The 54,876-nt window shown below is 42.7% G+C and overlaps 2 protein-coding genes across 2 annotated transcripts; one reads left to right on the top strand and one right to left on the bottom strand.

Moving 5' to 3' along the window:
* Window positions 1–4,967: 4,967 nt before the first annotated feature.
* METTL4 (methyltransferase 4, N6-adenosine) lies at window positions 4,968–21,168 on the bottom strand. The gene is made up of 8 exons (XM_056854517.1): window positions 20,744–21,168; window positions 18,616–18,681; window positions 15,065–15,431; window positions 14,091–14,160; window positions 11,194–11,368; window positions 10,825–10,931; window positions 9,552–9,643; window positions 4,968–5,089 (listed from the first exon to the last, which is right to left on the bottom strand). Exons 1-8 carry the CDS (start codon window positions 21,161–21,163, stop codon window positions 4,968–4,970), a joined length of 1,419 nt encoding a protein of 472 aa, XP_056710495.1. The 5' UTR covers window positions 21,164–21,168.
* Window positions 21,169–31,003: 9,835 nt separating this feature from the next.
* NDC80 (NDC80 kinetochore complex component) lies at window positions 31,004–48,959 on the top strand. The gene is made up of 16 exons (XM_056854308.1): window positions 31,004–31,114; window positions 32,540–32,656; window positions 32,827–32,953; window positions 33,842–34,014; window positions 36,060–36,162; window positions 38,276–38,365; window positions 39,504–39,597; window positions 42,745–42,851; window positions 42,970–43,114; window positions 43,858–44,063; window positions 44,474–44,626; window positions 45,707–45,796; window positions 46,311–46,403; window positions 47,047–47,177; window positions 47,686–47,788; window positions 48,822–48,959. Exons 1-16 carry the CDS (start codon window positions 31,014–31,016, stop codon window positions 48,957–48,959), a joined length of 1,971 nt encoding a protein of 656 aa, XP_056710286.1. The 5' UTR covers window positions 31,004–31,013.
* Window positions 48,960–54,876: the final 5,917 nt, after the last annotated feature.

A 54,876-nucleotide genomic window follows, 5' to 3' on the forward strand; every position in this document is an offset into this window, starting at 1 on the left:
TTTATTTTAAGTTATTTAATATGTACATTAGTGGCCCTCAGTTCTGATCACATTGCCTACCTCTTGCAGTATTAGTTTCAGAACTTAAACATTAAGAAATGTATATAGTCATATATAAAAATTAGACTGTATGTCTGGAACAAGCTAATATCCAGCTTAGAGGAATTAAAAATGTACAGGTTGGTGGGAATTTGAAAAGCCTTCATGTTATATGTTAAAATATATCTTTCACTAAAACTAGATCCATGAAAAGCTTCAGTGATTGGCAACTTTACCTCATAAATTTCTTATTCTACCCACCCTCCCTGCTCTAGAGATCCCACTACCAGACTTTGTTTTTCTCCTCTCCTGACTACTTTAGTTTTACCTGCAAAACCAGGTACATCTCCACTGCCACTGCCATCTCTTCACAGAAACAAATTGCTAAAGTTTCCTTCCTTGTATAAAACACCACTGTTGGTAATTTGTTTTTACACCAAAAGCGGGAATCTCTTCAGCAGGAAGACTCGACAATTTAATAAAATTTAACATTTACACAAGACTTAGCAGGTTTAGAAGAGCCTTGAAATCAGTAATTTAAGAGAATGGAGAGACCCTCTTGCCTGTGTTGCTTCTGCTTCCTAACATAGCCATGGCAGAGTGATGAAGCTCCATTCCTGTTTTGTCTAGCCTTAATGGCTGGAAGCCTTTGGGGGGAGGGGAGAAAGAGGGACCAAGTTGCACTTGTACTCCTGCTACCCCTGGTTTGATATAAGGCGGTACTAAGCTGGCTGCACAGAAATTCACAGTCTCTTCTTGGAGAGAGTGAGAGCATGCCAGCCACCCGGATGCCACAAGGCGGTGCAATTTGGCGCTCTGAATAATGTCAGTCAGCAAGTGCTATGGGTTAAAAGCAAGGAAGATACAACAGATCGCTGGGTTGATTGAGAACAAATGTGCTTTCAGATAAATCTCAAGACTTTACACTCTTTTCAGGTTTCACATTAAGGATGAAGCTTCCCATGTGCACTATTCAATGCAATACAATGCTTAGCTGCTGTTTGACACATTCCTTCTCAGGATGTTTAAACAGTGGAAACAAGATAGGGTAATTCTGTCCCACATTAGGGACAAGGACAGAATGAGGAAATGGTAGGGTTAATAATTAACTGAGCATAAAGGTCTGCTCTTATGACAGACCAAGCTCAATTTATGCTCCCATGCAAGGACACCTTTTAGAAAAATCCAAAACATACAAACATTTTGGTAAAGTATTTTATTTCTTTCGTGTCTTTATAAACAGGATATGGAAAGATCTCACCACCGCAATCTTTTTCAGTGCGCTCCCAGTGAAGAACATATGGGGCTGAAGGGCATATGCAGAGCTTTCATCTCTGCCTTCTTGCTCTCTCCCGAGCTGAAAGCCCAGTAGCTCAGGTGAGAGTGAGATTGCCAAGGGGGCTGCATGATGGATGGGCAAAGGTCCTGAACCTTTCTGTCAACTACCAGTCCCCTGTATGTCTGTTTAGAGCAGCTAACAGCCAACACAGACCCATGGAATGCTGGAAGAACCTGATGAGAGAGGAGCGTGGAGAAGAAAATCTGTAGAACTGTCACGTTTGAGTCAGATAGGGTTTGAGCCTCCAGAAAGTGAGACTGAAAGGATCCTTTCTCAGGAGGCTGTTGTCTCAGAGCTTGGCCTTTGGAAAAAGCAGGCCAATTTAGTGAATGCTTTAGGAGACTGTACCTGTTCCAGAGCCTAGCTTCTGGGGGAAATTGTGTAAGTATCTGGCGTTTCTCAGAGAAGCTCACATTTACTGTATATACTCGGGTATAAGCCGACCCGAGTATAAGCCGACCCCCCAAATTTGAGGCCAGAAAAGGGAATTTCTTATTGACCCGCGTATAAGCCGAGGGTCAATAAGAAATTCCCTTTACCGGCAATGCTGCGCTCTAAAATGGCGGCCGCCATTTTAGAGCGCAGGGCCCCTGCCCCAGGTCGCCCGCCCGCCGGCCTCCCAGGCCCTCCCACCCCACCCCACCCCCAGTGCCATCCAAGGGGGGGAGGGGGAAGAGCCCCTGAACCCCCTACTTACCGGGAGACGCGGCAAATCGGCGGCGGGGCCTTCCTGGGCCGGCAGGAGGCCTTTCCAGGCCCCTGCCGGCCGGAGGAAGGCGCTTGGGCGGCGGCGGCGCAGCCGGCAGGGGCCTCCTGCTGGCCCAGGAAGGTCCCTGCCGGCAGAAGAAAGGCGCCCAGGCGCCTGGGCGGCGGCGGAGCATCCGGCAGAGACCTCCTGCCGGCCCCTCCAGGACCCTGCCGGCAGGAGAAAGGCTCCCTGCCGCCTGGGCGGCGGCAGAGCGGCCGGCAGGGACCTTCTGCCGGCCCAGGAAGGTCCCTGCCGGCAGAAGAAAGGCTCCCGGGCGCCTGGGCGGCGGCGGAGCAGCCGGCAGGAACCTCCTGCCGGCCTCTCCAGGCCCCTGCCGGCAGGAGAAAGGCTCCCGGGCGAGGCTGCGAGCGGTAAGTTCCTCCCTCCCTCCTCCCTCCTCCCCCCTCCCCTCTCCTACCGTATTGACCCGTGTATAAGCCGAGTTCGGCTTTTTCAGCCCTTTTTTTGGGCTGAAAAACTCGGCTTATACACGAGTATATACGGTATACTGTAGGATTCCTAAAATTGTGGAAAAGCTAAAGATTCACCTCAAGAATTCTAAAAGCTTGACTGAAAACTGCTCTGTAAACCCAGGAAATGTAAACTGAAACATAATTGAACAAGCCCAGCAAATGCTGGGTGCTGCACATGTAAATACTCTCAAGCCTCGTTTCTGAACATCCTTACTCCCCTGCCCCTATTCCAAAGGTTATTGTCCTCCACCTTAATAGGTTATGTGAATTTACCATCTCAAAAAATCATATAGTTTTTCCTCGCAAATGAAGATTGGAAAACTACCTTAGCAGTTGGTTCTTGTGGGTTATCCGGGCTGTGTAACCGTGGTCTTGGTATTTTTTTTCCTGACATTTCGCCAGCAGCTGTGGCAGGCATCTTCAGAGGAGTAACACTATGCCTGCCACAGCTGCTGGCGAAACATCAGGAAAGAAAATACCAAGACCATGGTTACACAGCCCGGATAACCCACAAGAACCAATGAACTCTGACAGTGAAAGCCTTCGACAATACCTTAGCAGTTGCTAAATATTTAGCTGTGGTGATTGCCTGTAAGAGGGTTGGATTGTGATAGGTTCAAGACCTTTGAGTAAAAAGAATAAAAACTCCCCTATCCTAGGACTCCCCTATCCTTGTTTCCTTCATGTCTCATGTGAAGTCCTAGGGAGGGCAAGGCATTTCTAGAATATAACTCAAGCAGTACCAAAGGGAAGAACTCTAACACCATCATAACTGTAGCAGGAAACAAAACCATCTAGGCTGTTGTAGATTCCTCCATGTGTACTTAAGAACTCATTTAGAAGCCACTTGGGTTCAGTCTGTCAGATGGAGGTCACCACACTGGTGAAACTTCACATCATGCTACCTCTATTCACATATAATTTAACATGCCAGTCTTCACATCCTACAGGAGAGCAAGCAGGCAATAAACCATTACCATCCCACTGTGGGTCACATCTCACTGTGACCACCTTGCCTTTTTCCTGGGTGGTTTACTGTGGTGACATACTCTCTTCTCTGTGGCCAGTTTGCTGTCCTCTCAGTAACCAACTGGGATGGGAGTGCGGGGGCTTTGGAGAAGGGGGGATTGCTGGAGAGGTTTGCAGCTTATCAGTCCTCCAGGCCCTCCAACAGCAGCCGTTACAAGGTGCAAACCACCTACCAACCACAAGCCATACTGGGCAATGGCCTTACCCTTTTCCTGGATCATGGGGTGGGTGCCAGATTGAAGAATGCTGCTCAGAAAAGTCACAGGTGACTGCCAAGCCACTGAGAATCACCGATTCAGAGCATTTAGCAAGTATTTATATGGCTTGGCCCACAGCTTTCATAGCTGGGAGATGTATACTTATAAATCATATCAAATTAATGATATATTTAAGATTTACATATAAACTTAATGCATCCATTTTATTCCAAAATATAAACATTTCCTATCCAAAGGAATAACATTTGTTATTAATAGCTTAGCCTTAATGTCTTCCACTACAATATATGTCTAGTGGCTGATGCTAAGGTATTAATCAGGCAATTGTACATATAAAAGGCTAAAGTATCAGATATTAATATGATGAGTAAATGATATTGCTCAGAGATCAAGGAATAGGTCATATCAGGTAAATTATTCTTTTCAAAATATTTGGGTTTTAATTTACTCGAGACAGATATAGAACTTAAAATACTTTATTATTTCTTAAGGAATATGTTTAAAAGACAAATGAAATTTCCAGAAAATAGTTTTTTCTCTTACAAATGCAAAAATTTAATGTGCTGAACAATGGAATTAAGGGAAAGAAACTTTGTTTTTCACTGTCCTATCCATGAAGAAATCAAAGTCCATGGATAAAGTACACTGGAGAGCCAGCATGGTGTAGTGGTTAAGAGCAGTGGACTCTAATCTGGAGAACCGGGTTTGATTCCCCACTCCTCTACATGAGTGGTGGATTCTAATCTGGTGAACTGGGTTGGTTTCCCCACTCCTACACATGAGGCCAGCTGAGTGACCTTGGGCTAGTCACAGTTCTCTTCGAACTCTGTCAGCCCCACCTACTTCACAGGGTATTTGTTGTGGGAAGAGGAAGGGAAGGAGATTGTAAGCCGGTATGATTCTCCTTAAAAGGTAGAGAAAGTCGGCATATAAAAACCAACTCTTCTTCAAAATCTATTCATAAAGAAATAGTTCAAGTCCTGCAAACTCCACTTATTTATAAAAACATTTATACCTTGCTTTTTCCATAGCTCAGGTGGCTTAAAATACATAATAAAAATATCCAAATAATAATAAAACCCTAATTCACCCTATTAAAAGCTCTGGCAAATAAAACAGCCTTACAGAAACTCCTGAAATTTTAAAAAGGTGTTTCCCCTCCCATCTCCTTGGGAAGCCCAATCCATAAAGCAAGAGCAACCAAAGAGAAAGCATGGGCTGTAGTCGATGACAGGTGTGCTACCTTTAGTGCGGGAAAACCCAGAGGTTGGCAAACTGAAGATCATAGCTGGTGCATAGGGACACATAGGGAAGGATGGTCTTTTAAATATGGGGGTCCCAGGTTGTGAAGGGCTTTGTAGGGTTACACCTAGCACCCTGAATTGAACCAATGCCTGTAGAATTTTCACAACAGCAGCATGTGACAGATTGGACCCCCAGTTTTTTGTGTGTGTTTTTTCCTTTAACAAACAGGCACTGCGGTCCAACAAATGGAATACAAGTTTTTAGAGTTGAGAGACCAGGACTCATACTCAACTCCCCAGGCAGAGCCTAAGTCAACCCAAAGTCGGGAACGGAGACAGCATCTCTTTAAAAAGTATTGTGAGGTGGGAGATGGGACAGGAAGCATTCTGCTCCAAACTTCCCACCCATAGTACTGTATGGCTGCTTCAGTTTAAGTCACCTGATGGTATGCCACAGCGGCTGAGTCAAAAGTAGCTTAGAGAGTAAGGGCCAAGCAAATGCCAGCATGCCTAAGCCATTTCCACAGCTCTGTGAAAAGACTAGGTCATCAATAAGCCTACTTCTCACCAAGACAAGCCACCTCACAAAGCCATGAGTAGGATAATGAAAATCAGCAGAGTTCTCCAACTATATCGGCTAGTCCTCTGGGTGCAGTCAGGCCTCAAAGTCAGTGTAGTCACAAAAGTGCAGAACAGCCTCTCATGGGATTGACTTACTTGCTGAATTTCTGTTTTGTTTCTCTGGAGTCTAGAAGTAGAACCAGAAGAGGGAGAAACCCCTGCTTTAATCTGAACAGCGTATCATTTCATTTTCTGTATTTGCATAAAACAGTTTAAAAATACATCCAAACGTAGACATAAATACTTCCAGCATTAAACAAAGAACATGTATTATTAGAAACTCCTGAAATAATGATTTCATGGTTAATGTACTGCAGGAAAGAAAATGTGTCTTTTTGATGGCCTACTTTAATTTGCAAACTCCACTTCTTTCAGAAAAATAAATGGTTCTAATCAGTCATTAAATGGCTACATCAGTACTCTGCAACTGTGACACACACAAAAAGTGCTAGACAGTACCAATAAATACTAGTATGCCAGCGTCTATGTTCCTTAAACAAAACATTGATATATGTGGGCTACCAGGATTTCCTATGTTTTGTTCCAATTTACAGCTCTTTTTCATATTGTCCAAAATGTGTGAGGCATTTGGGACCACTTCCCTCTACTGGCAAATCTAGAGAACTTGTTTTTTTGCTGTTACACATTTTTCAGCAAATGACAAAGCTTTAATATTAAAACACACCAAAACACTTCAGTCTGAAGTTCAGTTCCCTGAATTCATCTGTATTGCCAAAGCGACCCTTCAGATGGCTTTCTTCTACCCAAACTTCTGTCTCGGTGGCAAATCTCTACTTGTTCCAAAAGAAAAGATAAATCATGAGAGCTACAGTATGCCTGAATCAGACTTGTTTTTCTAGCCAAACAAAATGTATGACTGCAAACGTTTCCAGGTGGTTCCCTCCCCAAATACATGCTAATTCTTACTGGCTCTGTCAAGTTTTGCCTACTTTCTGGCTTTTATGCTCCTTGTTAGCGAAATTCAGTGTTTTCCTTTAAGCACAATAAAACTATTCCTTTCAATTTGTACTTCAAATAGCATGCCTCCTTTTAAACCTAAAGAGCCATGTATCCCAATGTTATGCTGTGTCAGAGTAGACACAACACAATAGTGATCAGAATTCCCTGTTTTTTGTTTTAAGGGAAGGGAACAGGCAACAGAAATAGATGAGGACCATGGCATGGTTGTGTATGTGAATCCTGGTTGCAGTCCTATTTCCACCACTATAAAACCAGCCCCGCCCCCGCCCCCCAGCTGCTATTCACCCTGAGTGGAAGAAATGAACAAAAACATGTTTTTCCCTGAAGGGCAGATGTCAGTCAAGTATCCCTATATTTCTCCTACACAGGGCAAATACCAGCTGAGGGAAAAGGTCACAAAAAAACAGCACAGGGAAAGTGTAAACTCTGTGCCTCAAAGCCATGGCTGTAATCTGTTTCATTCCCATGGCTAGTTTCAATGGCAAAGAGACAGTGTTGTGTAGTGGTTAAAGTGTCAGACTAGGATCTGGCAAACCCAGGTTCAAATCCCAACTCTGCCATGGAAGCTTGCTGGGTGACCTTGGGCCTACTTCAAAGGGGTGTTTGTGAGGATAAAATGGAGAACAGTAGGGTATAAATGGGGAAAAAGCAGGAGAGATCCCAATTGCAGATCTTCTGCCACTCATTAAATTGCATCATAAGTCCATAGGATCATTTGGCATTTGTATGGACAGGAGGCGCTCTTTAACACTGATTTTTTGTTGGATTTATTTTGCCAATTCCTTTTTTAAATTCTATACATATCTTTTATTTACTTAGGGGGAGTATGATATTTTGAACAGTGATGAGGATAGGATTAGACGCTGCAGAACATAAAGTTACTATTTTCCAGGAGCATCCACAACGATTGCTATCTTTTATACCTAGTTATGGTTTATTTAGTACTTAATAAGCATAATTGACATTTCCCCTGCAAAAAAACATTTCATATGGCCACAATGGACACTGACCTCTATATGCTATCCATTTACATACTACTTTTCATATTCTGCTTTACACCCAAAATAATTTTTCTGTTTTAAAATGTTGCCAATTTACTGTTTGCATTTGCTAAGTCTTAATGAGGTTAGAATCCACAAAAACAAACACAGCTGTTTCCTATCGTCTTTTCTTTCGATCCTCAAAAGGATTTTTCCTTTTATAGTCTGGCTGCCATTCTGCAAACAGGCCCTAACAAACTATTCAACAGTGGAATTAGCTGGGAACCTGACTTTCCTTCCTAATTTGGCTATGCTGTTGGGCAGCAACCGAGGACAGAAGGAGCTCTCCATGACTCCACCAACCAAGCATGCAGCTGTTCAATGGTCAGCAGCATCAAGATGGGATAACATCATAAACCTGTGCCAGGTACTACCGCTATTCAACAATACCTGCCCAATGCAACCTCAGCTTCTGTGCTAAGGTCAAACACTGTCCCTCTTCTTTGCAGAATCCACCACTAGTAGCTAGTAAATATAGCAAATTTCACAGCATTTGCAAGCAATAACAGGGTAGCATACATTTGCATAAGTGCACTCTACACAGGTGCATACTCAAAGAAGGTGACGTATGCTTTTATATAAGTCAAGTCACAGTTATGGTGACCCCTGGTGGGGTTTTTCAAGGTAAGAGACTAACAGAGGTGGTTTACCATTGCCTGCCTCCGCATCATGACCCTGGTAATTCTTAGAGGTCTCCCATCCAAATACATGCCAGGGCCAACCAAGCTTAGCTTTTGAGATCCAACGAGATCAGGCTAGCCTGGGCTATCCAGGTCAGGGCATGCACACGTGCACGCACACACATATAAATAATCTAATTGAAACTATAGAGTAAGTTCCAGTATAATGTAAGCACCTGATGTGTGTTTTGTTTGATGTGTATATTTTGTTTGATGTGTATGTTTTCTTTGATGTGTATGTTTGTATGTTTTGTTTACATGTCTGAAAAATAAAAAAATTATTAAGAAATATTTAGAAGTACAACTATAATGGACATTTTTACAAGTTACAATGATCAATCTACAAGCTCTATCCACAACACTTCCACTGATTGAGAGAGGTAGGAAGAGATTCTCCCTCCCTTGTTTCACTCCAAACATCCCGCCTACAAAGAGTCACTCCTCTCTCCCACCGACCTTGCAGTCAGCCTAAGAACCCTGAAAGTTCAGCTTCCTTCCTTCATTCAATCGAACTTGCCTGACAAAGATGATTCATTCAACTGCAGTCAGCCTAACAACCCCAAAAGCTCAACTTCCTTCATTCAAGTACTTGCCTGACATAGTTGAGATGATTAACTCAACTGCTGTTTTTTTCAGAACAGTCACAAGAGTTCCAAGTTAACCAACATTTAAGGCTGGAAGCAGCATCCTGAATCACACCAAAAGAATCTTATATCCAAATAAAATGTGCCTGAACTTCTGTAAACGCCAACAGTATGCATACCTACATCGTGATCTAGCTGGAACATTCCAAGTTAACTTCAGAGGAAACATGGTGAACTAATATAATCTGCCAATTATCTCTTCAGTGTCAAACTCACCTTGAAATTAGCTATGACTGTTGCACAGCATAAACAGAGAGCCACATTGCATTTCTGGCAGGTCCAACCTGAAATGCGGTGAGTGAAATCCACACCTAGGCACCTAATTAAAACGCTGAAGATCTTCAGCAAGTTCTTATCCCTGTAACTTACCAATGCTTGAAAATTTTAAAATCCCACACAAACAAAAGCATTCAGCCTTCAAAGTAGCAGTACAAGTATTTAAAAACCACCAACTTAACACATATTGAGTTTTACAAAGCTGTTTTGAGATCATACCTGTAAGAGGAGGCTTATGTGAATGAAGAGTACAAGGCACACTCACAATTAATTTATGGTCTGGAATTGGAAGTGCTTCATCTTCCGATATTCTGTTATATAAATCAAAATGAAAGAGAGACTCTCAAATAAGAAACTGAAATGCCTTCATAAAGATCAATTTTTCTCAAATGGAATAATAACAGCAAGTTCTCTCATATAGTACAGTAAGCTGCAGGGAACTAAATATCTAAATGTTGAGTGTATTTGATTTCTTGAAAGATACAGCGCATCTCATAAATCCGCTTAAACTTCTATGAAAACAAAGTCAATGAAGAAATAAGACTACAGGGAGAAGATAAACACAAACACAGCTCAATCAATATCTCAGTTTCACCTGCAGAATATTTGTCCTTAACGAACAAGCCTATATTTAATTCAGCGGTAACAAAAATTTGTCATGCAGCAGCAACTAATAGCCCTGAAGTGCTAACATGACATGGTGCAGGGAAGATCGAGGTAGGTATCATAGTTAATGGGCTTACACTTCACCATCAAAAGATTGCTTGTTCTGCTGTTACGAACCTATGCCTATGCTAACAGCTTCCTCCAGTAATACAGGAGGGCATGCACCTTCAGTAAGCCACCAGTTCTCAGCTTCTTCAGTGGCAGATGAAGCTGCTTCTAGAAGGCCCAAGGGGCTTTACACACACACACAGCAGCCCCCTCCCCAAAGCTGCTCAAATAATATACCAGAGTTTCAGAAGCAGCCTGTGACACTGCCTGTGAGCCTGCTGTTCAGAGCAAAAAAAAAAAGGGGGGGTGGGTGGGTGAGTGGGAAAAGGCTATTGGGCTTGTCTGAGCATAAGTAGCTCCTTGAATTCAAGCCCCTGCCTCCATACAAACTGATTAAATTTTGCTAGAGGAAGGGAAATAGGATGAACTTGGCTCTGCAATGACTTCCTACACACCCACTTAGTAATAGTTAGCCATGCCACACCTTTGAAAACTGAATTTTGCAGCACCATACAAAACCAGAAGCATGTTGGCCACTAACATAAGAGGACAAAGTGGGTTTAAAGGAGAATTGGAGCATGCTCTCTCTTTCTTAAAGCAAGCAGTTCATAGAGTATAAATTGTACTCCAGTAAGCATTGTGAAAAGATGTTGTTAGAAAAGGTTGTTGCCTACTTCTTGAAACTTGCTTGCAATTTCAGCTGAGCATTCCTGATGAATGCCATATAACAATGCGCACATTAATAAAACATAGAGATCAATGGACTCCATGCTTGTACCTTAATGGCATATCTGTACTTCCTTGGAGTCTGCCCAATACGAGAATTTCGTAAGGCTTCTTGTGAGAAGAGTCCAATGGAAACACAAACTCTCCAGACCTTGTAATCTGATGCAAAGAAAATTGAAATCAATTCTGGGAGCGCAAATCAAGTTTCTAGTAATTAATCCTAACAACATTTCATCATTAGTCTAGCCTACACACATGTTGTGATGGTATAAGTGAAATAAGGATATATTACAACATCCTTGGAAGAGAATACCAAAAAAAAAAATTCACCATCCATGTCTTTTAAATGCTAAACCCTTGGGAACCATTTTAAAAAATGCACTGATGAAGAAGAGGGAAGAAAAAAAGGTCAGTAACTTACCTTCACCCAGTACCACTCTACCACTCCATGCACCGCCCAATGGGGATAAAGTTCATCCTTTACAAAACGGAGATGCTTCTGTCTGTTAGTCACCCATGTGACCACAAGGCACTCTGGGGCTGCCAGGGCTGGCACAGGAAGTTGCTTGATTTGCCATGGTGGCAAGTAGCTATACCTACATCGGATATATGCAGAATGTTTGAACAGGCCCAGAGCTAGAAAAGAGAACAGCGGCGAATAGACTTCTGCATTTATTCTGACAACCTTCCACAAACTTTTTTCTAGCACCGACATTTATACAAATTAAACTCTTAGGCAAGAGTGACATCCAGTGGTGAAATCTGTCAGCATTAAAGATGGGTCCCCTTTTCCTTACATTCTGATCTAGGAGGGCAGCAGTGTTAACAGAAACAGTCTCCCGTTTCCAAAGACATTTATACAAAGAAAATGAACTTTGGAAGGATCTAAAAATTATACTACGTTGAAATTTTTTTTTTACAATCCAGAATATTTGTAACGTCACTCGCCCTGTATAGCCATCTAAACCTTGTAATCTAGGCTCAATTTATAGTGAGTGAAGGCAAATAAATGCCATTCTGTTGCTTTTATCAGCTGTGAGGATAGCAATGCTTTATGTCCGGGTGTACCATTTTGCCCACAAATTCAGTAGATGCAAACTACTGATGTGTGAAACAGCAAAATCCACTTGCAAACAATTGTTGCAGTGCACTGAAAGTGGATTGGAAGTGCATTATACAGCATGTGTGAAAGTGCCCATAGCTTCCCTGATTTCAGTGAATCAGGAACTTCCTGCATTTATTTTTTGTGGGCTTTGACCTTATGTCAAAAGAGTGGGAAAAGGCCAGTTTAAGCGCTTTCCACTGACAGCTCACAAATGAAGGCCAAGGCTAAGTTTGGAAAGCCAGCTGCACCCCTAATTATTTTCCTTCCTAGCGACAGAGACAGCAGCAGCTGCAGAGGAGGGCGAGAGAGCCAGAAGGTGAGCCCTTCCCCCCTCCCTTTCCCATGCTGCAGCCTTTCTTCCCAGCCATTGCTGCCGTCGTGCGGAGAGAGCAAAGCCAGCACCATTCTTCATGAACCTGGAAAGAACAGCGTCAGAAGGAGGGCCAAGCATAGCCACTCTCGCACTTGGTTACTGTGTCAGTCTGCAACTCAACGGAGATTGTCCACTTTATGTACAAACTGCTGCAAACGGTGTTTGGTAAATACTGACGGAAACACTTCTCTCCAAAGGCCAAACCAAATCACAGCTGTGAATGCTAAGAGGTGCTGTAAAGCAGCCATTCAACAAGTGATTAAATTAGCAGTAATAATAGGGTCGCCATGAGTCGGAAGCGACTTGACGGCACTTAACACACACAATACACATTTACCTTTCCTTTCTCCCTTAGAAGCTCCTTGATTCATAAATCTTGAGCAGCATAATTCTAAATCTATGGTTTAAGGGATATAAGGACTGAAATAAAGTTTGCTACTGCCAGATCACTTTCACTTAATAAATAGGGTATTAACTAAGACACACAGGTGCTAGTCCAATCTGTTAGAAATACATATTTACAACAGATTACACATATACAGTAGTTTGCAAAAAGATATAGCACCTGATTGGGAAAGCCTGAGAAATGAGTTAGCGGAACAAATCTTTCCCCAAACAATCTGCTGTTTGTCACAGAAATCCACTCCAACAATCTGTCTTGCTAATAAAATGCACCATGGAATGGGGAGCCACCACAATGAGGGAGAAGTAGAAGAGCCTCCTTCTCCCTCTTCTGTGGACGCAACACCCATCACTAGATGTTGGAATGAGGCTGCTTCAGCTTGTTTCAACACATCCCTTACTAAGAGCCAGCATGGTGTAGTGGTTAAGAATGACGGACTTTGATCTGGAGGAAAGAGTTTGATTCCCCATTCCTCCAAATGAGCAGCGAACCCTAATCTGGTGAACTGAATTTGTTTCCCCACTCCTACATAAGAAGCCAGCTGGGTGATCTTGGGCTAGTCATATTCTCTCAGCCCCACCTACCTCACAGGGTGTCTGTTGTGGGGAGGGGAAGGTGATTTTAAGTTTGATTCTTCCTTAAGTGGTAGAGAAAGTCAGCATATAAAAACCAACTCTTCTTCTTAAAGGAATGTACACACCTGACTCAGGGACTAGTTTTTCCTGCCTGGCATCTTCTTTTAAATGAAAATTAATTAGGAGCCTACCTGAGCAGCTTTAAATGATCAATGTGCTCCACAGGCACAGACCTCTTTTTATTTTGATTAACCTTGAAACAGCAGAGCGCTTTGAGAATCAAATTGTTCATAAATTAATATTTGGATTTACGAAGTGGCCATTTATTTAAGTGCTACAACAGTAGTCTCAACACAGCCCACTGTTTAAGAACATTCTGCAATATCCTTCCTATACCCCTCCCCAAGTCCCACCGTAGCTAATACTTTACCTTAGAAAGCTGTAGGACCAGATTCTCCAGATCATTATAAAACTTTAATATGAAATATGAAAGCGATTCTAATTGAATTTTTGCCAATACAAAATTGGGGCAATCCCCTGGAGAATGAGATCCATGCATTTTAACATAGCAATTGTGCTTAATAGAATTCTTATAATCAGAGCACGTAGAATTCCAATCAGAAAAGAAACATTAAAAAAAACCCATCAAGATGTCTGACAGTTGTCTCAGAGCCTGCATAATGGACTCAATGATTGGTGCAAATATGCTGGTGTACACAGCTACAGCTCTTCATTGCACTGGTGTAACCACTAACAGTCAATCTCCATGAATCTAAGACAAAGCTATAGCATTAATAAAGAAAAGGGGAGGAAAATGTGCTGTTTAACATGAAAGTGTAAATTTTAAAATTTGTAAACATACCGATTACTTCTTTTAACAGATTTGTTCTCCCATGGTGGATCTATCACAATTACGCCAAATTTTTTATCATCTAAAAAAGTAAAAATAAAAAATACTTTCTTTCAAATAAGATATACAATTGACTACTGAAATGTAAGCACCTGGCTTTCAGATTTTTCAGACAGCCAGAAGCATAACACTATCCTTCCTTTTAAAAGCAATGATGAAAATTTTATTTTTGCTGCTCTAGTAAGCTAAGAGCCCCGCGGCGCAGAGTTGTAAGCTGCAGTACTGCAGTCCAGGCTCTGCTACAACCTGAGTTTGAGCCCAACGGAAGTTGGTTTCAGGTAATCAGCTCAAGGTTGACTCAGCCTTCCATCCTTCCGAGGTCGGTAAAATGAGTATCCTGCTTGCTGGGGGTAAAGGGAAGATGACTGGGGAAGGCACTGGAAACCAGCCCATAAACAAAGTCTGCCTAGTAAACGTTGGGATGTGATGTCACCCCATGGGTCAGGAATGACCCGGTGCTTGAGCAGGGGACTTTTACCTTTAGTAAGTTCACACTGACAACTTTGCTCACAAAGAAAGATAAAAGATAAACTTTTGATTACACCAAAATGGCTCTACTTCATATTAATTCAAACCAATCGGCCATGTGTCAATTTCAAATGTACCATAAAACTCTTCTCAATTATTAGTGGAACTAACCATGCTCTCTTAATCATGTATTAATCTGACATTATTATATTTCTCAAACATGTCACATGAAACATAGTGAAGGGTTTATATGCCTAGGGAAGAACAAAAACCTCACAGAAATCAATAAAAAATTAGTTAATAACAAAACAAGCACTAATGCGAAAAGTCTACTGTTCCAGCAATCAGGCTCTCTCGCTATATCTCTCCACTTTCAAAAGATGGACAAATTCCATATGGCAATATATTGATGGATCACAAAAAACCAAATGTGTACTTTTAACAGGAAATGTACTTACAATTCAAAAGGGGCTGCATACAAGAAATATCAGACAAAAGAAAACTGCTTTGGGGTGGAAATAAATAGTTATGTCCCATTAATGTTATTAATTTTGTATCATTTGTGACATTTTCTGTAACACAGGAAAGCTGGACCTGTTCTGGCACAGAGGCTTCTTCATTTATCTTGCATACAGTTCTTTGCTCTGTTTCATTCACAGATGAATACTGTTTTGCCATCTCACATAATTCAGCCAAGCCACAATCACTGTGTCTTGTATCAAGAGTCCTGGAACAGACTGGTTTTGCAGAACTGGGCTGGAGAAAGCCACTTTTGAGCCCCTCCTGGACTAAACTTCTGGTACCCTCGGAAATCACGTTGCTTATCTGTGCAGTACCAAAAGATACAAGGGAAAAATAAATTAAAATTCTAGCCCAAAACAGAAGCTAAGCAGAGTATGCATATTACTCCCATTCTGCAATCACTCCATTGGTGGACGTATCAATTTGAATTCAAGGTACTGGTTATCACCTACAAAGCCTTTCCTGGCTTTGGCCCCTCATACATGCAGGGCTGGCTCACCTGCTATGCTCTTTCGCGACAGTTTTGCCCATCTGAGCGAAGGCCTCTGAAGATGCTGCCCTGCAAATGTGTAAGATTGACAGCTGCCCATACATGTGCATTCTCTGTTATGGCTCCCCCTTGTGGAATGGCCTGCCTGAAGATGTCAGGGAAACTGGTCTATTATTCTGCAAACTTTTAAAAACAGAGTTGCTCAGAAGGGTATTTTTACAACAAAGAACATAGGCTGCAGTATAATGGAATGGTTCAGGCGACTGCTTTTATAAAGGGAACAGTCTGTTCCACAGTCCATTGCATGTATATCTTGCTCTTACTGCATTGGTTATGAAGTATTATTTCTGATACTTCCCCCCATGGTTTCTGATTTTGTAATCCTACTCCTACGTCTCATGCCATTTGAATGCACTGTTTTACACTGTGTAATCTGCACTGAGCGACAAAGGCTTTAATACAGTGAATACATTATGCATAAGACTCTCTTGGTATTTTAAAATCAAAGCATGAAAATGCCCTTCTGTGACATTCATATGCTGAAAAACAAGAGGTCAGAAGAGAGGTGTGCGGATAGGTAATGGAGGGGGGGAAGAGTTCGCAGCTGGTCTGGATCTGTCTCTAGCACTGCCTCTTCTTGCTGCCTTACAAGGGACACATACGTTTTGATGACTGCTATAAACAGATCCTAACAATTGCTAGCTGTGATGTTTTCATAGGGAAAACAGTAACTGCTCATGAATCTCAATATACTTCATTAAAACTGAGATTCTTTTGTCTAGTCATGGTCTAATACTGTGGTTCTTAATCGTTTTGATCCACTGACCCCTTTGATAATCTGACGACCCCCTCCCCAGAAAAACATCATAACATGTTAACAATGGCTATTGTATGTTACTTTACTGGGTACAGTAGTATCCCATGTCATCCTACCCTTGCTTGGAGTGAAACAATACTTTAGTAACATAATATGACATTAAAAGATTTTTTTTTCACAAAGTAACAATTTTCAAGTAAACAAGAAGGAAAACAAAGAAAAATGTTTGTTTGTTTTTTGGCATCTGGTTTACAGACCCCGAAGTCCATCCATGAACCTCCTAGAGTTCCATGGACCACAGGTTAAGAATCCTTTGTTTAACATAATTGATTCTGAAATCATCAGAATGTTTTGTCACAGATATGGTCAGGAATATAAGGTATTAATTGCTGGTCTCTGCTGAAAAAGATCATGGAGGATGCTCATGTAGGCCAGAATCAGAGCTGGGCTAGTCTCTCAGCTAAACAGTGAGCCATGCCAAATAAGGAGTCCAGCAACCCAGAATACAGCAGGCTTGGAGAAAGGTAAAGAACAAAGGAGTAACAGAAAAATATAGCCTTTAGTATATTAGACATAATAGAATTAATATCAATATATGTCTAGGCCCAGGTGTGAGAAGTTGTCTAAGAATGGCAAGAATGTCCAACTAAATACAGAAGTGATAATATAGTTCAAAGATGGCTGCATTAGTTGGAGTCCAATAGATAGCCATACACATGAGAAATTTGTAATCCCTATTTTTTATAGTCTCCATAATGATAAAGAGTAGCAAGAACGAATTAACATAGTTTTTATATATATTATACTTTAATAAATTATATATATATAAATATATAATTTATTAAAGTATAATATATATACAAACTATGTTAATTCATATATATATAATATTCGTATATATAAAATAAAATATAAAATTTTATATATGTATATATATAATTTTTATATTTTATTTTATATATATTTCATATATATATAATTTTATATTTTAATTTTCACATTTTTATATATTTTTCAAAAATACATGAATATAGATAATTTTATATGGTGTCTGAAGTTCTAATTAGTTAGCCAAGTATGCGTAGCCATATCAAGTGGGTTAGCTAACTACTGTTAGAAGATTTTATATATACACACACATAAGTCTGAACTGACTTTTAGCTTCTTCCTAGCAGAGGCTCCTTGCTTGTGACCAGCTTATCTTTGGGTTAGATACCTCAAAGGACTTAAATACTTGCTCTCCTTTATCTATGCAGAAGTAACGGAAGGTATTATTTTCTTTTAATGTGGTCAATGTTAAAGATTCTAATAGTTATGTTGGAATAAAAGGGGAAAAATGGAAGCAAAGCTTCTCTACTTATTATTACGACTTACGTATTACACCCAAAATTAATCAAAAATGTTGAAGTGTACCTCTTGCCAAGAGATTAATGATCTGAAATAGGAAAGCTAGCTAGATGCTGAAGGCTCCTTAAATCATGCCTATATCTAAATCAGGTCTGACCAGTCCAAAACAGCTTTCCTGGGATTGTCTAACAAAGTGGGGCTCGCTTCTAAGTATACCTGTGTAGTCCCCTAGTCCCCTGAAAACTTTCCTCTGGTCTATTTTAAAACTATTGCAAATTGCAGACATGGGATTCTTACTCATACACAGGAACACCTTTTTTCCTGTCCCCTCCCCTTTCTTTGTATTTGCTCCAGAAATTAACATGACTTCACCTTTTTATGCAAACACAACAAAACTGATTGACAAATCCACTAAACTAGAACAGTTGGCAATAAGATAATTTACAGTGCCATCCTAAACAAAGCTACATCCTTCTAAAACCACTGATTTCAACAGACTTAGGACACTGTAATTGTGCTTAGGATGGCATGGTAAGTGTCCTGGAACTAAAATCCAAACATGCCAGTTTAATTTATGCACCAAGATGTAAAGGAGATATGAAGCCAGATTTTTTGGTCTTTCAGAGATCAGTAGCTTAAAAAAAAAAAGGTAGCCAGGAAAGTATTTTTGAAATTCAGCCTTTAATGTGCGTTTATAAACTGGGCATCTTTTTGCATAATGCACTTATGGGCATGACATATTTGCAAACAAATTCTAAACTAAGAATGGAAGGGTACATCTGAAGTCCCTCAGCAAATAAACAATTCCTGACTACCAAGTTTTCCAGACTTACCTTGAAATGATATTCTAAAGCATCACGTTCACCATGATTTAAGGCACTGCTTCTTCTTTTTCGTTTCTACAGTAGACAACATGCACAGATGTCAATAATGCCACCATTTAAAAATATTAACAAAATGATGTGACAACTTCTATGGTTCTTTATATTGACAAAGATACAAGTTGTCTGGTTTGGAAAAACTGTTGAAGAATCAGAACAAAAAGAGGCAACCAAAGGCTGATTTGTATGTTATCTGAATAGCATGGGAGATGTTTTCGCATAAATGGATCCCACACTCCAGCAATAATCAACAAAAGGAGTGCATCTGACATTGCTCCTACCTGTACCAAGCTTATTTCATACTCTTATGGCGGTCACTGCTCTGTGGCATGGCCGTAGCCACTTCAGTCTAAACCACATTACCAGATTTATCAGGTCACGCTTAGACTAGAGCCATGATTCTTGCCATGGTTATACGAGGTTCTGGTTTTTAAATTCTCAGGGAACCTAGTACTGCTGGGAAAAGAGGGGTCACACCCTTAAGGAAAAATGTAACAATATGGGGGGAAAGAGGGTTAAAAACTTCTCATTATCTCATAATACTGTAATTCAGGGTCACTCAATAACTATACGTTCAGAACAGACAAACGTCTGTTTACGTCACTCAACTCGGTGACATCAAGGAACCTGGATACTAGAATGAACTTAAGAGTAGTATCAATTACTATTAAGATGGCATGGAAGGAACATTAATTATTTCAGAAGAATGGAACCCCAGGCCCCTAAGCATGAGCTTTGTAAGGCTCCTCCCTCTCTAGCCAGAGTGGTGTAGTGGTGTAGTTGTGTAGTGGTGTAGTTAAGAGCGGTGGTTTGGGGTGGTGGAGTCTGATCTGGAGAACTGGGTTTGATTCCTCACTCCTCCACATGAGCGGCAGAGGCTAATCTGCAGAACTGATTAGTTTCCCCACTCCTACACATGAATCCAGCTGGGTGACCTTGGGCTAGTCAGCTCTCTCAGTCCCACCTACCTCGTAGGGTGTCTGTTGTGGGGAGGGGAAGGTGATTGTAAGACGGTTTGAGTCTTCCTTAAGTGGTAGAGAAAGTCGGCATATAAAAACCAACTCTTCTTCTTCTTTGGCCTCCCTGGCTTGCCCTCAGGTGGCTTGCCAGGTGTCTCAGGCAAGTCTCCACAGGCCTCAGAATGGGGAAGGGGGGATGTGCCACCTTATTCCTTCTCCTTTCACCAGGACTGCAGCTCTTGCCACTTCAGAACTGTGTCCTCTTCTCCTCCTTGGTCATTCCCAGGAACCTGCCTTTAAAGGTCCAAATAGTTCCGCCCCTTCTCAGGGCACACCTGGCCTCTCTCTGAGGGAGGGCAGTGATTTGCTCCTCTGCTGACCCTCCCAAGGGACCACTGGGTGGCTCTCCCCAAGCTGTCCTCCTTGCTCTATTGGTTATTCCAAGGCTTGTGTGGGAAAGCTGTCAAGCCCTCAGTCCCCATCCCTGCCTTTCCCTAGCTCACCCAGGCCTCTAGGCCTGGGCTATTATTAGGCTCACTCGCCCCGGTGCAAGCTTCTCTGCCCCGGCTTTTACCCTGGCTTGCCGTGGTGCAGGCCACACCATCCCAATCCTGGCTTCTGCTGAGGTATGCCTGGGTGCAGGCCACTCTGCCCCACCTTGGCTTTTCCTGAGGCTATGGAGGCCGCCATCTTCTCTATCCAGTCCAATGTTGGGCCCCAGCTGGTTACTCTGCCTGTACCAGGTAAGGGCCCTGGGTTATCACCCAGGAGGCTGCCAGACTCTCTATCAGCAAGGGGTGGGGCTGTTGAGAGCTGCATCTCCCATAGCGGCAGTGGAAGGTCTGGTCCTGAGTCCAGTGGCACATCAGCTGGTAAGAAATGCTTTTTGTATTCTGACCCAGTACTAATGTGATACAGTATAATGGTTACTAGCACATCTCTAGAGGGTTAAAAGCATAGGAAAACTTCAGATGCACATAAAAGCCAACGAGTTCCAGAAGTAATCCATAAGAACATGTTTCATAAGTTACTGGGAGATGTGTTTCCCTTTCTATAACAATTCTGAACACAGCTCTATTGAAAGGGTACTCGGCAGAAACATCTCTCTCTCCGTATTGTACCTTTTTAGCAGCTTCAGAATGCGAGGTGACACTCTGAGCTCCTTCCTGCTGTTCCGATCCTTTGTCTTCTAGTCCAGCCTCAGAGCTCAGTTGCTGAAGTTCCTTTTGAAAATCTGCAGCTACGTGGGGCTTAAACACATTAAAAAATTCTTCCCTGAACAAGTATGTCTTCTTTGGCATTTCACCTGATTTCTTCCCTGCAGCTTCAAGCTCAAACACAGACTTTTTCCTGCAAGGATTTGAAGTCACTTGGGTAGCAGCCACAATAGGATCTTTATCTGAGGAAGCAGCAGCAGAAGGAGCATCAATAAAGTCTCTGGGAGGGTGTTCATGGAAGTGGCACAACTGGTAGCCAGACTTGTTTATGAAGAACAGGTGATCCAGTAGCCATCCTGCTGACTGACAATGTACGATAGCCATTGCCTGCTTTTTCAAGGCATTATTCTTCTGAAAGGACCTAATGACAAATTAAAAAAAAAACTGGTATCTTCCTGAATACAACAGAAATAAACAGTTATTCCAAAGCAATAAAACTTTATGGCAGGGGTCCCCAAAATGGTGGCCATTTTGGCACCTTACCTGGTACCTGCCAAGTGTCTTTAGAAAGTAGGCGGGGCAAAATTTTGATTGGTGGCTGTACAGATTTTTAAAACATTCCTTTGGCAGCAGCTTCCACCACAGCACAAGGATCTTCACTATGCGACTGAAGGCAAGCTTCAGCAGCCATTAGTAGTTGACTGCACCTCCTACGACAGCCATTTTGTAGCTGTGCCCACCATGCTGTGTCAGAATTCCAAAGGTGGCCACAGGCTCAAAAAGGTTGAGGACCCCTGCTTTATGGTAACAAGAGAAGTCCAAGTAAGACTAATATCTGCTGCGTAATATATGATCCTTAATTATTCAAAGTTTCTGGTTTTAACTTCTTACTATAATTATCACTCAGCGGTGTCAACAAACTGATCACATCTGAACAAAGTACACCATTTGAATGTTCTTAGCATATTCCTGCTATGGAGTTCTTGTTACAGCGCTTACACCTTTTCCTGGAATGTCATTATCTGAACCTTAGTTATTTAAGGGAATACTCAGACATTTGGTTACTGGAATTGTGAGGCCACACCATAAGTGGTCCAGACTAGACACCACATTTGATCAAACTCTGTTCTTTGTTAAGCTAGATGTGCTATTTGGGAACTAATGTTCCCAACCATGCTGGGGCCTGATTTGGCTTGGGAGTGCAGCATGGGGGAAGGGGGTGTCCTGCGCTTTGTAGGCTGGCCCAGTCAGGTCTCCTCTGAAGCAGTGCCCTCAGTTTTAGATAACGAGGCTGGGAGAATTGATAGGTGCTGGCAGTAAGGAGCTGGGACAGAAGGCAAGGAACTGGAGGCCAGGAACTACTACACAGGCTTGTGCCTAGTGGACCAGTTGATCCAGCAAGGCAGCTTTCCTAAGCCTTGACTTAAATAGGTTGGTAAGTAATCAGGCTCAGCTGCTGGCAAGGGTTAAGCTCTTGCAGTTGCACTGTGCTTTGGCCAGAATCCTGAAAAGAATTATTGTTCTCATTCTCTGGGATAGGGTTGCATGCAGCCAGCTGAGCACTTTGCCTCCTCGGCCTGGGCCTTCTGCCGTTGCCGTTCCTGCAGAGTTAGAGTCTCTCCTGAGGGGCCTGGGCCCGGGTCCTGCGCAGTGGAGCCCTGGTGACTATTTCAGGGGCCGATGTCTAGGTCTCCATTGTAGGGTCAGGCAGGGTCGCTTCTGATGCTGCTGGACCATTGTCAGCAGGCGCCTCTGCTGTGTTAGGCTCTCCCCGGTCCGGCTTGTCCTCCTCGCCTGTTGGCCTTGGCTCCTCGAGCTCTTCCTCTGAGGACTCCAAGTCTGAGTCGCTGAGCTGGTTGGCGGGGGTCATGACAGTGTGTGTGAGACTTCAGCTGTCCTGCCTTTCCCAGTTTCCCTGAGACAACCTGAGCCCCAGAATGCTTGGGAATGTTAGTTCCCCAACATCACATCCGGCTGTAAAAAGAACAATCATATGTAACATCTAGTTTGGATCTAACTCACCATAAGATGAGATTGAAAGGGGATCTGTAGCTCACACACTCCTTCCATCATTCTTCTAATCAAAATAGTAGCCAACAAACAGGAAGAAGCTATGTTTATTTAAAAGGAACACGATAGAAGATGGAGTGTGAAAATCTTAGGCTTGCTCATTCCCATTAGGAGCATTCTGCCAGTCACATAATATCTGTATACATTCTTAAGTCTCTTGTGGGCCAGTCATAAATCCATCAAGCCCTGGTCTACACATGCAGCAGAATGCGATGGGAAAATGAGCTGTGCTGCTTCAGGCTGCAGGGAAGGTCAAATTATTAATGCCTCCCCTATGCAGAAACTGCCAGCAAATTTAACAACAAAACCCAACAGCACAGAGAAGGGACAAGCCCTATTCTAGCCCTTTGGATGTTGAACTAATTTTCCATTTACAGGAAACTGTTACTGTGGCGGGGTGGGTGGGGAAGTAATACCTCACCTACAAATGCAGTATAGGTCTGAAGCCAATACCATTGAAAGATACAGGACTTAGAATTATGTATTTACTATAGATTTACTATATTTTTGTCTGCCTTTCTCACAGACTCAAAACAGATTACACATATCCAAGAAATTGTTTAGTACTGGAGTGCTGATTATCATTTCTGTATGGTCATGACCCCATTCGCCATGACCTGGATGGCCCAGTCCAGCCTGATCTTAGAGGCTAAGTAGGGTAGGCCCTGGTTAGTTCTTGGACTATCAAGGAAGTCCAGGGTTGCTATGCAAAGGCAGGCAATAGCAACCCATATCAGTTTGTGACTTGCCTTGAAAACCCTGCAGAGTCACCAAAAGTCAGCTGCAACCTGACAACACTGGTCTACCACCAATAACCCATTAGCACCCTTACTTATACATCTGTATTTACTGATTTAGAAATCCATATGCCACCTCTCTAGAGACCTGTTAAAGGCAACTTGCAGCTAAGATAATACAAAGCCATTAAAACACACCCATTAAAAACAGATCAATGCCATTAAAACAAGCCAGGGCATATTGGCAGCCTAAAATAATGTGTGTCATGACCTGGATAGCCCCAGGAGAGCCTGATCTCCTCAGATCTCAGAAGCTAAGAAGGGTTGGTCCTGGCTAGTACTCGGATGGGAGACCTCCAAGGAATACCAGGGTCATGACATGGAGGAAGGCAATGGCAAACCACCTCCGAATGTCTCTTGCCTTGAAAACCGTACAGGGTCGTCATAAGTCAGCTGGGACTTGACGGCAAAAAAAGTGATGTGTATAAAATGATTCTTTGGACAGAAGCAGATCACACAATGTTTAAAAGATGAAACTTCTGAGTTAAAAACCTGGGTAAAAAGGATTTTTTTTCCTGGCACCTAAAACAAAGTAAGGTAAGGTGACAAGGGAGCTTCATCAGGCAGGCATTCCAAAGGCGAAGTGCCAGCACTGAAAAAACCCTGTCTCTGGTTACCACCTGCCTCATCTCTAAAGTCACAGAGAGCGGGGCTACAGAAGATCTTCACTGGCAAGCTTGGTGGAGACAGTCCCTCACATACTCTGGTCCCAGGCCATTTAAGACTTTATAGGTAAGAACCAGCACTTTTGATTGTGCCCAGAAATAGATGGGTATCCAGGGCAGATCTTTTAGCACAGGGGTGATATGATCCCTGTAGCGAGCCCCACACAATAAGCTAACTGATACATTATGGACCAAGAGAAGTTTCTACTAATTTTTTTTTTAAGAGAAGTTTCTGAACTGTTTTCAAAGGCAGCCGCAAGCAAAGCATATTAAAGGCCAAATCACACTTTTCAAGGAAGGGCTGTGACTGGTGAGTCAGCCAAATCTGGTAAAAGGTGCTATATGCCAGAGAAAACCTGACCCTCCAGCTGTAGGCCAAGATCTAGCAGTACCCCCAAACTACAAACCCATTCCTTTATGGGGAGTGCAACACCCTCTAGCAAAGGCTGACTCCACAATCCTCAGGCAGCTTTGTCACTGACTAACAGTATCTCAGTCTCTTCTGGACTAAGCTTCTGTTTATTGGCCCTCATCCATCCCATTATCTTCTCCAGGCGCCTGTTCAGGACTTCCACAGATCCACCAAACTCAGCTGATAAGGAGAAACAGAGCTGGGTGTCACCTGCATATAGATGACACTACACTCCAAATCCCCAGGTGACCTCTCTGTGATTTCATATAGGGCATGGCAGACAAGATAGATCCTTGTGGGACTCCACAGCATAAATGTCATGGGCCTGAGCAGAAGTCCTACAGCATCACCTTCTGGAATCAGTCAGCCAAGTAACAGTAGAACAGCATCCACCATTCCTAACCCACCCAGCCTCTGCAGAAGGACACCATAGGTCATGGTACCAAAAGCTGCTGAGAGGTCTAGGAAATCAACAGGCATGCACTTCCGTCACTCTCCTAAGCATGCACGGTTGTTTTACATTAATGCTGGGCATCTAACTATTTCAGCAAATGGTACTTAGGGGTCAGTGTTGCACTTCCAGAATGTAAAGAAAAAGAAACCTTCAAGGGTTTATGCATCATTTTGTTGCTGCTAAAAGCATGTACAGAATGTGAAAATAAAGTTCTTCTAAGGAGCTTGAGGTATCACAAGTGTTGCCACCTGGTGGGTTTTAAAATTCAGCTCCTGTTGTACGCTTGGGGTTTATTTTAAATGTTCTTTGTGCATTAAGGTTGTTGCAGAAGTGGCCAATTCTCACTGCCATGGACACAAAGCAACCATATGACCCAACATTTAGTGTAGCACTCTGTGTGTGTACCTTTAGAAACAGGAGAAAAGGTTTGCTGAATTTTATTCTGTGTTCATAATGGATTGTTTCTCAGGTGTCGATCCTACACTCTCCCTTATTCCGCTCCACAGCAACCATGCCACTTCTGTGTTCTATGGAGTGCCCAGCACAATTCTGATAGCAACATACCGGTAAGTAGTAATAAATAAATTTTATTTGCGGCTAGTATGCCAGATAAAACAGGTAAAACAGAAACTGATCATACAGAATAGATGTTTACAACCAAGGCCAACAAAATTAGGAATCACCCAATTTTACAATTCCACGGATTAAGGATGTACATTAAGGCGAAGTAACTTCATTGCTACTGCACAATATTTTGCAAACTGGGTAGTAATTGGTGAGCTGTCTCCCAGCAGAAACCTTTTGGTCCATTCATCCTCCTCACCAGAGCCCATTTCCCTAATCAAAGGGTCAATAATATTGAAACAGGCTGACTTGTAGAGGGGACATCTAAAAATACATGCTCAATGGTTTCCAGCTCCCCTGTGTTACACGGGCAAAGTCTCTCCACCCTAGGGATCTTAAATCTCCCTTCTAATATGGCAGATGGCAGGGCTGCACATCTGGCCAGTGTGTAGGCCCTCCTATGTGTGTTCCTTTCCAGGGAGTGATATCAACATATTTAATCTTCATTTCCCTCTGCCGTCTTCCCAACTATTGTGAATTCCCAGGGTGCAGAGACCTTTCCTTTTCACCGCCCTTTTGTTTTTGCTCTGCAAAATACCATATAGGCCAGTGGTGTGTTATGGAGATAAATAATAAAGCAGGACACGTTGGATACGGTGCATGAAAAGCCACTCTCAAGCACGGATTCAGCCATTAATTCAGTAGGTGACTTCAGGCAAATTATTATTGCTCATTCTCACATCTCTATTACTAAGATGGGAGAACTAAACACTCCTCTCATGCATTTACAATAAAGACAAAAATAATAAGTTTACAAGGATGTATACTAGGAAGCAAAATCCATAAACAAAAACTATGCAATATAACATAGAATAATGTGCAAGCTTTCAAACTCTCCACAACTCTCCCTCGGGCTGTTAAAAAACCAAAATGGGTATGAGATGTTAAAAAGATATCTCAGGTCACACTCTTAAGGCCTCATTTTTCCAAGCAATTATGCAGAAAATGAACACATACAGTACCGAAAGAACCACCTGCTCTTGCCACTCTTATTTGCTTTCTTTTTTAAAAGTTGGTATGCAAATTAAAAATGCTACTGGTCTCAGGTTCCACTCTTAGCTTTCTGGAATGAAAAAAATGGAAGAAGTATCCAGCTGAAAGCACAAAAACCAGCCGCTGATCTAATGTCTCTTGAACATCAAACAGAACACAGGGGTCCCTGAAAAGGCTGAACGTGAAGACAAAAGCTGGCAGTCCCTAAATTTACAATACTGGAGATTCATTTTAGTTGATATGAAGGGGAATTGTGAAATTAAGGCCTAGCCATACCCAGAATGCTAGGTATGAATCAAAGTAGTTGGAAGCATCAATACACTCATAAACCTTATAACACATATTAGTTCTGTAACAGCGTCCCTGTATGAATAAACAACAGCTGGATACAGTTGTGGGGAAGGGAACTTTCCCTCTTAACATTAATAGTACTGCCCAGAGGTCAACTTGACATTTCTACCTTTGGCCAACCAGAATTGTGCCACTGGGGAAAATATGAATAGTTCTGGTTCAGTTCTGAAGTTTTAAAACAAATGAATGTTGTTTACATATGTCTATATAATGCTAGGTTGCCTACTAATGAGCTGAGAGAGACTCCAGTGATGACCCCCAGGTCGTCCTTGTCTCTCTCCCATTTGCAAATATATTTCCTTTTATCTATCCTTTAATCAACCGCTATTGTTTGATATTAAACTTACATATCTTGATTCTAAAGTATCTCCGAGTCAATTTCCTAAAATCCAGCTCATTACACCTGGAGTTCTCCCATAGGTACACAATGGAAGACAAATATAATAGTGTTACTTTAAACTGTGCAGCCACTCTCAGCACCTTTAAGAGAAGCTAACATCAATTTTTGCAGCATATGCATGTTTGCACAGGTACATGTAAAGATGTTCTGTTGAATATTCATTCCTTTGCCGTAGGTAACAGTAATTGCTATAATTTCATTGGGATAACAAGACGCAGATAAGGAAAACTACAACAGAAGTCGTTGCACTTGAACACAAATTAAAACTGACTTTGAATCATAGAATCATTGCGTTGGAAGGGGCCATACAGGCCATCTAGTCCAACTCCCTGCAGGATCAGTCTAAGGTATTCCTGATGAGTGTTTGTCTAGCTGCTGCTTGAAGACAGCCAGTGAAGGGGAGTTCACCAACTGCACTGCTGAACTACTCTCACTGTTTATTAAAAAAAAAAAATTCCTAATGTCCAGCTGGTACCTTTCTGCCTGCAATTCTTAAGCATTGTTTGGGAGGACTATAATAACATGTAGACTGAGAAATTCTTTCAATACTTCATAGTTTTAAATCAATCATGTAACCCTTACAACAACTCTGTAAAACATGTCTACATTACCATACTTCAGAAGTGGGGCTACTGCACAAGAACGCAAGTGGGGTTTGGAGAGGAACTTTAATGGAGTATAATGCCGTAGAGTCCACCTTCCAAGGTGTCCATTTTCTCCGGATGAACTGATCTCTCACGTGGAGATCAGTTGTAATAGCAGGAGATCTCCAGCTAGTACCTGGAGGTTGCCAACCCTACTTACACCCCAGATAATGCCTGTGTGTGTATATAAAGTACCTTCAAGTCGCAGCCGACTTATGGCGACCCCTTTTTGGGGGTTTTCATGGCAAGAGACTAACAGAGGTGGCTTGCCAGTGCCTTCCTCTGCGCAGCAACCCTGGTATTCCTCGGTGGTCTCCCATCCAAATACTAACCAGGGCTGACCCTGCTTAGCTTCTGAGATCTAACGAGATCCGGGCCAGATAATGCATACAGAGCTTTAAAGTGCTCATTGAAGCCAGTGAGCCGCGGGCTCCAACAGAGCTCCTAGCGCAGAAATACTTCCCCGCCACCCGCAGAGTTACTACACTACAAAGCCTGGTTTGATCCCTTCTGACTCACCTGCCAGCAGCCACCGGCACGAAAAGGAAGCCGCTTCACTCCCTCGGGCGCAGAACCCACTCCCATTGACCTGGTTCTACACAAGCGGGTACACGACAGCCGCCCTCCAATCACAGCCACGCGCACAGTCGCGGCCAATCGAAACTAACTTCCGGTATGTCGGGGAAGTGACGTCCCTGCCTCCGCTTCGGTTTCTTCCAGTCTCTTTCGCGGCAGGGGGGACGTCACCACCCGCGCTTGTGAACGGCGGGCGATTTTGAAAAACCATAAAAAGCGGTTAGCGGCGCAACCGTTTCTACTCGGACGGCTTCAGAGGTGCGTTGTAAATAGGCTCTTTGGCGGCGTTTGCATTAGCCCGACGTGTGGGTACGCGACTCCCGGTTCACGCGTCCAGGGAGATGAAATGAGGCGGTGGGAATGGACAGGGGAGCTCCAGGCTGAAGGGGAGGGGGCAGCTTTGGAAGTTGTTGTGCCGCGTTTCTGCCCGTATGGGGACCCGCCGTCTGCAACCTGAAGGGGCGGCATCCGTCCTTCCACGTTCTCCCGCGGGTGCAGGCCAGGCTTGGGTGAATGGGGGCAGAGAGCTCTCCCTCGAAGACCCCCCCCCCCACTGGTGCCTGTTGAGCTCTTCTCTCGGGCTCTCGTTTTCGTAGCCGCCTTCGCTTCTCTTCCAATTGGCGAGGTGGTTTCCTTGTGATATGCCTGTAATATTGTATTAATTCCCAATGACAATAACACAGTAGGAGGTTGAGAGTTCAAAGCAGTTTGTTTATTAGGCCCAATAGACACACCGGGTGAGAACTGCCCCAAATGCGCAGGACAGTTCACACCCCAGAACAAAGGATTGCGACAACTGGTTCTTGTAGGTGTATCCGGGCTGTGTGACCGTGGTCTTGGTGTTTTCTTTCCTGACGTTTCGCCAGCAGCTGTGGCAGGCATCTTCAGAGGAGTAACACTGAACATCTTCAGAGGAGAGACACTGTCCTTCAGTGTTACTCCTCTGATGATGCCTGCCACAGCTGCTGGCGAAACGTCGGGAAAGAAAATACCAAGACCACGTCACGCAGCCCGGATAACCTACAAGAACCAATGAACTCTGAGCGTGAAAGCCTTCGACAATAGATTGCAACGACGTTTATAACTTCTGGTCAGGGGTGTTACAAATGTGTAATATAGTACGTAGATACACAAACACCCAATAATGGATACGTTTGGATTAGCATAGGCCTATCAGTGTGGTTTTGAGGCATGGATTTAGGTGGCTACATGATCTGTAATGGAGAAACGAAACTTAGCATTCCTATTTGACACCCCTAAATCATTGCCGTGGGCCTCATTAGGGCGGGTAGCTGTACCAGGCCTGCAAGGATGATCTCATTGGCACCGGATTCATAATGGCTGCGAGCTTATGCTAAACCCAGTGATCACACACTAGTGAATCTGAACCAAAGATTAATTCTTTACCCCTTATACATGGGGCAGTGCCTTTACATGTGTGCAGAATATATATGTGCCTGATGTTGTGCTCTTATACCTGAGCATAGCACCTCATAAAGCTATGAGTATACATACGTGTGAAAGAATATATGTTTTTCCATAAATGAAGTTTATAGGCACTTCACTTGCCTGGCGATGGTTTCTTTAGCCAGGAACTGCAGTGCTGAGTAAGCTTGCCAATCTCCAGATGAGGCAAGTTCTCCCAGAGCTGTAGCTGGTCTCCAAATTACGGTTCTCTTGGGGAAAATTTCAGAGGGTGGATTCATAAGGACATAAGAAAAGCCAGCCCTCCTGGATCAGACCGAGGCCCATCAAGTCCAGCAGTCTGTTCACACAGTGGCCAACCAGGAGCCTCCAAGGCATTATACCCAGCTGAGATCCCTCTCAAACCCTGCTCTCCCCAGGCTCAACCCCTAAGTCTCCAAAATTTTCCTAGCCTGGAGTTGGCATCCCTAGCTGGTTTGTACTATCTGGTGGGGGTGTAAGTGGGGCATCTTTAGAGACCTTGTCTAAAGACAAACCAAAAAAACCCTAGCACGTTGATTGTGGTACAAGCTTAGATTTAAAAAGGGGGAGGGAATGTGGGCAGTGGGGTTATAAGGTGGTGAAGTGCAACAGTTAGTCTGTGACATGTTTATGCCAACTTTAAAAAGTATGTGTTGTGGATTTTTTAAAAGTAAACTAAGTAATATGACCGTTAACAGCAGGTATAATTGGTGAAAATGCAATCCTTTCTCAGAATTCAGTGTGTGTGTAAAATGACTGCTTCAAAGTAGCATCAAATTGTGTTGCAGTTAACCATACGATAATGAGCCGCAGTTTGAGTACCAGCCGCATGAGTGGCCGACAATCAATTCAGCCTCTCAGAGTGCAGGATACTAACAAGATAGGCCTCCATACCCCACAACCGTAAGTAATGTCTCTTGTGATGGGATTTCAAGTTGAGAAAATACATAGTGAATTCCAGAGTAGAACTTTTGAAAGTAAGCAGTGCTGTGGTGGTTTGACACTTTAAGAATAAAAATGTGAAAGGGTCAGCCGATACAAAGAGTGAAGAGATTCTTTAATGATGGGACAAACTTTATTTTAAAAAGTAATAGTAAAAGATAACATTAGAAGTTGCATTTTTTTTAATACAGGCACAAATGGTAGAAACACTTAGGTAAATATACACCCCTGACTAAAGGCAATTTTTAAAAAAGATTTTCACAGTTGAAAAATTTGTTGAGAAATTAATTAAAAGGATATGAAATGTTCACAATGCTTGTATAAATAAATTCTAAGTAATTCTTAGAAAGACAGAAGTAATGCTGGTTGGGAAAGTGGAGGTCTTGAAGGACTTTTATGCTCCTCACTTTCAATGGGGTTCAGCTGACCCTTGCCGACTTAGTTAAGAGCCTCAGGGTTATACTGGACCCAATATTATAGTTGAAGAAGCAAGTTAATGCAGTTGTGAAACAGTATTTTTTCCAACTTAGCCTAGCTCGAAAAATGGCCCCTTACCTTGATACAGCTGATCTGGTCACCTGGATCCATGCCACAGTAGCATTGAGACTAGACTACTGTAATGCACTGTACATTGGTCTCCCCTCAAAATCTATTTGGAAACCTCAGCTGGTGCAGAATGTTGCGGCTTGGCTATTATCAGGAACTAGGTGGAGTATGCATATTACTCCCACTCTGCCATCACTTCACTGGCTGTCTATCAGTTACCTGGCTCAATTTAAAGCATTGGCTATCACATACAAACCCCTTCATGGCCTTGGACTTTCATATCTGCAAGATCGTCTCTCCCCCTATGTTCCGCCAGAACAGCTTTGCTCATCTGGATGGGGCCTTCTGTAGGTACCGACCTACAAATGGGAAAAATCAACAACTGTCTGTACACGAGCCTTCTCTGTTGTGGCCCCCCACCTTGTGGAATGGTCTGCCTGTGGAGATCAGGAAGGCTCCCACTCTTCTGGCTTTTCACAAACTATGCAAAATTGAATTATTCAAGGGGTCTTTGCAATGCAGACAATAGGGTAGCCCTGTACAAAATTATTCCCACAGTTACTTGGCCAAATTATTAAGAACTGTGGTCTAACCAAATGTGTACATTTTGCTGTCACTTGGATCCTACTGTGTAATCTTGTATCATTGAATGTGTCATGTTAACACTTATGCTTTGCTTCAGTTCTGTTTTGGTTGGTTCTGCAACCCAAATCCTATTTCATGGTTTACTTAATGTCCCATTCTGTTGATTGTATTGACTCTGTATAATCTGCCTTGAGTGCAAGTGAGAAAGGCAGACTATAAATAACGTCAATAAAATAAACATTATTTTCTTTCAAGTCAAGACCGGTCAACTTTTGGAAAGCCAAGTGTGGGGAAGCATGCCCCAGGGACGTCAGAAAGAAAAACTAGCATTTGGGGGGCATCTGAAAGAAAAACCAGCTGTTTTGGCAAAAGGTAATATTGTAGGCCCATGGCCTTAAACTTGAACTTACACGTAGTAACTTTAATTTATACATAGTGACTTTAATGCCTTGACTTGTAACAATTTTAGCTAAACATAGATACATTTATGTAAAAATATAAGTTTTATAAATGCTGCAGTTACCTTGCTATCTTGATTCTAGGACAAGTGGACCTGGAAGTTTACGGAACAGCCAATATGGTGCATTTGGAAGTATGGAGAAGATCAAGGAACCAAGGCCACTTCATGACAAAACATTCATCCAGCAGTGCATCCGGCAGCTCTGCGATGTACGTAACACTGGTGAAATACTTGCATTTTGGTTGGAGCCACAACATTTCATTGACTAAGTGTGCAATCCAGAGCCGCACAGAAACTGGTGTGACCCCGATGCTGGCATCTGTTTCACTTGCGCCGTTCAAACTGGCATGGACGCCAATGTAGAGTGATTTATGCTGGTCCTCCTAAATGCCAGTGGCAGCGAGGCGCTTCCTTACCCCTTTTGCCCTGGGAACGCCCCCTCACGCAGCAGTGTTGCTACACCACCTTTTTTGGTGGCACAGCCTCACTGCAGTCAATGGGGGCATTTTCCTTTTTCTAATGCTTTACTGGGTTTAAATTTCCTTTCAGTGGCTGGGAAGCCTCTCAGGAGGCAGTGCGGTGGCGCTGCTCCTGGCCTCTGTGTTTCTAACCACCCCCTTTAGGGATGGGCTGTACGTTTAAGTGAAAAAACCCTTTTGACTGATTAAAATGGTAGCCTTAATTAAACTGGGCACTGTTTTAAAAATATGAATCACTTTTAATACAAAAAAGAAGACAGGCACCATCTCGGAAAAGGCATCACCCCATTTCTTAGAACCAAGGTAATGTCTGACAAAAATCAGGCCAGGGGAACCCCCAACCCAACTGGTGTTAGAAGTTATGTTTAGTTTGACCCTAAGATGATGCTTCCCATCTTAACATGCATATGTAATATAAAAATGAGTTTTTCTTCAGAATGTTCATTCATATGAAGATAGATTAAGTAACATATCTATTAGAAATTACAGGGTTGATTGACTAAGATTTCTTAATTGGATGCCCATCCTAATTTAGGTCATAACATGGCTTCCTGCTGCTTTGTAATCTGTCATGAAATCTCTCATATATGATGGTAATACATCTGTCTGTTTCCTCAGTTTCTTGTATCATATGGATATGGTCCCAATGTCTCTGTGAAGTCGCTTCAGGCTCCGTCTGTTAAAGACTTTGTGAAAATCTTCAGTTTTATTTATGGTTTGTTGTGTCCTTCTTATGAGCTCCCTAGTACTAAGTTTGAAGAAGAAATCCCTAGAATTTTTAGAGAGCTTGGGTAAGTACCAGGACAGATTTCTTATGAATAATTTTTCCTACTAAAAAATATATAGTACTTGGAGTACTCTTTGGAATAACCATTGTAACACTTTTTCTAATTGCCTAAATGAGATTCCTATGTTAACCAGTGCACTTGACTATAAGGAGCTAAATTTTGAACTATGATGATATTGCCTTGATCAGTTGCTTTTTGCTCAAGTTTACTTTTTCCAATTGCACCCTTCGTATTTTGTGTACCGTATATACTCGTGTATAAGCCGAGTTTTTCAACCCAAAAAAGGGCTGACATACGGTAGGGGGGGGGAACTTACCGCCATCACCGCCGCCATCGCCCGCGCACCTTTCCCCGGCCGGCAGCAGTCTTCCTGGGCCGGCAGGAGGCCCCTGCTGGCCGCGCCGCTGCCGGCCACACGCCCGGGCGCCTTCCTCCGGCCTGCAGGGGCCTTCCTGGGCCAGCAGGAGGCCCCTGCCGGCCGCGCAGCTTCTGCCCACGCGCCCGGGAGCCTTCCTTCCGCCGGCAGGGGCCTTCCTGGGCCGGCAGGAGGCCCCTGCCGGCCGCGCCGCTGCCACCCACGCACCCGGGCGCCTTCCTTTAGCCGGCAGGGGCCTTCCTGGGCCAGCAGGAGGCCCCTGCCGGCTGAGCCGCTGCCGGCCGGCCGAAGGCGCCTGGGTGCGTGGGCGGCGGCGGCTCGGCCGGCAGGGGCCTCCTGCTGGCCCAGGAAGGCCGCGCCGCCGCTTCGCCGCCTCTCCGGGTGAGTAGGGGGTTTAGGGGCTCTTCCCCCTCCCCCCCTTGGATGGCACTGGGGTCGGGGTGGGGTAGGGTGGGTCGGGAGGGCCCGGGAGGCCGGCGGGAGGGCGACCTGGGGCAGGGGCCCTGCGCTCTAAAATGGCGGCCGCCATTTTAGAGCGCAGCATTGCTGGTAAAGGGAATTTCTTATTGACCCTCGGCTTATACACGGGTCAATAAGAAATTCCCTTTTCTGGCCTCAAATTTGGGGGGTCGGCTTATACTCGGGTCGGCTTATACCCGAGTGTATACAGTATCTAAAGGTTTACTTGATTGACGTGTCATATATTGTTTTTATTTATTCATTTATTTAATGATTTATATCCAGCTCTCACCCAGCAAAGGCCGGGCATTTAATAGAACAAAATTACTGTAGTCGTCAATAAATGGGTACTTAAATAACAAATAAATTAACTTTATTTTAAAATGTTTTGGCAGCTAGTCTTTCTTTCCCTATATGCCCTTGGATTACATGAACAACTAGAGATTTGTAATGAATTCCACTCAAGTGGGATTTTAAGATCTTGATATAGAAGAGTTCCTCAGGGCCTGCAAGACAGAACTATTTTGCCAGGCCTAAGGTTGAGGGCGCCCTGACCTGGATGGCCCAGGCTAGCCTGATCTTGTCAGATCTCAGAAGCTAAGCAGGGTCAGCCCTGGTTAGTATTTGGATGGGAGACCACCAAGGAATACCAGGGTTGCTGTGCAGAGGAAGGCACTGGCAAACCACCTCTGTTAGTCTCTTGCCATGAAAACCCCAAAAGGGGTCGCCATAAGTCGGCTGCAACTTGACGGCACTTTACACCACACACACATGATTGAGGACAGCCGCGAATATAATCTGCTGGCCTCCCTATTCTCCCGCCTCCTGTTATATTAGTGATGTCAACTGAGGGGTAACTTGCTGTGTATATCCAGCAACATAAGTAGTGCTTAAGCGCCATCTGTAGTTCTGTAGTTTTTTTAAGTTTTAAATTGGGATTTTATTGTTTTAAATTTAGAGTTTGTGGTTAATTTTATTATTGATGTATTAATTTATCTTGTATGATGTTACCCTCCCTGAGCCAGGGCGGGCTATAAATCACAAAATAAATATATGAATATCATTTTAGTGAACGTGTCGATGTGCAAAGTAGAAATGCAATTACTCCTTCTACCTGACCATACTGATAAATGAACCTTAAATTAATATATAGAAATGGTTATTTTCTTTTAATCAAAATGATGTACCATAACTGTGCTGATTTTTCTTGTAGATATCCCTTTGCATTGTCAAAAAGCTCTATGTACACAGTGGGAGCACCACACACATGGCCTCAGATTGTAGCTGCTTTAGTCTGGCTGACAGACTGCATCAAGGTACCACCCAACTGCCAGAACAGCTTTCCAGATATATTTTCTGTGTGATGATTTGCCAGTGCTAAAAAAGTACTCCGTTTTATATTTAGTTGTTAAATATCATTGTTATAAATATGCAAACAGATTGGTAAGCTTAGAGTTTATAAGAGCGAGACTCCACAATTTAATTTTTTAATCTAGTAGTTCAGGCGGTCAAATTCTTTGCAGCATAAAACTTTAGGGACTACTTTGTAGTGGCTGAAGTCTTATGGCTTGATCCAGAGGAGGATTTCCATGTACGGAACAGATGGGCAGGACAACTTTTGTTGATTGCAGACCGGCAATTTCCCTCTCTGATACTGGGGAGGGTCCCCCTGTCCCACCGATGCAGCGTTTTGTGGAGAGAGGGGTTCAAGGAGAAAGGCGAAGTGAGGAACTTGTGCTCTGCTGACAGAAATTGCTTCTGTCAGCAAGATTTACTGAGGGATCCATCCTGTATCTTAGATCTTGGAAAGACTGAGCAAAACCAATATTATCTGGAGAAAGGTGTTCTATGCTGTACGCAACTGTAATTTGTATGCAAATTTAAGGTGGACTCCTCTTTTTTTGATGGCATATGTGGGATAAAAATCCAGATAAATAGGATGTTTACGTATTTTTAAAATGTTTAATAATAAAACTGTAGCCTGCACCTGCAGCTTGTTAAGCTCTTAGATAGCTGTTCAAGGACACCTACATTCCAGCTTAATTGGATGGTACCCTGTATCTGTGAGAATATGGGAGGGGGGATGAGATCACCCCTCTGTGCTTGGGAACAATACCGGTCAGAACCGGTTGGGTCCATCTAGAGTTTTCTCCCTGGTTTACATCCTGATTGGGAGAAAGTGGGTGATCTGACCAGGGTCCAGAGATCCATAAGGGCAGTTAGGCCTTATGGCAAAAAAACTCTCTTTATTGCCTCTATGCTATGCTTGCCTTGCTTCACAAGAAGCCACACCTCAAGTAATGCAAAGCTCGTGCCCAGCCAGCTTGGCTGAGACCAGAACCAGCCTACAGCGGTGAGTTAGACCGCCTGCTAAGTAATAGGTAGTAAGTATTTCTGACTAGCTTAAGACTTTGTTATTTTCTTGCCAGTGTGCCTTAAACTGTAACCTGTGTTTTAATCTACATTTTGAACTTACTTTTAAAAGCTGTGGTTTATTTTGGGTCTGCTGGTCCACGCTCGGTCCAGGTATCAACAAGTCCTGGAGTTTCTGCAATTTTACTTCTCACTGGTTTGTTCTGGCATGCTTCTAATGATGTCAGAATCACCTGGCTCAATGATGGCCAGTGTACATACTCTGTAGTACTTTCCACAAGCTGTACCCAATTCAGTGTTGTTACCACTGTAGTGTTGCACGCCAGTTTTGGCCAACATAGCATAGTACTCAATTTGTGATTTTCTCAGAGAAAAAATGCTTGAGAGGGTCAGCTGAGGAAGAGGTAGATAGTTCCAAGTGCAGCATCTTGGTGTCTTTATTCCAGCATCTTCAGTGAGTTGTGCTGACCAGAGGGAAATTGCTAGCTTTGTATTTCTGCCAGTGTCTTCAGAATCTAGAACAAGACAAGTAAAAGCCTAACCAGAGTTCAGAGAAATGCAAGCAATGCTCTGTCTGCTAGCTTGAGGTGAAGACTAAAGAAAGGGAAATTGTCTAACTGCATTTTGTTAGGGAGAAGAACTAGGATAAGGATTGTCATCCCCTTAGTTACAGTAATGCTAAAGGAAACAATCAGAAAGTGTACTTGTATAACAAATGAATAGTTAAATAAAATATTTTAATAAACATTTTCATATTTGGTTCTTACGCCATATTGTTCTCAGGCTCTGACTGTCATATGCCTAATAGTAATATTATTTACCAAGGTATAAGTAAATGGGATTTTACCATTAAGAAAATAAGGTAATACATAAAGCCTCAGTCTCCTTCTAGGGCAGTGCAGTTGAGAGTGGTGAGACAAGTAAAACTAGTAAGTTTCAGATCCCACCCCCAAATAATTACAGGAATATTACTGGTTGGAAAAGGGCAGGATAAAAAAATTAATAATAATAACTTACACATGTTGTTGATATGCAATATTTCTCTATGTAATCTAGCTGTATTCTGCTATAAAAGAAAACCCACCATCATTTGATGAAGGGCAGGTCTTGGGAGGAGAGATTGAAGATGGAATTGTTCATAGCAAGGTATCCTAGCCTTCTCCTACTAAGTTGCAGTATGTGTGCTGCTTTTGTAATGTGATTCAACAGTTGTACATATGGATTTATTTAGATACTTACACCTCACTTTTGTCCCCAATGAGGACCCAAAGTGGTTTACATCATTCTCCCTTCCTCCATTTCATGTCACAGCAACAAACCTATGAGGTATGTTAGGCTGAGTGATCATTATCTTGTGTTAGGATCTGAGCATTTAGGAACTGAAGCAGCTATATCCATGGAATAAACATTTTACCAGAATATTCAGAAAGACCTACTATTTTCATCCACCCGAGTCCCCCACTTGTGACTCTTGTGCCATACCCGGAGGCAATGTCCCGTTTAATATCTTATCCAAGTCCTTTCAATGCAATGCTCTCCACACAGGAAATTGAGCAGCTGTATATCCATAGCCTTTCTTCTGTCATAGTGTTGTCCCCTCTTTATATTTTCTAAACCCCTACAGCATCTCCCTCTATCAATACACAAGCTACCATTTCCACCTTCTTTGGATATATTGCAAGCTCACTTGTATTCCCTTTTGTTTTCGGATTTAAAATGGAAGGAGTTCTTTCTGGTTAGTACATAATATTGATAAAGAAGCACTTCCAGGTACACCACTTGCTCTGCAGCCATAAGGACAAGAAACATTTGAAAAAGGAAGTAGAAAGAAAAGGGAAAGGTACAAGCAAATTCATTTAACAAATTTGCAAGGAAGTTTTAAAAAGTGTATGGACTTTTTTCAGTATCTGCATGTATGAACACCACTATGGGTTTAGGAAAAGAAAATAACAATGTGCAGGTTTTGAGACAAAATTAAAAGCAAAGCTTACAAAGCCAACCTACCCCATTCTAAGTTATTGAAGTCAGTGGTTTTAGAAAGTTGTAACTCCGTTTAGGATTGCAGTGTTTTCCAAAATACAAAAACAAAGTCTTATGTTTGTTCATAATTATGTTTGGCTCCAGTTAATGTTGTTGTTGTTCCAAATGTAGCATTGATTCAGGAAAGTTTAGTTGCTTAGAATGACCATCAAGACTATTTTGCAAACTTGACCTAGAAGTTTCTACTCCTTTTTTTAAAAAAAGTGTAAAATCCAGCAGCCTTGTATAATTTTTTTCCCCTCAGCTCTTTTTGGATTATTCCATAAAATGTTATGACCACTTTATGAGGGGTGGAGACACATATGAAGAATTTGATGCTGAAGTACAATCAAAACTAAGTAAGTAGGTTTTTTCAATTTAATGTATTTTTAGAATATAAGGTAGAATATAAAATATTTAATCTTCACATTTGACATACCTCTCCTTCCTTCCTGGTGTGTTCAGCTAGGTGTTCCAGGATTCTTAGACTGGGCTTCAGAAGGTCATTTTGCAGTTTGTGTGCGTGCTTACCTGCTCTTGTCTTGATACTCAGCAACTAATATTAGAGCTGTTGTCCTTTCTGGTGCTGTTGGAAATGAAGTACCAGGATTTTATTAGACTTGCAATTCATTGGTTTTACTAAATAAACCAAATGCTTGCATCTTCAGTAGGTAAATGGGAATTCCTACCTTTAATTTCCTCTCCACACACTATTCAGATCTTGGTTAATCACGGCAGACTTCTCTTATGCCAGAAAATGAGATTGCTCTCTGACTAATTGAACTTTCCTACGTATCAGTTCTTGTAGGCTATCCGGGCTGTGTGACCGTGGTCTTGGTATTTTCTTTCCTGACGTTTCGCCAGCAACTGTGGCAGGCATCTTCAGAGGAGTAACGCTGAAGGACAGTGTCTCTCAGTGTCAAGTGTGTAGGAAGAGTAATATATAGTCAGAAGGGGGTTGGGTTTGAGCTGAGTCATTGTCCTGCAAAGTATTACAGGTAATATGCTGATCATTGTCCTGTAAGTATCAAGATAATGTGCTAATGAGGGTGTGGTATGTTAATGTGGAACCATTGTATCCTGAAGTGATCTGTTAACATGTGGAATCCAAAGCTAATCCGCATGGCTATTGTGGACTGTAGTCTTTGTTAGTCTGGAGGTTTTCAGGACAGGAAGCCAAGCCTTATTCATTCTTAAACTCTCTTCTTTTCTGTTAAAGTTGTGCTGATGTTTATGAATTTCAACTTGTTGTAAACTTGTCTGCAATAAGGGGAGAAACTTTTGAAAAAACATAACCTACAGTGTTTAAACCCACCAAGAAAATACAACAGATGCTACGACCAGCAAAAGATAAAAGAGATCCCCTCACCTCTGCAGGCATATATCGTATACCTTGCAGTTGTGGACAAGTTTACATCGGGACCACACAACGCAGCATACAAACAAGGATAAAAGAACATGAAAGATACTGCAGACTTGGCCAACCTGAGAAATCAGCAGTGGCTGAACATGCACTGACCCAAACAGGACACAGGGTCTTGTTCCAAGACACTGAAAGACTGGACAATTCTACCAACTATTTTGTCAGATTACACAGAGAAGCCATTGAAATTCATAAACATCAGCACAACTTTTAACAGAAAAGAAGAGAGTTTAAGAATGAATAAGGCTTGGCTTCCTGTCCTGAAAACCTCCAGACTAACAAAGACTACAGTCCACAATAGCCATGCGGATTAGCTTTGGATTCCATATGTTAACAGATCACTTCAGGATACAATGGTTCCACATTAACATACCACACCCTCATTAGCACATTATCTTGATACTTACAGGACAATGATCAGCACATTACCTTTAATACTTTGCAGGACAATGACTCAGCTCAAACCCAACCCCCTTCTGACTATATATTACTCTTCCTACACACTTGACACTGAGACACACTGTCCTTCAGTGTTACTCCTCTGAAGATGCCTGCCACAGTTGCTGGCGAAACGTCAGGAAAGAAAATACCAAGACCACGGTCACACAGCCCGGATAGCCTACAAGAACCAATGAACTCTGACTGTGAAAGCCTTCGACAATATTTCCTACGTATGTTTATCGAATGTGAACTGAATTAATTAGGACTTACTTCCAACAAAGTGTGTTTAGGCTTGCACAGAAACATTCTAGGCAATGATGTTACAGCTCTAGTAGAAGGCTCTGTGTGGACTAAGCATAAGTGAGTAAGAAGGTATTCTTCATGCGCTAAAACTCATTAATTTTCCCTTTTGTGCTATGGAAAAGTGGAATTTTCCAGTTACATATTCCCCTGAAATTCATTGCATGCCCCGACTTGACCCAAACCAACCTGAACAAAGAACACAATGTTGCAAGACAACAAAAAAAACAATTCCAAAGGGAAGGCACAGACACACATAAAAATAAAGATTTTTAAAATTTTATTAGACTGTTATCTTGCCCGTTCCTGGCCAGGTCAGCTTACATCAATAATAATGCATTCAATTTAAAATACCATACCGTATTGCATAATATAATATATCATGATTAAAACATGAAGTAAAATCCACTTAATCAACTTAAAATAAAAAATCCAGATGGCGACTGTAAAAATACTAGTGGCAGGCCAGCCAGGTGAAGAGGTGGAAAAACAGGACCAAGATGGGATAGGGAGGCCAGCTATGATGAAACCATCACTGCTCTCAACCGTAGGCCTGGTGGAACGTCTCCATCTTATAAGCCCTTCAGAATTGGGAGAAATCCTGCAGGGCCCGGGTCTCATTTGACAAAGAGAGTTCTACCAGGCTGGAGCCAGGGCTGAGAAAGCCCTGGCCCTGATTGAGGACAGCCAGACGCTTCTCGGGGCGGTATTTTTCAGATATACATTCGGACCAGATATATCCAAATGCGCATCCTTTTGAAAAGGTTAGGTCCATACTAAATTTCCCAATGTCAGAATGGAACTTTCCTACTATGGCCCACTGATCTCCATAAAATGCTGCTCCTGGGGGGATAAGCGATAAGGAATGACATGAGGGGGATCTGTAGCAGGAAGAGGGAATTGGTGGAAACTGCTGATCTAATCTGGATCCAACCCAATTGGTCTTCCTGAACAAAAAGAGATGATAGCAGGCCCCTAGTGTTAAATATAGTGGCTTGGGTCCAAAGGTGTTCTTCAAAAGTAATTTACTCTTGTGGAGGGAGAGATCCCCATTTTCTGTGGATTTTCCTCAGCCTGCATCTTCTGCATCATGTACCATTATGTTTCTACAAGTCCCCTGACACTTGGGAAAAAGCTTTGCAGGGAGATACAGCAGGAAAGATATTATATACAGTAAATGTTTAATTCTAGTTTTTGTATAAAATAAGTGTAATATGGGGGGGTGGATTTTTAAGGGCACCTACAAAAGCAAACACTAACCTTGCTTCCTAACTGGCTATTTGTGTTCAGTATAACCAATATGTTTAGTAGGGTTATTTTGGTTTTGCTTCTTTTCTTTCAGAGGATCTATTTCAAGTAGCTGAAAATCGTGTCGAGACACTAGAGGCAGAGGAAAAAAGCCTGAATGAGTTGGTTGCAAGGCGTGAGAAGGAAAGAGAAAATGAACCTGTGAGTAATGGCTGCATGGGCCAACAACAAAAGCTGCATAAAATATTCTTGTGCCTTTGATTTAAAAAAAAATCTAATTTTGCTGCTGTTTCTTCACTCTTTATTTTGAATGTAAAAGGATCGCCTAGTGACCCTGCGGAAACTGAAATCAACTTTACAGGACGATGTTCAGAAATATGAGGCTTATATGGCCAACCTGGAATTGTACTCAGACAATACTGGTCAAAAATCAAAGGCTGTTGATGAAGAGCTTGAGGCTGCTGGTGAGGCCAAAATGCTGATTGTCAGTAGTTTTTTTAAAAAAAACTTAGTTCGTGGTTGAAAGGATATGAAACTCTGCAATGTAATAATACACTTGCGTTCTTGCCTACAAACTAGGGAGCTTCCCAAGGCAGCTGATACAATTATAAAATTATATAATAAAATAAGGCCATAAGTTTTCAAACTAATAAGCAAAACAGCAATAGTAAAATCCAAAGAAGGCAGCATAAACACAACTTGAATGCAAAAGCCTGGTCACAGAAAAAATGTTCTCACGTGACACCTAAAACACAAAAGGATGGGGAGTCAGGTGAATGCTGCGGGAGTGGAGCTCTATAAACAAGAAGTTGCAACAGAGGGTGCTCCATGGTGGCCTCCCACCTGTCCTCTAAAAGTTGGATGTACATAGCAGAGCCTCTGCGGATGATAACAGTCTGGCAGGCTCATGTGGGAGCAGGCAGCCCCTGGTCCCAGATGATTTGAAATGTCTTCCCTTTGATATTGTTAATTTCTCATGCCTTTCAAGAAGATGCAAACTTGAGAAAAACATTCATATTTTTTATCCAAAACACTTCTAAATTCTGTCCATTTAAGCGTAATGCTACTATTAACCCAAGAAAACAAAACGCAAATTGATTCGATCATATGCAGTGGTGGCAGGGGGGTGCCAGTAGCTTGGTGACAGTTTTCCTTTTGTGTTCCTAACAAAGTTTATTTATGTTTGTTAATCTTTTTTTCAATTTAGCCATGGAAATTGAAGCCTTAAAACAGGAGAACATTCGTCTGAAGCATATTTGTGATAATCAAAAGTACTCAGTTGCCGATATTGAAAGACTAAAATGTGAAAGGGAGGAATTGAAACAGGCAGTCAATAAACTAACCAAGGAACTGGAGGTGGAACAGCATCAGTTGTGGAATGAGGAATTAAAGTATGCTAGGGGGAAAGAGACGGTATGTGAACTTACAGAAACAAAGTTTTTGGAACAACACTACATTTATTCCTAGTCTCAAGCAAGGAATTTGCAAGACAGTCAGGATAGTGCTTGGTCAATTTTGTCGTGTTTGCCAGGCATTGGAGTCTGCTCTGGCTTCAGCAGTGTGTTTTTGATTGGGACCACTGCAACTAAAGCTGATCGCTATTTTATGAAGATCTGGGCAGCAGTCATATTACTACTGAAATATTTGAATCATTCCCTTTAAAACAATATGAAAGGGGGTTTTGTATGTTAAAAGACCAAATACCTGCATTCTGTGGTTATCGAGTAGTTTTTATTGTGTCATATAATTTTAAAGGGGAAATAGTACAAGGTTTTAAAGCTGTACTAGTCACACTCTTTATTTCTCCCTTTCCTGCTTAACAGATTGAAAACCAGTTAGCAAACTACCATAAACTGGCTCGAAAGCTGAAACTAATTCCTATAAATTCAGAGAATTCTGGTGGCTTTGACTTTGAAATCAAGTTTAATCCTGATGCAGGGCGAAGTTGTCTGGTCAAATACAAATCTCAGATTCATGTAAGTTGGCATGTGTTACAGTAAAAATTCTCATCTTTTTAAAAACAATTTTTGAACTTAATATAAGCATGTGCTCTAGATTTTTTTAATTGAGACAACATAACTTGTTTCAGACACACAGTTTTCTCTTCACAATTGGGGCAAGTAGAAAATTGTTTCTTATTTAGTATTGTAACAGTGGCCGAAAAGATCTCCTGGTAATAATTGGCATCCAGACTGCTAGGGAAGCTGGGGGAAGGAATGTCTACCTAGATACAGGCTTGCTCTCTGTGTGCTTTAAGTAAGTGGGTTAAGAGTCATGGAGTGTCAGAGTGAACTATAAACAATGATAGGAGAAACTGGATGAAACGGCAACTTTACTGAGCCGCCTCTATGTCTGTAGTGCTATCAGCTTTACCCTGAATGTTGATGGGTTGTCATATCTTGAATTTGGATAAATATCCCTTCCTCAGTATGATCGGGACTCAGAGATTTCTGCCCACTAGGGCCTCTGAGTCAGCAGCTGCAAATAAACTGTTTTCTTGATAACGATCTCGGGTCTTTCTCTCCCCCCACGAACCCCCGTTTACCACATCAGTATGTACAGTAATATATTTAAGCACTGTGCTTATTAAAGTATACTCAAGTAGTGGTTTATAATACTGTGGTATATTACCTGTTCATATTTTTTCTTAAATGTGTTAACTTTAGGGGCCAGTCACAAACTTTCAGCCTAATTTACCTCACTACGTTGTTGCAAGGATAAAACAGGAGGGAGAAATGTTGTAAGCCACTTTGGGTCCCCATTGGGAAGAGAAGTGGGTTATACAAATACATATTATTATAGTTTTTTCTCCAGCGCAGGTATTTCCCCAGTGCGGGTATTTAAACAGGTTTTTCCAGAGAAGGACATGCTAGATAAGGATGATCAAGGGTATGAGTGGTTTGGTCTAATGGGGGTACTCTCTGTATCAATTTCAATATGAGTTCTGTTTTTTAAAATGCTTCACTTGTTCCAAAAATGCAGAAAAACCAGTGTGATTCCACCTACGAACACAAAAAATTCATAATGACTTTCTATGATTTGTACAATCACTGCAGACTCCCCTTGTTCACCTGATAAGTAAGACTGAAGAGGAGATTGCTAATGCTACCAAGAAAAAGAATTCCTTAGAGGATACCTTGGAACAGGTGAGTGTTTCAGTACCTCTGCCCCATCAAAGGCCCATTACACTACATACTGTAATTAAGAACCTATGTACAGGTCTGCGATGTATGTTTATGTAGTTTCAAGTTGTCTACAGAGCTTTAGTTACCAGTAGGTTGTAAGTGAAAGGGGGATAGATAATAGAAAAGCAGAGTAACCTAGGCAGATCTTGGGAGCCTTTCTTAGCTACATGCTGATTTTGTTCAACAGATGTAGCTTTTGCATTTTTTGAACGTTGGTCTGCAGGTAGGCCAATTTTTGTAACTGAAGTGTAAGATTCTTCAGATGACATGTCTGATAGGATGCTTGATTCCACATACTTGGTGAGCACTTGGGCACCATGCGGGTATATTCTGTATGTCCTACAACTTCCATGCAAACTCCAAAGATAAAGGATAGCTCTGTGCTGGACTTGGAAGCGCAATATGCTTCTTGGGGATGAGTTTTGTCCCTGTTTTAACTATGAATACCTTTTTAATTAAATGCCTGTTCTATAAGGTAAGAACAATGGAAGCAGAGCAGAACAGCTGTGTGAAAATGCTAAAGGAAGAAGCCCAAAAACTTGACGATCTTTGCCAGCAGAAGATGAGGGTAAGTGAAATGTTCTTAGACAAGTGTGGACACTGGCAGATCGATTATATCCATCTATAAATGTAATAAATATGTTTTTGAACATGGTGTAGTGGTTAGGGTGTCAGACTACGATCTTGAAGACCCAGGTTTGAATCCCCGTTCTGCCATGGAAGCTCTCTGGGTGACTTCGGGCCAGTCACGCATTCTCAGCCTAATCTATCTCACAGGTGATGATAAAATGGAAGAGAGGAGAATAATGGATGCTACTTTGGGTCCCAGTTGGGGAAAAGATGGGCTATAAATGAAATAAGTATGTTTTGATGCTGGCGGGGGGAATGCTTAATCTTAATTCCTTTCCCTAATGTCACACCATAAAACTGTGCAGTGGCTGCTGCTTCCATCTGTTCCCCACACTAAAAGCAGCAGCCAAAACTACTATCACCTTTGCGTCCTTCATATGCTCAGCTGGAATGATAACTAATTATCTTTTAGTAAATGCCTGAAAGCCATTTAAATCATTCAGGGGTTGAATTAAGGCTGTTTTTTTATCCCCCCTTTGAATTTTAAAGAGAGACCTAGTTTACATTCTTGTATCTAAACATTGAACAAACCACAATCCCATTAAAGGATTTTGAAGAGCTAATTCATACACCTATTGCAGGAGCTTGAAGAAGAAGAAGGAGGAGGTGCCAAAGAGCTGGAAATGATGGAAAAACAAAAATACTTACTGGAGAGTGGAGTCAATGAAGGTGTCAATGAAGCAATGAAAGAGTTGCATGAAATTCGATGCCGGTAAACAACATGACTTGCTGTATCCATCCAGTGCTTTTTCTTACTTATTCATTCTTTCACTTTTTATGCTTTTCTCTCCTCTGTTTCAATTTTTAGAATCTGGAAGATCCATATAGGAGTCAGAGTAACCTCTTTTTTCCTCTAAACCTTCCAGTTTGCAGTTGTGAGAAGGCTTTTCTATGCAAATATCACACAGCAGTATCAGGCCCCAGTATATTTTCCCAGCAGGTGGCACCTCCTAGCTAATGTTTTAGCAGAGAAACAACTGAATGCCCAAAACGGTTTATGATTTTTTTTCTTGATAGGCCTTGTTTTGTTATCCTTGATAGTATAAAAATGTTGAATGCAAGGACAAATTTCAGGTACAGCTCCTTAGAAATTGCTAAAGTATCTATGTTTACTTCTGTACTAGAAACAAGAGCCACAATTCATCACAGTGCTGAGCATTCCTAAGGTGAGATCCAGCACACATGTGTTGGATTGTGGCCATGATATATTTTCTCTCCAGATACCCAGTGGCTAAACAAACAGCATCAGAAGAGAGCAGGAAAGTCTGTGATAATCTACAACATCTTCTGGAACTGATATATACTCACGTTGAGGATGTAGAGGTAACATGCTATGTTAACTTTAACAATCATTTCGAATTTTAAGAACATCAAGAAAGACTAGTCTGAAATTCTTTAAAGGCTTTTTCTTCAATGAAAGTTCACACACAGTTTGATATACACATGCTTGGGCGAGCACGTGCACTTCCCAACTCAGAAGTGGTGGGAAAGAACAGAGTAATTCAAAGCTATTGTATCTTTTCCTGTACAAATGTTAGCATTCCATCTTTTAAAACATTTTATAAATGTAAGTCAGTTTGGAAATAAGACAAAAAGACAACAAACTAGTAGTTTACTAAAATTATGCTAGCTTCTTTCAAAACAAACCCTTCAAACCATTGACCCAATCCAAGTTGTGAATCTCCATACACATTCCAGGACATCAAATTGGAAGCAATGCACATAGCTAACACTGGCAACTGGATGGGTATCCTTTGTCTACCAATAGTTTCCAGTCCAGAAAGTGTGTGTGTGAGTCCGTGCGCAGAAGCCTGCTTTTACATATGGGTAATTCTATCTAGATTAGGGCAAGAGCCATGTCCTCAACATAACTTTAGTATTTTGCTTCTTTATAATATCATTATTAATGGGATGGATCCTAGGCACTATCAGTGAAACAAATAGATCTTTCTCACTTTCCCCTGTAAGCTCCCAAAGGGGTGATGGAGGGAGTTTTGGAGACCTGCATGGGCCAGAGCTGCGCTACACAAGCAGCTGCAGTCATCCTTCGCCACCTGTTGTCAGTGGCGCTTTTCATTCCTGAGGAAAAAAACAGAAGGGCAATTTTATCTGCTTCTGTCTTACTGTAGCTGCCTGTTATGTGGTTTATGCCCAAGCAGCATCACCTATTTGGTGCTCATGGGGGATTGTGGAGAGTGAGGCAAGGTGGGAAAACCAACCCAGTATAAGGGCAGAAATAGCATGCTTCATTTTATGAAAGTTACAAATAACATTTGAGGTTTGCAGTGAGTCAGGTGTGATTTATTCTTATATACAACTGAAAATAATTTGACCTGTTAATATCATTTTATTGCAGAAGTACCTGAGTGAACAGGATGCAAAGTTTGATAGGCAGTTTAACGAATTTATGTCTGAAGACCCATTGGTTAATTTGAGAGAGATACTACACAGCTACAAAAAGAAGACTGATGCTTTATGTTCTGCAGACAAATGAGAGAAAATACTGATGTCTACATAGACTTTAAAGATTTCACTCAAGTCATAACTTTGCTTTGCCATTACTATGTTAATTTTTAGCTTAATAAATGTACAATACAGTAATTTGTAAGCCAACATATTTAGCCTCTTACTACTGTTAGTAATGTAAATACCTGTTGATATTCCTTTATATTGTTGTCCAAAGAAGATCAGTTATGGTTGCAATCCTGCTTAAGAGCATAAGTACTATTGAACTGACAGGAAGTTCCTTCTAAATAAAGATACACTTTATGTATGTACATCATATTTGTAGACTTGATCAATCAGGCAAGCAAAACCTTAGTTGGAATTTTTATGAGAAAGAGCTTAGGGCTATTTCATGTATACTAGCTTAATCAGTTTCCATATGGATAAAGTACATAAGCTTTTTGTTTTGTTTACAAGTCAGATCTAGGGAACCCTGGATTTTGTGTAGTTTAGTCTTGTGTAATCTAGCCCTTGGCCTTTTTGGTAAGGAACACATGCTGCCTTTTTAATCATTCCTTTGTGCCATGATTCTAGGCCTAAAGCTAAAGAATAAGCAGCCTATACATCTCAAGGAAACCTCTGAGGCCTTGTGTAAAGTATGCAACAAGCCTACATGTCTCAGGCACACTCTAAGCCTTGTGATTGGACTGGGATGAAATTGGAGGAAAAGGGAAAGCCAATCACCAGAAAGAAGGCTGGGCATTGAGAGAATTAATATAACCCTCGACCCCCCAAAAAATTTCGCCAGGAGCTGTGGCATAGATGTTAGTACCAGCAGGAGAAGATCCCTCGCCCAAAGGGGAGGGTGGGACCCTAAACCTCCCCCACCCCGAGGATTTGGGATATATATTACCACCAGATGATAATGTTGGTTCTATTTTAAACAGGCATCTATATAGGAAAGAAGCTTCCCAGCAGAGATTTATCAGGGAGTTTCTGCAATACTGTCTAGTTTAGTTTACTGTCTAGTATCTGAAGAAGTGAGCTGTGGCTCACAAAAGTTCATACCTTGCCAGGAATTTTGTTAGTCTTTAAGGTACTGAAAGCATACGGGCTGCCTAAACTCCCGGACTGGACCTGGCAACCCGCTATGCAGGCACACGACTACTGTTCCAGCCGCGCACCCACTCCAAACGCTACTGGACGGCCGCTGCGCACTCCGTTGAAACACACGGCCGCTCCTGCGAGCTCCGTGCAGCCAGCAGCTAGGAAAAAAGCAAGGGCCACCTCCAGTGAACCTGAAAGACTCCATGTTCCTGTGCAAACTCTGTTCCAGCCGCAGCCATGTCATGGAAAGCAGACAGTCATGTAGTCAGTGCCAACACCCCCCTTTCCCATTGCAACATCAGCAGCTTAATGGGCAATCAGCAGTGATCCTGATATCAGCGATGAGTCGTTCTTCCAGCTATGCAACAGCGATCCCCGGATGTTTACAGAGAGCACACCCATTGTTCCAGAACGTTAATCACTTCAGTAGAGATATCCCGGTTCCTCCCGGGTTGCAAAAGCCATTGGAATCAGAATAGAGTTCCAAATTTTCACCATCCCCACCCCGGTAGCCACAGATTAATCCTTTTGTCACCTTTTGTCACCTGGGAACCTAGGAGGGGTAAACCCCTCTCCCCGCCCCAGAAAAACAGTATATCTTGGGTACCCCCATCCCATTATGTTACCTTAGGTCTTTCCTGGCACCTTTGCCGTTACTCTGTTGGTTTGGGTTTTGCGCAGCCTGACCACGCTTCCTCCCGCCTTGCTGGCCAAGTCTACGGGAACCCCTTGCCCCCGCCTTTGCTCTTAATTTCTTCTGTCTTAGTCTACGGTGAACTTGGACAACACCGCTTCTAGAAGGTAGATATCACCCCATCAACGATCTCTATCTGTGCTTGTACTCCTCTCTTTGAATTCCTAGATTTCTCTGTATGTGTGTATGCAACACTGATTTGATTGAAAACGACAAATACTTTTAATTTGGAATCCATTGCTTCTGTCTTTATTTAAAGGTCACAGTTACCGGCTCTGGTAGACAAAGGTTGCGATACCGCTATAGAAATAAATATTGTAATTTGCCATCTTGCTTGCTAATTCCCCAAGTTAAAGGGCAATTTGGTTAACTGATTACTGGTGGAGAATGTGGGCAGCCCAGCGTGTGTGAATGCAACATGAGTCGACACATGTTTGTATTCAGCGCGCTGACGTAAGAGGAAGTTTCTGTGATTCTTTGAATTTTGACTAAAACTGTCACCAAAAAGTCAATTGTCACGAAAAAGAACCGTGTGTGTCTGAGTGCTTGGCTCTAGAGAGCGCTATCTTGTGGGCTGGCTTTTCCCCTTTCGTCAGCAGCATGAGTTAGACACCCGGCCTGTTGGTCAATGCCAAGGGCTCGTGTCGTGAAGTCCTGGGAATCAAATCTCCCGAGATTCCCCACTTGAATCTATCTGGGTTGGAATTTGCAGAGTAGGCTACACGTAGACACTCGCACGTTCTACACCCAGGCTTATATAATATCCCCATTGCATCAAAAACCCCTTCATAGGAGAACCTCCCCCCCACTTTTTGTGCTCAAAGAATTTTTGTGCTCTTTTCAAACCTCTTAACTGGTGGAGTCAAGCTCGGCAATACGGCGATGCTGACCCTGGATGTATGGGGGAGCGATTACTCAATAATCCAGGATCTGGAACCAGTGTTTCCTGGCAGAGCCAAGCTCTGACCGTGACTGTTTCACTCACCCCGGATGCGGAGTGTAGTTTTGGGCGAGCAGAAGCGCCCAAACATAGGGTTGAAAAATACCCCAAGTCCTAGGACGGAGGAGCGGCCACTCCCGCTAGGCGAAGACGTGTACACCTTCCTTAGAGGGTGTGCCAAGGGCATCTCCTGAGACGTGCACGTCTTCCTTAGAAGCGTGCTAAGTCATACGTCTCCATTACAGAGGCGGGCATATCTTCCTTAGAAGTGTGCCAAATCACGCCTCCATTACAGAGACATGCAAACCTTCCTTAGAGGGTGCACCAGGCATATCTTCCTTAGAAGTGTGCCAAATCACACCTACAGAGACACGCAAACCTTCCTTAGAGGGTGCGCCAGGCAAAAGTCTATCTCTGAGACGAGCGGACCTTCCTTAGAAGGTGTGCAAGTTTCACGTCTCCACTATTAAAATGGGCATACCTTCCTTAGAAAGTGTGCTGAGGCCAGGGGTGCACGGAGCACCAATCCCATCTAACAGGAAAGGAGAGAAAGAGTTGCAGTGCCCGCTCTCTCTCTCTCTCCCCCTCCCTCAACAAGTTAAACAGACCCTGGGTCTCCCATCGCCCAGAGACAAGGAAAAAAGCATTTACAAATCTTTAAATTCGAAACTGTAATTTCACCATGGCGGGAAGATTAAACCAGAACCCCAGCCAAAGTAAATTATAAAAATGGCTTGCAAAAAAAAAAAAGAAAAAAGAAAAAAAATGCCCGTGGGAAGCAGGAGCCTTCCAGGGTCCCGATCCCACAGTCACCTAAGAAGAAACCTTACAAGCTTTCTGTGCTAAGAATAAACCATCCTCATCCAAGAAGGAAAGATCTTGCAGGGTAAGAGAAAGCCAAGGAAGGGCTTCTTGAAAGTTGTACAGGTGCTATCTTCCCCACCCACCCCCCTCAGAATTCAGGCACCCAGAAAGTCTCATACAGAGGTCCTAGGAGCCACCCACAGTCAGGGAACAAGGCACCAGCCTTTGCCCCCATCAGGGTGTAAAGAGCCAGGAGTGCCACAGAGCGCTGGTGACCCGAAGCCAGGAAGGGACTGGAGGTGCCAAGGCGCATTGGATCCCTCCACCTCATCTAGAAATCAGCACACTGGTTTCACCCAAGTTAAGGGCTGGTGAACCGATGAAATCCCAGCTAGCGGACCGCAATATAAGCGAGTCACCCCCCAGGCCCCCCCCCTCGGCTTGCAGTAAGGCTGCGATCGAGACCCTGCTCAAGTTTTAGAAAATGTGAGTCCCCGCAAAATCACCCACCCCCAGCGAGGCGGTGGCAGCACCTGCTCTCTCTCTCTCCCTCTACCCCCCCCCCCCCCGTTAAGTCAACTGGACCCCAGGTTGTAACAACACCCGGAGAAAGAAAGGAAACTACTGCAAAGGATTTTAACCTTGACAGTTTAGTGAATGCACAGATAGAAGGGACCCAGATGGGCTCTCTGGATCCCCAACAAGGCACAAGCCATGTACACCAACCCCAGAGCTATAAAAATGGACACTGCTCCAAAATGCCCTGTCTCTCTGTATACAACAAGCTGAGAAACAGCTGCAGATGCATAAGGAAACGTGTGCCAGATTGGAAAAAGCCACACACAACCTTACAAAATTAAATAAAGAGAACAAGGAACTCAGGCAGAGCAGGGGAAAGTGCTCTTACAGACTCCTCTGTGCACAAAAATTAGTCACTGAGATGCAGGGAATGCTTGCTGCTGCACTCAGCAGGATCTTGTCCCTGCAACAAAAATTAGGTGCTCCCCGGGCCACCAACAGGTGCTCCCCGGGCCACTCCTCGGTCCCTCCAACAAAGACTTCTGGCCCAGGACCAAATTATTAAAACCCACACGGTCTGCCCTAGAATGGCAGAACCACAAGGAAACCCAGGGGATCATAGCAAGGTGCACCCACCACTGCTCCCATTCCACCCCCCTCGACAAGGAAACAGATCCAGTAGCCCCCTCCCGTATGGAGGACGGCTCGCTGTGAACCACGCATACAGCCCTCGTCTAGCCCGAGGAGCTCTGGAATATTAGGAAAATTAAAGTAACAGTTTTTTTCCTGTATGTTGCAATACAATCGTAATATAGCCTCAAAGACCATCAGAAGAGCACAAACGCCAGTCCCAGCTACCTGCTGGAACCTATATCTCTCTGAAGATTATACTGTTGTTCCCCCCCCTCTCCTCTTTTGAGTGAGTGTGTGTGTGCGCGAACCCCCCCTCCTCTCCATTCCATTCTTTTCCTCCAACTGCGCTTCTCTAACAAAAAACAACAACAACCTATAATAAAGCTCCATGTACTGATGTCAAAAGCCTCCTCAGTGGAGGAAGTGTAATGTGTACAAGTATTGAGTAAAGTTTTCCCCTTACAAGAAACAATGATGTGTGTATGTCTCGCATCACCCGTGTGATGGTCCAATGTAGAAATATTTATGGGGCGTACGGTTTTGTGAAAGACCTGGCCAGTCTCCAACAAAACACCCAAACCCCCGCCCAACTCTTAAAGGCAAAGCACAATTTGTGCAAATTTGGCAACATTCAGCAGTTCGAAATATGCAGGGGGCATGCTCCCCCACTCCTGTCTGTTTAACATTAAAACTTGCATGTGTGTGTGTGTGTGGGTCGCCCCAGGGTACCAAGGCACTGGAATGAGATTTAGAAATAAATATTGTAATTTGCCATCTTGCTAATTCCCCAAGTTAAAGGGCAATTTGGCTAACAGTACTACTGGACTCCTGCTCTTTTTTTACTGTCTAGTTTACAGTTAGATCTGAGTCCAGCAGCACTTTAGAGACAAGATTTTCCAGGTATAAACTTTCGAGAGTCAAAGTTCCCTTTGTTGTTATCTGACAGTATCTTGAAGCAAATTATTTAGATCCTTTCCAGCCTGGCTTTACCAACAGCATCTGCGTCCATACATCACTTTATTTATTACTTAAGGGGTGTAAGAAGTACAGTGGTAGTGTGTCACATTATAAAGAGCTCTCTGTTCTAAACTGCACCTTGGGGAGAGGCGGGTTGTGGCTCTGTGGTAGAGTATCTGCTTGGCATGCAGAAGGTCCCAGGTTCATTCCCCTGCATCGCCAGTTAAAGGGACTGGGCAGGTAGGTGATGTGAAAGACTGAGACCCTGGAGAGTAGACCAATACTGACTTTGATGGACCCAGGGCCTGATTC

The sequence above is a fragment of the Euleptes europaea genome, chromosome 8, assembly GCF_029931775.1.
Source record: "Euleptes europaea isolate rEulEur1 chromosome 8, rEulEur1.hap1, whole genome shotgun sequence".
Taxonomy (NCBI): Eukaryota; Metazoa; Chordata; class Lepidosauria; order Squamata; family Sphaerodactylidae; genus Euleptes; species Euleptes europaea.

Excerpts from the sequence above, each read along its gene's own strand:
- METTL4 (XM_056854517.1), bottom strand. The coding sequence starts at position 21,163 with ATGGCTATCGTACATTGTCAGTCAGCAGGATGGCTACTGGATCACCTG. Across the intron at positions 10,932-11,193 it reads TAGAGTGGTACTGGGTGAAG|ATTACAAGGTCTGGAGAGTT; the intron begins GTAAGTTACTGA and ends TCTTTGCATCAG. Across the intron at positions 9,644-10,824 it reads AGTACAGATATGCCATTAAG|AATATCGGAAGATGAAGCAC; the intron begins GTACAAGCATGG and ends TTTATATAACAG.
- NDC80 (XM_056854308.1), top strand. The coding sequence starts at position 31,014 with ATGAGCCGCAGTTTGAGTACCAGCCGCATGAGTGGCCGACAATCAATT. Across the intron at positions 32,954-33,841 it reads GCATCCGGCAGCTCTGCGAT|TTTCTTGTATCATATGGATA; the intron begins GTACGTAACACT and ends CTGTTTCCTCAG. Across the intron at positions 42,852-42,969 it reads AGGAAAGAGAAAATGAACCT|GATCGCCTAGTGACCCTGCG; the intron begins GTGAGTAATGGC and ends TGAATGTAAAAG.